Raw genomic sequence first — 72,089 nt, 5'->3', positions numbered from 1 at the left:
AGTTCAAGGCCTACTACACATGGAAAAAATAAGAAACTTGTAAAATTTCTCATCTTTTGGTCACACCAAGCCTCCAAAGTTGATGGACCAGTACATTTTCATCAAAATAGTCATTTCTTACGTTTTGTTGCATAAAAATAAGATTAGGGATTTTTGTAGGACTTGAGATAAATTCCCTAGTTAACTTCAATGGGTTGGTGATCAGAACATATGATTTCTTCTCACTCACTATTTTTTGTTTTGCCAAAAGAAATAGGTACAAAAATGTTGATTTTTTACCATTCTGCAAACCTATCATCAAAGTTTCTATAGCCACGCTCAATACAAATAATATATGCATGTTTTCTTAGTTCCCTATTGTCCTTTAGGTTCGTAAGGATCCATGGAGCATGTCAAAAGAATAATACATCTCTTACCAAGGGGAATCTTGGGAACGAAGATGAAGTGCTAAATACAGCAAACATGAAAAAACTGGGTTCAACATTATGAGTTGTAGAATCCCATAGAAACTCTTCAATAACTAGCCAAATTTGATCCTTATGACTAGATATGGTTACTTCCTACAAAATGCATGTAGTTGTCACAAGAAACTAACAATATTGAAAAAGCTATACTTGATATACTAGAATGGTTCGTTTTCTTCTATAATTGAAAAAATCAACCATCGTTGTCTACTATGCAAAATAGGGTATTAGGTACCCCAAAACTCAAGGAATATTAGCTTTATGTTACAATATGCGACATAGAAAATCAAAACTGTGTTTGGATATCATGAAAGCCACCAAAAAAATCATAGAAGAGCTAAAATTGGCTAAAAAACAGGATTTGACAATTTTTGTAATTTGGTCATAACTTACAACTTTAACATTTATTTCTCCCTAGAAGCATCAGAACATGTTGAGGACTACTAAAGATAGTTCTCTAGCATTATAGACCTCACAAACATGAATTCTAGAGTGGTATAGTTGCAAAAAGTTGAAAAAAACCAAAAACAGGACCCGTTTTTTCACACAGTTTAGGTTGTGAAATGTTGTGCAAGGACAAGGTTAAAGATGGAATTGATATTCCAAAAAAATGTCGAGTTTTTTTCAGCTTATGAGACAACTTTCTAGATAGATATAACCTCAAAATCCATTTTGAAACTCTTGACATAATTCAAGGAAAATGGTCACTTAACAGGACATAAAAGTGTCCCAGGACATAAAAGTGTCCGATTACCAACCTAGTGTTAAGGTGAAAATTAGAGGTGAAAATTTCACCTAGAACTTGAGATGGAGCAGCTTTTAGGCAAAACCCCTCCATTAAAGTTTCTTTACCACCTAGACTCAATTGCTTAAATCCCATTTATGAATTTATAGGGTATAAGGATGTCTCTTAATCACCAAAACCCCTTTCAAAAACACATAGGCTAATTTTTAACTATGTAGACCCCTCCGATGAAGTCGTATGTACCTTACCTTTTTCAGTGCGATACACTCTATATTGTAATGCATACGTATTGATCGTACATTTCCCCCCTCCTTTCATTCCCTCTGTTTTGGGGTCATTTACAAGTCTGTCCTGCGCTCTGTAATTAATTTATAGAGGTTGATTCAGCCATCTACATACACCTAGAAACATCCAAAATCATCCCCGAAGGTTGACGGCATCCCCTCAACCAAGGTGTTTTATTTCAGTTATCATTGAAGGTGCATGCTTGCATAAGCATCAAGTATCTAGTTGTACAGTCATTGTTTATGCAATTTATATCTTGATGGTTGCTCTAATATCTATATACATTAGACTTTAGAACTAGAATTGTCTCTATGTAGAATTATGCAAAACTAGGATATGGTATAAGGTTGAATTTTTATATATATTGGGGTTTTTCCTACTATATGTTTTTTAAATGAATACTACGCACCTAAAAAATTCTAGTGCACAAATACACAAACAACACGTACTGATTACTTGCATATGGCACGTACTAAACCACCTTGGAGAATTCTCAATCACTAACCCATTTTTATCTTGTTTTGACAGGTTGAGTTGCATAAAAGATTTATGCAGCAATATCCAAACCTCAAGATTTCCTTGAGGTCCTTCGAAATGATAAAGCCGTTCTTTGTTCGTAAATTGAAGGATAGGTATACATGTTGCTGAATCGAACATGTGCAGATGCTTTTTTTCAAAGATGCATTCAATCAAATGAGGCAGAGTAAATCTGGCTTGCACCTATCCTATAATTGCAGATGTGGTATTTGTCTCCCTTCACCATGTCATTCTCATTGTGTTGCTAGCCATGCTTCATACAGTAGTGTTTCAGAGATATGGGAGTCCTTCTTATGTAAGAAGGCAGAGTCATCGATGTTTCATGACTTATCATGTTTATTGGGAGAGTGTGCTACATGTCTGTCAAGAGGAGCACGTACATGTCCAAAGGAGATTTCTGACAACAATGTGATCCTCTCTATGAAGCTTTTTGAAGATATAGAAACTGGCTATATTGATGATGCGGGTTGCAAGAAGAAAAGGAAGGATGTGATCATCAAGCATCTCCATTCCAAGCATTTCTTACCCATGTTCGAGCAGCGTGTTTGAAGATTCATAAAGCACAACTTTATTGCACGGTGGCAAGCTCTACAATTTATGGAATGCTTGACAAAGTTTCCATCTGATGTGGTGGTTTCAGTAATAGACTTTGATGAAAATTATTCGTTCAAGGAGCAGAACGAGATTCAATCAATGCATTGGTATTCATCACAAGTCACAATACTGGTTCAGATTACATACATGCGAACACCAACCCAAGATATACTGAAGGTGATACACTTTTACATATCGTATGACAAAATGCATGATACACTTTTCGTGCAGCATTGCATGCAACTTCACTACAAATGGCTTAAGGAGAACTCACTTAGTGAATTAAAGAGACATTGGGTTTTGTCTGACGGTTGTGCTGCTCAGTTCAAATCAAAAATGCCTTTTTATTTCATCGGCAGGTAATTTGCATCATTTGAACCAATTATCACTGTCCTTGAGTCACCTAGCAATTTAGTTGAACTCCCTAATGTGCTAGCTTTGACAGTTTTCAGAACCACTTAATGCTACCTAACAACTTTTTTATTTGCAAGGTATGGTCACCTAACTGGTCTTCAAATGATATGGAACTTCTTTGCGTCTAGGCATGGAAAGGGTGAGCACGATGGGGCCGGAGCTGTAACCAAAAAGACGTTGACACACGAGCAGCTGAAACCTAATGCGTGGCCAATGAAGTGTGCTTCTAATGTGGTTTCATTCTTGAAACAGAGGTTCGGGGGAGCATTAGGACAGATGGGAGTGAATAGAGTATTTTGGGAGATCAAAACTGATGAGGTACCACGAGAAACTCAATGGAATTGCAAACAAGTGCCTGGTTCAAGGTCTCTACATTGTGTGAATGCGTATTCTTCCTTTTCAAACCATGAAGTCAGGGTGAAAGCACTTTCATGTTATTGTGAAGCCTGCATGCATGAGCAATGGAGGAGATGTAACAATGCAAGTCATGTACATGACTGGCTATACATAACTTTAGAGCCTATTGTAGACAATGAAGCAGAGCGTGATGAGCCAAATGAAGAGGATGAAGTAGACATACCTCTATATGCCGGGCACCATGATGCCTTGAGTGACGCGCTATGCGTTGGCGACAACTTTGCCACCAATGCTGCTGAAATGGAGTATGATTTTTACATACTGAGATGCCACAAACCCAAGTACTTAGCAACAAAAGCAATGAATGATTCTTGGGGAAATTGTATAGCTGCTAATACATATGCCGTTGAGGGTCACTATTATGAGAAGGTTGAGGGCATTGCTGACGTCTACTACATTCCTGACAATCATCCCAAGGTGCTTCTGCCTTCCCATCTTGTACGATCTATAAAGTTCCCCATGCCTCCATTGCCTACAGACAGAAACAAGTACATATTGTCGTCCGAAATTTATGAGTTGGTTTATAACAGTATGCCACTTGATATGTAATAGTTTGCCAAATTGACCGGACGACTGAGCAGCATCAACCATTTTGGCCTTTTGATGACGTTAATATATCATTTCATTTCACTTCATATCTAACAAGTTCCAACATGTCTCCAATGCATCAGCTAGTCAAACAGAGCTCCAATAAAGAAACACACTCTCTCCAAAATACACAAATGAAATACACACAATTCTAGAGCAATACTCGGGTGTTCAAAAATTTCACTTTGATATATTTGTGATTATAATTACATCTCCAGTACAAACGGCTGTAGCAATTGAAATTTAGGAAGTACATGTAGCATAATGAGCAGCAGCAGTGGCTATGTACTGCAAAATCCATTTATATTTATCGTTTTGTGCATGCTATAAACTGCAGATCAAGAATGTACATCACATAAACACACAATGTTGCAATAGAATTCAATGGGGAGATCGTTGCCTCCTTTGCCATGTATTGTATTTCATCCTCCATCCATCTTCCATGTTTTTGGTGACAAAATAGTCGTCCTATTTTAGGCTTGGCTCTTCCCAAGACATCACAAATCTAGCTCGGTCCTCAGTAGCCACCCATTGTTCCAGCCACATAAGCAATCTGTCTACCATATAATCAGCCTTCTTCTCTTTTGGCAATATGACATATGTACTTGTCCTATTGTGCATATGCTTGTACCATAAATCATCAATGGCCAAAGTATTGCCTTCATGATATTTAGCCCTGTGTCTTTCAAAAAACACCGGTAATGCCTTGAAAAAAACTGGCTTCCCTTCAGTAAATTTAAAGCTTGCAACCTCACAACATTCTTGTCCAAGCCAACCACTAAGACATTTAATTGCAACAGGAAAACGACTCTTTAACTTCTCTTCCAGGTTGCAAAGCTTCATCGAACTCCAAATATAGACATCAGCTATTTGGCTAGCCCAAGCAACGAATCTTGCTGCATCCTTACGCACATAAATTGTTCTGTATTGCTCTTGTACTACATAGTGGTCATTTGAGTCCAGATCAGGGGGTTTCTCTTTCAAATGAGGGCAAAAAGTGTGTACAAGCACACCATTCAAATCAACTAGTAATGCAGGCCTGCCTGGAGTCTGGTTTGTTTGAACCGTGCTTGGAACCACTTTGGGTAATTCCCTGATTATAACTTCTTCCGGCTGTGCACATGTTTTTCTCTTATCTAGACAAAGACACAAGGGAAAACAATCATGGAAAATCATTGACCATACCTTGTAAAACCAGTGACAACCCATACAAATGAAACCATATAAAATTAATTATCTTAACTTTAAAATGGTTACTCCAATAAGGCAAAAAGGCAAAAATCTCATTTCCAGAGGCTAATTTGACAATAAGTAGGGAAACGGTCAAGTATCACAAGCACATGGATGTTCACAAAAGGAATGATGTAAACCAAGGGCAAAAATACAAGCACACATCCAAGAAGTTACAACTTCTTGCAAGCACGTGGTTTTGGATGGGCATCGTTCGAGTCAAATGAAGGCACAGTACAACTGTCAGTTTGTAGATAAATACCAGCATCTTTCTACCTAGCAGATCTTGTTTTCTTTGATGGGCTTGCATTTGCATTGCAAAAACCAGTTGAAGTTAGATGACTCACAAGTTTCCAAGAATGCCAAATTAGCTAATTGGTAACATATCTTACCTTCTCCAGGTGCAGTAGTTGTCATTGTGCCCTTGTTTGATTTGAACCTCTTCACAAACTCCACCAAAAACACACACTCTACATCCATGTCGCCACCCAATACGGCTTCTACGCCCACCTCAGATGTTGCACCAAGTACAATTGATTCAGGGGGGGACAGTATCATGCTCAACATTCTTTGCTGCTTCGCGATCACTCCATGACTTCTCTGCTCCACCTAGGCTAGCTATTCCAATATCAGAAACATACCTTTCTTCAACACCAACAGCATTCTCACTGCAACCACGACCAGTTTCAAAGCTCATATGATGTGCAGCCTCTACATCAGACCATCCTGCAAAATGGTGAAAAGAATAACTCACAACATTCAACAATTCCACATAAGCAAGCTTGTTAGTAATACCTAAAACTTTTTCCTTGACATCAAAAATTGTTGGCTCCTGAAAGTAGGGGGAGGCTCTCGGATTATGTTTGACCAGCATAGAATTAACAGTCTCAGTAATTCTTTCATTGCAACCCAACTGCACACAAACTTTCTTAGAAACTAGTGTAGTTGCAAAACACATACTGTGGTATTTATGACCACATGGCAACATGTACACTCCGATGGCATTTGTGGCACCAAGCGGTTCACCACAAGCAACACAGTCTAAATAAAAATCTACCCTATTTGTACGACCCTCCTCAGGGGCATAGAAGGCAGGACTCAAAAGCAAAGTACAACCATTGGCCAATTGCTTCATCATATTCTCAAAGAATGACATATAATGCAAAGAACATAATAATTTGCTTTCCAAGAGGTTGACGTCTCTCTGCAAGACCACAAGATTTAGTCAGATATAAGGTAAACTAAAACACATAGAAATACCTTCAGAAAACAATTAATGAGCTCACCATAAGAAAAATTACCTGATGGGGAAATTTTAACCAAATAGATGAAAGTTCACCAAACAGGTGAAATTCTACCTTACAGGTGGAATTTCACTTTAATATAGGTGAAGTTTCACCTGATAGGTGAAATTTAACATATTAGGTAAAGCCACACATGATAGGTTGAACTATAGAATGGTGAGTATTTCACCTAGTCTTAAATAAAAGCACCTAATAGGTGAAATTTCATTAGGTGGTACTATAGACTGGTGAGTATTTCACCTAGACTTTTATAAAAGCACGTAAAATGTTAACCTTGAATAGTTTTTCAATAGCACCTAGAACAATTTATAAAAGCGCCTAGAATAGTTTATAACAACTAGAGAACACCTACAGATTATGTTATAGGTAAAAATTCCACCTATTAGGTAGTTTTCAAAACTATGGTAGGCTCTTACAAAGCACTTAGTGTTAGATGCCTTTCTAGGTGAAATTTCTTCTTTTAGGTGGTACTATAGAATATTTAGTATTTCACCTATAACTTTATGAAAGCACATACTAGGTGAAATTTCACCTATTAGGTTGGTGAGAATTTCATCTAGTCTTTTATTAAAACACCTAGAATTATTTTAACCTGGAACTATTTTTCAATAGCACCTAGAACAGTTTATTGTGCCACCTAGATATATTTAGAACACCTAGAGATTATATTTTAGGTATAAACTCTACTTATCATGTAGTTTTTAAAACCTTGGTAGGCTCTTACAGAGCACCTAGTGTTTGTGGCCTTGGTAAAATTTCACCTATTAGGGGTTACTGTAGATTGGTGATGTGTTTCACTTAGTGCTTTATAAAAGAACCTATAAGTTGAAATTTCACCTATTAGGTGGTACTATAGAATAGTAAATATTTCATGTAGACCTTTATAAAAGCACCTAATAGGTGAATTTTGACATATTTGGTGGTACTATGAATTGGTTAGTATTTCACCTAGACTTTTATAATAGCATCTATATGGAACAATATTTAAAGTGCACCTAGAACAGTTTATAACAGCACCTAGAACAGTATATAACAGGAGCACTTACCTCTATGCTTTCCACAGCAATCTTCATGTCGGCTATTTTGCCATTTCCTTCTATCAGCTTTACTGTATTTGACATGGCATTAATTTGCGCTTCCACAGCTGCAAGCTGCTTAGCAGTGGAATTAGCACCTTTCAGAGTCCCATATATAGTTTGCAGGGACGTAATTTCTGTTTGGATCGTGGAGGCAGCAGATGCTGTGTCCTCCCTACGAATCAACGCATCCCTCTTGTTAAGACTTTCAGCCTTTTTCTCCTTCATCTCATTCTTCAAAACTTCGGCTTTGTTGTCTGATTGGATATCCAAAATCTTGGCACGAAGCTTTTTGATCACAGATGACATAAAGCACGGCTCTGGCCTTCCCTTCACATCAGCTTGCATAGAGGGTCCAGGCATGGAATCATCTGTGGTAATAACATTGATGGACCCATGCATGTCTCTAAAGGTGTCTACCTTCCTCTTCCATGCAGCAGGGTCACTCTTCAAGCTTAGTATTACATTCTCTGCAAATAAGGCCCATGCAATCTTATGGGCCTCCGGATCAGCTTTAGCAGCAGAGCACCTCTCGTAAGCGAAGCATGTGGCAAACTTTAAGTAAATTTCATTATTTTTGGGAGGCTCTTAGTACACCCTATAGAATAGTAGCCTACATTCATCAACAAATTGAGGCTTCACCATATTGAGAAAAATCTTTGAGCCTTTATATTTGGGGTATCAAACACAGTCAGCCACTCTGATTCTGGCAAGTCACGAGCTGACAAGTGCTTCCACAACTTCCCACTCTGGCTCAAACCATAAACCTCTGCAAACTCCTCCTTTTTTTGGCAGAATCTTGCTAGTTTTGGGTACTCAAACCTCAACAAATTCCCTACATGTAGCAAAAGAAAAAAGATATACAACAAACAATTACTTTTGCAGCATGGCATTGATGGTTATGGCACTTGTATGAGTTTGAATACCATGCACAATAATCATGAACATAAACATGCATTAATGACCAACACTCTTTTGCATTTGAAAGTAAAACAAACTAACCTTTGCTGAGATTTCCAACAACTGGCTGCTCATTTTTTTCAGCAGTGGTCGTAGTAGCAGACTGAGTGTCCATAGAAGAAGCCTTTCACTTGCATTGGCGGTAAGGCGTTTTCATTTTTCTTGAAAGCAGAAGAATCAACGCGGGACTTTCTACAAAGGCACGCAAGTGGACAATGTGCACTATCTGCAAGTGTAGATCATGCAAAAGGACATGATATGAAGGTATGCTTCAACCTAACAGCACCATCTGAGCTACACCACTGCAGCACACTTCTCCTGGGCCTGAAACAGGACCTTTCCTGCTTGTGGTTGTAAATGTCGTGCGTGTGCAATTGCCCCTCCCTCGTGGGACCCGACTCCGCCTTTTAATTTAGAAACCCAAGATATTGCACTCACCATACGGACCTTCACTCGATTCTCTCTACGAATGAATAAAACTCAATCGTACATACCTTCCCACTTGCACTAGTGAAATAATTGTATGACTCGAATGCTCAAAAATTGGGCTCACACACACAAAAGGCTTTGATTTAAGGGATCCTCACACACTTGAAAGTTGAATCTACCTAAAGATTTGGAGTCAAAATTTTACCTAAATAGGGGGGAAAAGTGTATCACCTAATCATGCTTTCATCCTATCCAATTCCATAAGCCAGTGACTCGCCTGGTATTGATGTGTGTCTTAGAGAAATCGAGCCATTTAATGAACCAAACGTGACTTATAAAGAGCTTCAGAAGTACCACAAAACAATGTTGACGACCGTATCCGTCGCGTTGAAGTTGGAGAAATTGCGCATGCATAGGAACTCTTGTTGATCAAGGTTGAAAATGCAGGCCTCCTCTCACCTTCCAGGCAATAGTATCTGTGCATGCAGAGGCGTTGAGCTGATAAAAACTTGCAACTCCTCTCTGTTCTCTTCGTTGATTTGCTCATAAATAATCAACTCCTTTGATAAAGGCTCCTCGTTGGATGTCCCTTGTGAAGCAGAGCCTTTCCCTTGCCTTTCTTGAGTTGTATCCGTGGCTGACTCATTCTCCTCCCTTAATGGCACAGGCTCCTCCCTAACAGGCAAGGGCTCCTCTCATATAGGCGCAGGATCATCCCTTACAGGCACAGGCACAAGCTCCGGATCCTCCATGCCTTACTCATTTTCCTTCATAACCGGTTCCTCCATAAATGTCTCTGTTTCTTCAATGACCACCTCAAGGTCCACCCTGGCCTGCTCATGCCCCTCATCCGCTGGCTCAGCCTGCCCATCTGTGTCATTCGACCCGTGATCATGTCCTTCTCCTGTTTAATCCAACCCTAGAAGGCTCTGTCTGTCGTGCACGAGGATGGAGAGGGGGGATGTTAAGAATATCCATGGTTCTACTATCCCAAATAGGTATTGGTTGAAGCAACCCATCGTAGCGGATGCGCAGACTCCGAAGAGTGTCAAAATCCCGCGGCATCATAGTAACGCGGTGTGCATGGGCAGCCAGGATATATCCATCATTGAATAATTCAACGAGGTAGTCTTCTGCAATTTCTTGCAGACAGAAAAGTGCGTTGCTGGCCCATCGCATGCCGACTGTCCATAGCTCACAAATCTCTCGCACTACTCGCTGGAAAGGAAGACGTGGAATGGTTGGTTGCACATGTTGTTCAATTCTTTGCGGCTCTTGCAGTACACCTATGTGCACCTCATATCGGTTTCTTCTTGATTGCGCATTCAAAGAGTCACATGTTGTCCTTCTAAGCGTGGCCTTTGCATGAGGCATCTCTACAAATAGCATAACAAAAAACGACATGTCATTTATTGCACAAGGAACTTAGGATTTCTAAGTTCAACACGAAGCAAAGAAGTGCACCAAATACGGTTGTATTGCCTCTACTTGCTTGGTACTGACCTAAGAAAGTATAATAGCAAACATCATAAATAAAGACGATGTTCGGTACCAAGCGAACAAGTGCAACAAATGAAGTTTGCCTTCCCTTATTCACTTGGTACTGACCTCAGAAAAGTGTAATAGCAAATATCATGTATATTTTCTGAGGTCAGCACCAAGCGAACAAGTGAAACAAACCGAGTTTGCCTTCCCTTATTCGCTTGGTACTGACCTCAGAAAAGTGTAATAGCAAACATCATTAATATTTTCTAAGGTCGGTACCAAGCGAACAGGTGCAACAAACAGGGTTTACCTTCCCTTATTCACTTGGTACTGACCTCAGAATAGTGTAATAGCAAACATCATTTATATTTTCTAAGGTCAGTACCAAGCGAACAAGTGCAACAAACCGAGTTTGTCTTCCCTTATTCGCTTGGTACTGACCTCAGAAAAGTGTAATAGCAAACATCATTAATATTTTTTGAGGTCAGTACCAAGCAAACAGGTGCAACAAACAGGGTTTACCTTCCCTTATTCGCTTGGTACTGACCTCAAAAAAGTGTAATAGCAAACATCATTAATATTTTCTGAGGTCGGTACCAAGCGAACAGGTGCAACAAATAGGGTTTACCTTCCCTTATTCGCTTGGTATTGACCTCAGTAAACTGTAATAGCAAACATCATTAATAAAGACGATGGTCAGTACCAAGCGAACAGGTGCAACGAACAGAGTTTGCCTTCCCTTATTGGCTTGGTACTGACCACACAAAATACAAGTGCACAAAAGTGTAGTAGCATACCTCTTCACTGTGTGTAGAGTTTTGTGTCACTAAAGCACTGCAAAACAGGAGTAAGAGGAGGACGTGCAAAAAGGAGGAGGAGGAGCACTAGAGAGTAAGAGGAGATGCACAAAAGGGGTTGGGAGCACAAAAGAGATGGTTTGCTTACCGTGTAGCGTCGACGGGGGCACAGTTAAAATGATGGGCAGTAGAGGATGCGAAAAGAGGCAGAAGAGCGCTTCATCTAGGGTGAGGGTATACTTAAAATTTTTGTTGAGGGTATTGCCTCTAAACCTAGAATGCTTACCTCGGCAAGGGTTGTCCTTGTGAGCACAACCCAGGTGTCCTTTTTGAGTGACCGTTTAGAGTCAGATGCCTATCGTTGTTGCAGTCGCCATCTCCATCTCTAAGTAGAACAAACAGATCGCCCTTGCCTTCGTCTTTTCTTCACTCTTCCCTTGGCCACCTCTTGCGATCCTGCGGTGAGCGACCTCCACTGGTTTGAGTCCTTTGCTACCACGTCTCCATCGCCCTGGCCTTCGCCTTTTCTTCCTCTTCCTCCTAGCCACCTTCTAGTTCTTGCTCTCAGCGACCTGCGACATCACCAATAAACTTGGCGCCATTGGGTATTGCATAGACAGGTTCTCTCTCTCTCTCTCTCTCTCTCTCTCTCTCTCTCTCTCTCTCTCTCTCTCTCTCTCTCTCTCTCTCTCTCTCTCTCTCTCTCTCTCTCTCTCTCTCTCTCTCCTTCCTGTGTGGTGTTAACTGTGTGCGCACCGAAGCCACTGCGTTACGGGGTTAGAGCACAAGGGGAACAACACTCCAAGGTCCAAAGTGGTTGTTAGGGTAAGATTAGAAGTCCCGCACCGCATGGTTGGAATAATTACTCCTTATGTGACCGTACCTGAGTTGTTATTCAATGCTATGTTTGGGCATAGTGAGTGAGTAGGCCTATATATCGTTTACTGATAACATTAAATGCTCTGTTCCAATCCACCTATTCCGAATATATGTGGGTACAGCGTAAATTCAACTTGGGTCAGAACCAAGCGAATAGGGCCCTTCGGAGATTCTTGGGGCCCCTATTCGCGTGGTTCTGACTCAAGTGACGTCACCTATTATGACATTAGCGCATGGAATAGAACCAAGCGAATAGAGACCTTGAGGGATACTCAAGGCTCAATATTCGCTTGGTTATGACACCAAATACATACCAATTTTGAATAGTAGTTTTGGCTTGCTTTTTTTTTCAGTCATGGGGATCATAGTCCTGGAGACAGACGATGTGGGCGAGGATACATAGCATTTACTGATAACATTAAATTCTCTATTCCAATCCACTTGTTCCCAATGGACGTTGGTACAGCGTTAATTTAACTTGGTCAGAACCAAGCAAATAGGGCCCTTCAGAGATTCTAGGGGGTCCTATTCGTCTGGTTATGACTCAAGTAACGTCACCTATTATGACATTAGCGCATGGGACAGAGCCAAGCAAATAGAGACCTTGAGGGATACTCGAGGCTCAATATTCGTTTGATTATGACACCAAATATAGATCAATTTTGAATAGTAGTTTTGGCTTGCTTTTTCTTTCAGCCATGGGGATTGTAGTCCTGGAGATAGACGATGTGGGTGAGGATACATGTGAAGAAAAACTATTCACGTTCTTATACAGCATCCGTGCTCATCACCGAGGATCATAGATTGCTCATTTGAGTCCCTACAAACCCATTTGCAACAGTAAGAGGCAGTCATTTGTGACAATTCCATGACAATTGATGGCATGAGATATGTGCACCTAGTCGACCTTGACCCTGACAAGAGTGCTTCAAGGAGACTGAATCGCTATCTAGAAAAGTGTCCCTCCAATGCACTGCTTGTACAAGACAGGTGTATGAAGCACTTAAAAATGTGTCGCTTAGTGGAATTCTACCACGGTTTTGTCTATTACTTGTACTTGCAGACGGATGGTGAGTCAGAGACTTCCCAGTCACAACTTTTGGTAGTTGTCCATTCGCGTTGGAGGAAGAGGTAGAGGATGTGGAGGTGCAGTTTGACCCAGAAGAAGAGCGGGTAGAGGTACTAAAGGAAACATTTGATGCGGGCTTAACTCTTGCTTCTCTTGCGGATGCAGCATTAGGGTGCAAGCAAGAAAGCCCGAATAAGGAAGTGCCTTTGCCTCTGAATTTCGCTCCCAGCTTTGCTATGGCAGGCGACACCCACTACGTTCTACTCACATATATCATGCATGAGCTGAATATATGGGAGGACTACTGCCCAGCAGCAATTGCAAATTTTTGTGAGGCAGACATGGGATTTGTGGATGACGATGGAGTGGACCAACATCTTATTGCTGACACAGTTGTCCACGACTCACAGTTTACTTCAAGGTGCCAAGTGATCAAAGGTACATTCAATGAAGCGAAGTCCGGAGAGGCCAATCTGCCAACAAGTAAGCAGTTTCAATTGACAACAAAACAAGTCGGGTTGGAAAACATGGGTAGGCCCGTGGCACCCAGAGCTCAGGTAATGAATAGTCAGTCTATTCACTTGTGGGAAAGGTCGATGCTGGAAATGGACGAGAATCAAATGGTAATTTTTAAAGGCATTCAGACGGTATTGGAGATGGCCTAGTGATAAAAAATCCTAGTCAATATTTTTGTTGCCAGGTGCTAGTGTATGACGATAGTTTCCTTAGAAGAGCGGGAGGCTCACGGCATGGGCTTGTCAGTGGAGTACAAGGCAAGGATGCGTCGTTGTCTAACTACATCAAGCATTTCAACCACAAAAAGGTTTTTAGAAACAATTCAAGTACTTGGCAATTGTACTATCTCACTTACGACCCATAAATGCTTTACTATTTTTGTAGATCATAATATACCACAAGGAATACTCCGAGGACAATGCAAAGTTCCCACTATTTGCAATGAAAGTTATTACAAGATTGTGTGATGGGCACCCCCTCCCACTAAACACAGAAAGACTAATTTTGGCTGAGAAACAGTTTTCTCTACGCGTCTTTGGCATTGGGTATGGATGCCAAGCACTCAGAGCCCCCTATTTCATGTCCTACACAGCTCAGGCTCTAGCTGCAGGGTTTGAAGACCCAGAGAGCTTAGATCCATACAACAAGCGATTGTTTTTTAGGGAAATAATATGTCTATGGCGCTCCCCCGCATCTGAATTTTTCCAAGCCATCTGTTTCTTCTCTTTGCGGATGTGTTGTAAAGACCGTCTAATTTTTGAACTCTTAAGAAACTCCTTTTGCCTTGCTCTATGAATTAATCGTCTATAAGTCCATTGGTGTAACTCTAATAGGCTATTGGCCTTATCCTTTCCTCCCCCATGTCTAGTGTGCTTAAAATAACATGTTCTTCCCATGTAGTGGGTTTTTTCCATGCCTTGTGTGGACCATATTGATAGTGAGCCGTATGTCTTGGCAAAATATGGACCATGGTTGAACAGTATGTGCTGCATTGAAATAAAACAAAATGGTCAGTAGAGTACAATTCAAAAAAAAAAATTGTATACGTAGAATGCTAACCCACCACGTAATGTGTGTTGCCTACCCTACCGTGTAAGGTAAGACTTCTTCCAATCTAGCAAGGCTGCTTGAAATTATGTGAGCTTACTTTGGTCCCAAGAATGCTGCTCAACGTAGTGAAAAAATTTATCTAGTGATTTCCACATGTTCGCCTTGTGATTTTGTTGAACAGGTTTCTCCTCTCTTCTCTATTTGAATATTTGAGGCTAAACCCAAGAAACCTTTTGGCCTTCACGTCGCCTATTGATGCTTTCCTAGGTACCTTGTAACGACTTTGAGACATCTTAGGGTCCTCTTTGATTTTGACATTACCTCCATGCAAACCAATGTGTGAAAGCAATCCCTCTAATACTTTGATCACTCTTTTTAACTCACTCTCTGGCTTTAATGTCCATGCAAAACATATGTACAAATGAACCACCTTTTCAATTATTCGACAAAGTGCATGAAGTGTACAGACGTGAACTCTACTCAAAGGAATATCAAGCACTGGCCTAAAAGTTTTATCTTGAAGATGTTTGTTGGGATCTCTATTCCATTGCACACTCTCAAGAGATTGTGCATCAGCCATACAATATAATGATGGATTTGCCATAGCTGCTCCGTGTATTATGTTGTACATACACTTAAGAGTCTTTAAGTCACCTGCCATGTGTCATTCCATTGTATAGTCACCAAATCCTTCCATTGAAAGAACGACGTCATTTTTTTGTTCACTGATGATAGAAGGAATTTGGGTTTGACTAAAAACCCAATCGAGGATTTCAAAATTTTCCTTATCAACCTGCAGTGAAAAAGGAAAACGCAAAATCAACAACCAGATAATCAATATTTTTGTTATTATAGAGTAAACAAGTATACCTGAAATGATCCTAGAGTTAGAATGTTGTTTTTGGATTGCACGCTGAAGTATCATGGATCCTCTTTCGTTATTGATGGATCCAGAGCTCTGTTCATGAGGGTAATGGTGACTCTCTCTAGCTTCTTGTTCTTTAGGACCTCGCACTCGTCGAGCTTCAAAACAAACTTGAAAACCCCACCGTACTCCTCTGGATTGATGTCAAAGAAGTGAACTGCATAACTTTGCAATGCTTCAAGATCAACGAAGAGGTTGTTGTGCTCGTTAAACGGTACCTCTTTGCTGCCCTTGCCTAAGAACGTTGCTTCAATATGGAATGGTGACCAAGTTTCTCAAACACCTCATCGTTTACATGCCACGAGCAGCCTATGATCCTCTCTGTAGTTTATTTTGAGACTTTTTAGCTAATGCTTTGAAGAGTGCCATGTATCCCATCTGCAAGATGTCACCCTCATCAAGTATTGCTTGCACTTCCATTGGTTCCAACTGATTCTCGTTCATGAAGGAGGTAAGAAGCCTTCCTTTCAACTTACAAAATTTTTTCTGAGTTATCATCTCTTCAACTACTTCTCTTGAAACTAGACGGCTGTAATGCACTCCGGCATTGAAGCCTACACCGTTCGAGTTTGGATGTAGTAAAGACCTGCCAAAAAAGCACCATGCATTATGATCATGTATAGGAAAGTGCATCCGTTTCTTGGTGAAGCACATTAAAGATACAAAAGCAGAAACAAAATTTGAGTTACCTTAAAGCTCGTATTCGTTTTTTCAGGCCACCGTTACAAATCTTCATGTTCTCAATGTTGCACAGATCTCATTTTCTTTTTAGACTACCAAGCACGATGTCTTTCTCTCGCAAACTTGTAGTCTTCTTCTCAAGTCCTTGGATTGTCTCTTTGTTTAGAGAAATCTTCCGAGAGCATGCTTCATTAAGTTTCTTCAGTTGCATGTTCTCCATTGCCAGGAAGTTTCTTTGCCTTTTTGCATTCAATCCTCTCATTTCCAAACATTCGGTGTATCCCAATAGCCCATCCTTGCCATCGCCTGTGAAATGTAAGAGGATAGTGATATTAACAAAGAAAGGTGGCACATTTGTCGTAGGATCATTTGGATAAATAGACCCATCGGTCCACAAATCCAAATGATGTTCTTTGTTTGTCCTTCTAAGTTCTTTCTCCCATTGAGATAAGAAAGACTCCCTCCTACGTTTCTGCAACGGTGCGTACTCTTGCAATACATCAACATGAAGATGATTTGTGTTCTTTCTTTGGGTAAGTGTTAAAGATGAAGTGGTTGAGGATTGCAAGTTCAAATTGGTGTTTTCATTAGAAAAAGAAGCGTTCTATATTCCTAGAGTTGATAGAGAAATAGACAGACACTCGAAACTCATGAAATATCTTAGGATTTGGGAGGGAAGGCCATATTCTCATGTTTAGAGTTGATAGAGTTCGTGTGGCTTATGCTTTTGGAGGGAACGCTTGTAAGTTGTCATTTTAAATCATTAGTCATACGGTTAATTGGATTCTTGACAAGAGAACAAAGGATAAGAATGATAAAGACGGCGGCTACCTATCAAAGAATGTTATTTTGGCTTTTTGTTGGTGCAAGAAAGTATCACATAAAATGCACAATTTAACATTTTCATTTTCTCTCTCTAAGCTGACGTGGAACTTCTTACAAGGCCCAAAAATGAGTCCAACTTTCTCCTAATGTGGACACGAGGCATCATGACACTGGGAGATTACATAAACTGACTCACCAATCCAATTGTGTAGCTCAAGTCTTGATGCGAGATAATCAAGTAGATAAAGCTTCCCACAATCTTCCTATACATGGTAGCATTCTCAAGCACTTGAACTACATCATTCCCCAACTTCAAATTCTGACCTAAGGGCATCGCAATTGGCTTACAATCAGCCATACCATACTTTTTCAATATGTCCAAGGTATATTGTCTTTGTGATAGCCATACTTATTTTGTGCGAATAATTTCAATGCCCAAGAAATATTGCAAGTCTCCCAAGTCCTTCATCTCAAACTCTTGCATAAGTAAAGCATGTACACCCTCTACTGCAGCCACATTATCACCTCCAATAATCAAGTCATCCGCATAGATGCATATCACAAAAATTCATGCCTCATTATTGTGCACATAAAATGCATAATCTACATCAGATATCTCAAAGCCCAATGAAATGAGGAATGCCTTGTTTCATCCCATATAATGTTTTCTTTAACTTGCATACAAGATCATGTAGCCTCATATTTGCATAAGCTTGTGGTTTCTCCATACACACAAACTCCTCCATAGCCACACAAAACCGTGCTAAAACCACTCTCTAGTTCATCCACACAATCATACATGAGCACTACATGTGACGCATAGTCTACGGTACAAGGAATGTGCAAACTACGAGCAAAATAGCTTGGAATCTGGCGCACACTACCTCATCAGTCAATGAGCACGTCAACCAAAAACCAAACATATAGCACAACCTATGATTGTAAATGTCATCCAAGAGTCACGCTCGTGGGAAATACGCTCTGAAATGGTCCGTCAGAGCTGCTATGTGTCTAAAGTATGTGGCCAAAACTAAAAACCGGGGAACCGTCGAAGCCAAAATACTATCGAGGGGGGTCTCCGAGGAGTGTTGGAATTAGGGTTGCAGAGAAACACACACAGCTTGGAGAAGACGAAGGAAGCTCAAGGCACACAATAGAGAGTATATTACTTAGTGTGCAACAGAAAGGTGGATAGCCCTAGAGTGATGGGCGTATATACAATGCACAGGGAAAAAAACCTCCTAAAGAGGGAAAAAATGCCCCGGCGGTCCTAGTGTGTTCACACACATCACTAACACATGTATATGGTAACAAATCCCCCTTGGAGTGATGCGGTGAACGAGAGCTGGCACATGAGTAAAGGGAAGTGCCATGCCCTAAGGACATGATCAGTCCACAAAGGGGAGTAAGCCCAAAGCTTTGCGGAAAGCTTCAAGATTCTCACGAGACAATGCCTTTGTGAAAAAATCTGCAAGGTTGTCCTGTGCTAGCACATAAGCCAAGCTGATCTCTCCTGCTGAGAGCCTCTCCCTGACATAGTGGTAATGCACCTCAATGTGCTTTGTGCGAGCATGAAAAACTGGGTTCCTCGCAACTGCCAATGCGCTCTGACTGTCAATGTAGATAGTGTTGGCAGTGTCCTGTCCAACACCCAAATCAGCCATAAGGCGTTTGAGCCATACACACTCAACCGTAGCTGTGAAGACTACCTTGTACTCAGCCTCACAACTCGAAGTGGCCACAGTAGGTTGCTTCTTGCTCAACCATGATATACATGAACTGCCAAGCATGAAACAAAAACCACTTGTGGACACTCTCGTGTCAAAACAACCAGCCCAATCTGAGTCCGAAAAAGCATGTAAGTTTGGCAGCAATGATCCCCCCTTGGGATAAAACAAGCCAAGATGTAAAGTGCCACTAAGGTAGCGGAAAATCCTCTTGACAGCCTTCCAATGCTTCGACCCTGGGCTATGCATAAATCTGCTGACCTGTGAGACTTCAAACTAAATATATGGCCTCGTATTGCATACATAAATGAGGCAGCCAACAGCAGTTTGGTAAAGAGTGCCATCAGCAGGATCGCCAAAATCATGTAGACTCAACTTCAAACCTGTTTCCATGGGATGAAATCCTCAAGTCCAAACTTACAAAGCAATGTCTCTATGTAACTTTTCTGACACAAGGCAATACCACCATCACACTACTTAAACTGTATACCCAAGTAATGATGCAACAGCCCCAAATCTTTCATCTTGAAAGTAGCATTCAAATCAGTCTTAAATTCAGCAATATGTCTCTCATTTGGTCCAGTGATCAACAAATCATCAACATAAAGAACCACAATGAGAAGTATATCACCCTCACGCTTTACATACAATGTGATTTCTGTTGGACTGTTACGAAAGCCTCGTTTAACCAAATGAGTGTTAGCTTTCTCATACCAAGCATGAGGAGATTGCTTCAACCCATACAAAGCCTTCTTACATCTGCAAACTTTGTCCTCTTGTCCTTTTATGACAAAACCGCGAGGTTGCGTTACATAAACTTCCTCAAATATGTCACCATTCAAGAAAGCAGTAACAATGTCTGATTGATGTACATCCCAACCAAAATGAGCTGCCAATGCACATAGAAAACGTACAGTAGTCATACGACAAGTGGGAGCAAAAGTCTCTTCATAATCTATGCCTTTTTCTTGTGCATAACCTTTTGCAACAAGTCGAGCCTTATGGAGATCGATCTCACCATCCGGCTTGCGTTTCAACTTGTAAACCAACTTTGTACCAATGGCCTTTTTGCCAGGAGGTAAATCACATAAAGTCCATGTGTCATTTTCTATAAGTGCATCATATTCTGATTGCATGGCAGCCATCCAATTTTCTGAATTCTGTGCTTCATCAAAAGACAGAGGCTCCTCAACATCATGTAAGCTAGACACAGCCAAACCATAACAATCTGATGCATAAGATGCATGGCGAGAGCCTGAACGAGTACGACTAGACAAAGGTGCATCCAATTTACTGTCATGCAAAGTGTGCACCAACCATTTTGGCATACCTCTAGCCTGCTCATTTTCAGCCCTTTCCTCATCAAGTACATCATGTACATCTGCATCAGTAATAGGCTGATCTAAAACACTTTCAGAAACCCCCATAGGCTGTACATTTTCCTCATTGGACCTTACATTCGTATTTCCACCACTGAAAAGAGGCAACAAAGTGTCATAAATGTCTTGTGAGCTCACATTACTGTCTCTAGTACATGACAGCAAGGGCTAAACAGAATCTTCCACAAACACTACATCTCGAGAAACCAGAACATATTTTGTTTGCGAATGATACAACCTGTAACCTTTTCTTTCAGCACTATAACCAACAAAAATACATTAAACAGCCTTATCATCCAATTTTTTGCGCTGCACTTGTGGCACCAAAGCATATGGCAAACAGCCAAACACACGCATGTGCTCAATAGAAGGCTTTCTATCATGCCATGCTTCATATGGAGTAATAGACTGCAAAGCTTTCGTAGGACACCTGTTAAGTACATAAGTGGCACACATGATGGCCTCAAGCCAAAAAGAATGCGGCAAAGCTTGACTTTTGACCATACATCGTGTCATTTCTGTCAGTGACCTGTTTTTCCTCTCAGCAACACCATTTTGCTGAGGTGTATAAGGCACTGTACATTGGTGTTTTATCCCACGACTAGCCAGAAATGCATTAAATTCATGAGACATATACTCCCCCCCTCGATCGGAACGGAGGGTGTCCATAGTACATTTCGAGACATTTTCAGCCATAGCCAGAAATTGTTTGAAGCACATAAAAACTTCGAACTTCGCTTTAAGCGGAAATACCCATGCATGCTTGGAGTAATCATCAATGAAAGTCACGAAGTATAGGTAATTGCCCAAGGACAGAGTGTGCATGGGCCCACAAACATCACTATGTACAAGCTGCAACCTGCATGTTACCCGAACTGAACCATCCTTTGGAAACTTAGAACGCTGCATCTTACCCAAAACACAGCCTTCACAAACATGTTTGACAGGTGCTTCAAGAGGCGGCAAAGAAGCAACCATATCAGATTTCTGCAAACGCAGAAAACTAGCAAAATTCAGATGACCAAAATGTGCATGCCAAAGTTTTGCATCTGAAATAGCGCTTGAATCTGCAACAGCATTTGCAAAATTTTATCCACACTTGTCATACAAAGTGAGCTTATACAGCCCACGGCACAAAAGGCCAGATGCAACAATTTCATCACCAAAACTGAGATCATGAACTGTACATCTGTTATCCACAAATTTGACTACAAGTCCAAGTCTAGCAACTGCGGATACAGACAAGAGATTTTTCTTGATCCTAGGTACATAAAGTGCATCAACAAGTGTGAAAGAACTGCCATTAGCAGCAGTAAGCACAATCTTTCCAACTCCCTGAACTGGATAAGAGGCATTGTTGGCACAAGTGACTGAATTCCCATGAGGGACAGACTCGAGAGAGGTAAACAATTCACGATGTGAGGTAATGTGCTTTGTAGCACCACTGTCAAAATACCACACATGTGAATCTGCAGCAACTGACAAGCATGCATCATGGACAGCAGGATTGTAAGTGCACTCTGTGCTAAAAGCCCATTCTGCATCAACATCAGCATTACAGTCTCCTTTCACAGAAGACTCAACAATGGCTGCATTTGTAGTGGAACCATCATTTGCAGTGGAACCACCCTCTTTCTTCTTAGCCTCTTTGGCCTTCAACTTAGGACACGACTTGATCAAGTGATCATTGGCTTTACAATAATGGCAACGCATCTTCTTTTTGCCCTTATCACCAGAATTTCCCAACGAATTGCTGCCAGCAGAAGCATTAGGAACAGAATTTTTGCCACTTGCAGCAGAACCATAAGAAGTGGCTGCATTGCTGTTACCACCCTTTCTTTGAGAAGCAATAAAAGCCTGTTCAACTGCACGCGGTCTAGTCCTATTTTTTCTGGAAAGTGACTCTTGCAACAGCAATGTGCATAATGCATCAAACTTAACAACTTCTGGATTTCCTTGGGTCATAAGTCTCCAAGTACTAGCAAAAGTCTGGTAAGAATCTGGTAAGGCATCAAGAACAGTCTACACAAGGGAACTGTCTGAAATAACTTCACCTGCAAAAATAAGTTGCTCATTGATATCCTTGACACTAGCAAGGAAAGTGTCCATATCATCTTCCTCATGCATAATCTTCGACTCCAGCTCTTTACGCAGCAAAGCAATTTTAGCCTCATTGTGGCTTGCATAAAGACCTGTTAGAATATCCCAAGCCTGTTTTGTAGATTTTGCTGAACGGATGTGAGGAACAATGGTGCACTTCACAGAAAACGCAATCAATGCATGAGCCTGCGCATCCTTAACATCCCAACGAGCTTGTTCTGCCGTAGGCAAAACAACTCTAACAGCTGCAATCCTTGCAGCAAGACCTGCAACATCCTCAACATCGCCTACATCCTCAGAACCAGGACGTACATCAATGCCATGCACAATGTTCGAGACACCCTTTGACATAAGAACATGTTGCATCATATAAGCCCACATAGGGTAGTTGTCCCCATCCAACCTGTCCTCAGTAGCAAACATCTTGAACACATCTGTGTTGTTGTTGTCAGCCATGGTAAATGTTGCACCTGATGTGAAAACTGTCCGATAATAGGAGAAACGGAGCGAGAACAACCTGTGCTATATAGCACAAACCGTAGAAGACTATAAGGCACCTCTTATGCAGAAAACGGCACTGACAGAAATTCTGCACAAAATGACGAAATAGCCTGTGCAATACTGCCTATAGTGGAAACGAAGGCCGAAATGAGCCCAAATCAAAATTCTGAGCAAACCATGCTCCACGGGCTTACCCAAAATATTTGTCGACCTGCGAACGCTTGCCAAAGCTCACTGAAATCGGAGAAAGTGAGCAGGCGTGTGCTGGAGCAGTTGGCGACTAAGCCTGGGAGGACGTGACCTGCCTTGATACCAATTGTTGGAATTAGGGTTGCAGAGAAACACACACAGCTTGGAGAATACGAAGGAAGCTCAAGGCACACAATAGAGAGTATATTACTTAGTGTGCAATGGAAAGGTGGATAGCCCTAAAGTGATGGGCGTATATACAATGAACGGGGAAAAAAACCTCCTAAAGAGGGAAAAAATGCCCCGGGGGTCCTAGTGTGTTCACACACATCACTACCACATGTATATGGTAACAAGGAGATTCTATGGAGCCGAGCCGATCTGAATGGGGGCTAGAGGAGAGTCGATGCCTCTCTCGCTCGCTCTATCTCCAGACACGTCGAAAGTCATAATGTTGAGGTACCGGTTTGGCTCTCCTTTGGTGCAGCCTCACCATCAACTACCCTCCTATGCTCATTTTTGTACGTCAAAGCAAAAAGCACTCCGAAATGAGCATGGGATGGTAGTTGATGGTGCGGCTACGCCAAAGGAGAGCCAAACCGCTGTCACTATTTTTTTTCACTTTATTTCATTTTTATTTTTTACCTAGACATTGTATTAGATCCACCAAGATTGTATCAGTTTGGTCTCATAGGTCATTTTGTCTTTTTGAAGACGGTTAACATAACATTTCATTTCATTTCTCTCTCTTTCTCTCTCTCTCACTCACTCAAACTTATTTGATTGTTTACAATATTCAATAGGTTAAAATTCTTGCAAAATCTACAGACAAGCCCATTCCAATCCCGAGCGTGCACTTTTCAAATTCTGTATCATATCACGTGAGCTAACTGTAGAGAATTATTGATAATCCAAAATGCATACTTTTAGGTACACATTAGAGGAAGGTAGGGGTTTTTTTTAGATATTCCCATAGTGTAGATTTAATGTTTAGGGAGCTTTTGATGATTGACCACCTCAAGGTCTCAATGGGGTGTCAAAAACACTATAAGGGTTTTCCAAAAGCTTTGCTTTAGTAAGTGCCTAAGGGAAATGTAACAAATGCTCAACTATATTGCATTGTACATTATACACGGTACATATAATATGCTTTAATCAAACATATTATACAACCCTCCCAATTAAACGGACGTCAGCCAAATCACCATTTCATATAATTTCTTAGCAGTTTGATCAAAATGAATTTTTCTATATAGACTCATTTGTCGCGAGCCTTAAACCATTGTGGGCATCTTTAGTGAAAAAATTGCCTTATTAATTAAAAATATAGTTTATTTTAGTAATAATGAAAAAGTTTAAACTTGAACTAGTAGTTACTTCTTTGTCTAGAGCCATGCTCACACTTAAAAGTAACACTTATATCGTGGTTGCTTGCCAAGTGTAGAGCAATGCTAACACTAGAGGTGATCTAAGTAGGTAAAATATTAATTGCTTGCCTTGTGTAGAGTTTGACTCACATTTGGAAGTGATTTAACTATACCAAGTAGAAATTACCTATCACGTGTAGAGCTTGACTCACATTGGAGATGATTTAGGTATGTAGAATAGTAATCGTTTTCTTTGTGTAGAGTTTGATTCCCATCATTTGAAAGTGATTTAGGTAAGATAAATAAAGTACGTATATAAAATATACTTTATACGGATAAATACGTATAATACAAAAATATGCATTTATTTATTTTTTACACATATAAAATGATTATATGAGCGTATTAATGCAACTTAGATGCTCAAAATAAACCAGAACATCTAAGGCTTATAGGAATTAAAGACAAAACAATTAGATATTTCATCAACTTTAAAGGTACCAAAAGTAACTAAGAAAGTGGTTTGCTTAAGGCTAGTATTGATATGCCACAAGGAGGAAGCTCATTGCCACCATCCTCTCACTCTTGGGTAATTCTAGAATGCATGCTTGAAAGCTCTCCATGTATTCTCATCTATGACGGAAGCTAATACCCACATTTACCCACCATCCTCTCACTATTGGGTAGTTCTAGAATGCTTGAAAGCTCTCCCCGTATTCTCATTTATGAGAGACGCTAGTACCCACATTTTGATCTAGCAAAAGTAGGTGTGAGGGATCAAAACATTCTGATATTAGTTTTTCCCGCACCAATCTCAAGATCTTGAGATGAGTTTTACCTACACAATAACCCAGATCCTTTGCGCTCCTCAAATTCCACCTCCATGGTTGATCCCATCCATCCCATTGCGTGTCAAATAAAGTTGAGAGGCATTCGCTAAGGAAGTTTTAGGCAATGTAAAATGGCATACCTTTGAATGGTTTTTAATGTCTCTTGTTCTAACCTCTCTCTCTCAAGTGCACCAAAAAACCCTAAACAGTGTCGCTCTTAACCTCTCGTTTGCCTCCCCCAAGTGCGAGAGCCAATACTATGGGGAGTAGTGCACAAAGGGTAGAAGCTATGTACTTCTCACATTCCCTCAAGAAAGTGTAATGAAGGAAAATTCTTTGCAACCCCAACCCCCCCCCCCCCCCCCCCCCCCCCTTTCTTGCAAATCTATTCTCCTTCGCCCATTTCCTTGTGGCTCCAAGTAAGCATGAGCGCATTGAGAAGCTTCAAACCACTCATAAGATAAGGTGTGGAGGTGGGGTGGAGGACGAGGAGCACTATGTATGCAAACGTCTAGCATGTGAGGCCGACATGCAACCCTTTAAATAGGACAACCCACGATTAGAGTTTTATTAAAGTCGAGAAACCGAGACAAGGTCGCTTCTCATAAGAGATTCAAACATAAAGAGAGTCACCCGCACCCACCAATGGAGGACGGCACTCACCTCATGAACTTCTTTCAAAGAGATTTCCTCGTCGCACACATCGACATTCAGAGAGGGGTGGCCCTACACCAACTAGAGCTTGTCCATAGACTAGAGCACAAGGATATTCACCATAGGACCATCCAAGAGCTTCAACTACGACATGAGTAGGCCAAGCATAGGGAGCTAGAGCTGGCTTTCTCAAACTCTACTATGTTGTTGGGGGACTCTTTACTCCCTTCCCACCTATGCTTGACATACTGCACCCGGTATTGGACGGAGCTACTTAATGTTTAAGACTTCGATAAAGTACTCTCTCTCTCTCTCTCTCTCTCTCTCTCTCTCTCTCCAATAATCATGTAGTGTTGAGCTACCTCTACATGGCACCTCCACGCCTTGGGAAAGAAGTGACATATTCTAAGCAATAAGAGGAGCAAAATAGGTTGCTCCTACCTCTTTCCTCTTTACAAACAAGTATTTAGAAACTAATCAATGCAATAGATCCAAATGCAGGACAACCTTTTGCACATGTTTGCATGGTGTTTCACAAGCAAAAGATGGCCATGAAGAGTTTTGGCTATCAAATTTAATGATTTCACATAATGTAGACTCATAAAGTCCCCTCGTCTTCAATTGAGTAATTTTAGTAGACAAAAAAGTATTGCTAGCAAGCAAAAGATTATGTGCCACTTCAGTAAATTTAGTAGACGAAAAAAGTAATTTTAGTAGACAAAAAAGTATTGCTAGCATTATATGCCACTTCAGTGCATTTATAAGAAACAAATTAGCCACATTATGCCACATTCAAGTTAGCCTGCTGTTTTTTATGAGACACTTTAGTATGATTGACTGATTGAACATCCATAAGAGTACTCCCACGTTTTAGTACAACCACCGCTTGAAGAAAGACCCCCAAGATTCGTACTGAAAAGGTCTCTGTTGGTATATATAGCTAAAATGCCCAAGTTTGAACCTTGAAATTTATGGCCAAGGAAATTACAAATTGGTTGCAATACCAACATATTTCTGCTAACAAATCAAAGTTCCAAGGTGTCTTGTAAGTACCGATGAAAATAATATCAGAGACTCAAATATCCTAAGATGAAACTAGCACTAATCTACCGATCAAGAGCCATGTTCAAGATGTTACCATGTTTTGTACAATTGAGACCCTGGGGGATTCACTACTAGTTTTAGGGAGACATCACCAAATTTCCTTTACCGACCCCTGTATACAAGACCCTCTGTAAAATCTCTCTTTTTGCCCCCAATTGTAGACTCACGTGATACCAGACAATAACCCTTGGTTAATACCCAGATTGAGATCCATGCAACATTTAAAATCAACATCCTATGAAATGGAAAAAAGAGATGCATCAGATAACAAAATAAGTTTGCCATAGACCATGAAAATTGATCACCCAAAACACTTTTCCTAGCGTCCAAACTACATTAACCATGAATATTCATGCAACTGAGATTGTCCTATGAAATGGAAAAGAATCAAAAATCAAAAAATTAGACACCATGTAAGCAAGCAACTATCCTAGAGTCCAAAACATAACCATGGATATTGACATAAGCTAATATTGTCCTATGAATCGGAAAAGAATCAAAGCAAAAGCAACATAAGCGCGACATCTGAAAATACCAAAACAAAAACCAATTGTTTAATAGTCATAGTTACATGGAATGAGAAACGGAAACAAGAATGGCAAGCCCATGTAAGACAGAAATGGCTTGCTCTTTGCAACGGCACGGATTAGGAAGGGCTTCTTATAGTTATATTTTGTAGGTAACCTTCATAAATCCATTTAAAAACATCACAATGGAAACAAGAAACAGGTGACTTTGAAAACAGAGTTTCCAATCCAATAAGCCCCCAAACAGAGTTCCCATGTTACTATGTCAATAGCAATCGTTTGTCTAGGACAATGTACTCATCCTTCTTTTGAACAAGAAACTACCCTTGGGAAATAGTAACAAAGGAAAGCTAGCATCAAATATTAAAAAATTTATGGTATGCTGGCATTCCCGGTAAACTGATGGATTAAAGTGTCACTAGCTTTCGCAATATCTGCAAGCAAAAATAACCTCATCAAGAGTGGCTATGCATGACGTCTAAAAACAGCTTCTGAATCAAACAAGAATTGAACATCATCTTGCAAATTTTACTAAGTGTGTGCTCAAAACATTTTTCTCCTTGAAAACTTTCAGAGCATTGAATACCTCAACGTTTAAGCTTTACCTATGACCATACATTTTCAAAAAATTTCTTCTGTCGTTGCCAATAGGAGACAGGCCTGTTGTAAATTTGAGATACCGACCATTCCCCTCGATGGGGCCTCGATCTAGCACCTCCACTTTGTCAGGAATTTTTTGAGAATATCTTGGATGATATATTGTTAATAGAATTGTTTCCAAATCTCAATCCTAGCCTTCGCAGGCTTCAGAATAAACAGCCCTTCGTGTTACCTTCTCAATCCCTAATCACCGTGGAACGGGAAATAGACTTGGACAATTATTATAGCCAAAAATGCATTAGATTTATTAGTTTCTATAAAGGTGACGTCATTCGATTTGGAGCTCTGTGAACACCCACCCAGATTCAACATCTTAAGGGTATTTTTTGTAGATGATGACTAAGGACAGCTTACGCTCCCGAGTCCCAAAATAAAGGATGGGTTACATTGCTCCTCTATATTTCTCAACAGCCTTCAATGGAAGGCAATGAGGAAGGCTTAAAGGAGTAGATCTGAGCATATTCCTAGTAGCATCAGTCGGTGTATTCTTTTGCAGCAGCAGAGTTTGGATTTTTGGAACCTGGTCTACACATTGTAGGTTAGATGCTGGCCTATCTCATGCATTTATCTACAGCTTTTGGTCCTTCCTCCCTGATTTGCAGATCACCCGCCGTATACTCTACTTCATATGGTTGATGGTTCATGGTGGTTTCCCAATGGGGACCTGGCAATGGCCATGAGCGGGCAACTATTTCCCACATGCGCCAGATGCTCTCTCTCTCTCTCTCTCTGAAACCCTAGCAGCTCCTGCTTCGCTGACCTCCCCCTGGGCGAGGGTCTGCCCTGCGGGGGGGTCCCCGGCTCTACCCAGAGTTGCCCTACTCCAGCTCCAGCTCCAGCAGCTCCGCGTCACGGCTCCAGCAGCGCCGCCGCCTTGTTCCGCCACTGTCGCACTACCCCCTGCTCCAGCGGCGTCCTCACGGGCTCCCTCCCATACCCTCACACTGTCCCTGCATCCCCTCACGGGCCCCCTGTTCCGCCCACGGACTCCCTCCCATACCCGCCCCCGTCTCCTCGCTGTCCTGCACTTCAAATTTTCTTTACCTTCAAGCTTACACAGTGTCATATTAAAACTCCTAAGCGGCCTTTCCCACCCCGAGCCTACGGACAGCCCACCTTTGGGTCTTCTAAACAACAGCGATGGCCACTCGAGCTTCATCCCGCAGCAAGCTCACTTTCGCAGGGGTTGTAGCAACACCCCCGAAGCAGGACAACGTCGTCAGCCTTCAAAATGAAGTCGGAAAGCTTCACAAGGAGAATGAGGAGCTCAAGCTAAGACTTGCTACCATCGAGACACGGCTTGGCGCAATGGAAAACTACAAGAAAGAAGAGATGGAAGAGATGGAAGTCAAGTTCAACAAAACAAAGGCGGAAGTGCAGACCATACTCACGAAGGAGGGTCAAAAATCAAGTGCACGAAGTAATCTTTCGCAAGGTCGAAGACCGTGGCATCCATGCTACGCGAGCGACAACAACAAGAGGACATCTCCCTCAATGTTCGCATCGGCGGGCTCCCAAGTGACTGGAAAGGGGAGGGAGATCACAAGTTTCACGAGTGCTTTGCCCGTATCCAAGCAGTAACCCCTTTGGTACAATGGGATCCAGCAACAATCACCTTTCTTGCACATGAGCATCGCACCAATCAGGCAATCCTCACTTTCAAGACCAAGGTGGATCGAATCGAACTCCTTGAACAATCAAGGCTTCTCAAGAATACTAAAATTTGGTTTGCAGAAGATCTCACACCCGCCCAACTCAAACAAAAAAAGGCAGAACTCCAGAAGATGCGAGAAGCACGCACAGCAGGGAAATGGGCAGTCTATCGAGGAGGTAAAGCCATTATCCAGGAGTTGCGAACTCCCAAGCCGGCTCCCTCCTCACCTTCCCGTTCTTTTTTTTTCCGAGAAAAAGATCCTTCTATTATTTACTGAAACTGCCCATAGGGCTACAACCACCTCTTCAAGAGAGGGCTACAACAACCATGATGGGAGACTCTCCCAATGAAAAAACCAGTATATGTACAATGGGGCTAAATCAAGAAATGGGGGGAGGGAAGAGCCACACAGGTGGTCGGTAGTGCCATCGGAGTACACCCTGGACCATGGTGTATAAAGGCCCAGGACGCCAGAGTCGAAGGAAAGCCTCTCGACGCTCCCGCATGCGGTCGGAGCTGCCCTGGAGTCCCTCAAGCTGTCCTCTGAGAGTATGGATCAGCTCTAGCCAAAAATCGCGAGCAGTCTCTGCCGGTGGCAGAGGGCAAGCCTCAAAGATGCGGAAGCAACGGGCCCGCCAGATGAACCAGAGTGTCAGGCCACTGATGAGCTCCCAACACTCCTCTCTCACTGCACCACTCCTGTGGAGTAAGCTCTGCAACAGGCTGGAGTGTAGGTCGCCCCTCCTGCATCACTATCATCCTGCTGGTGGAAGATAGCTCAAACTGAAGTGCCGGGCCCGTGAGGGTGGACCAAGCCGCTGCTCCCCAGGTATACTGTCGAGTCGTGGAGAGAGCAGGCATCAGCCGAAGAACTCGTAGCCACACCTGCTGGGCCGAGGGACAATCCCAAAGACAGTGGCGCTGACTCTCCACCAAATGGTCACAAGCTGCACATGCGGCCAAGAGACCACTATGCACTAGCCAGCTCCCAACTGCTGTAGCTCTGTGTGCGACCAGCCACTGAAACAGGGTGACTCGCCTCAGCTATCTGGAGTCCCACAACCTCTCCCAAAAGGCTGCCAAGAACTCAACTGTGAGACCCTCCTCCTGCCAATGAGGTGTTGCAGCGGGGCGGGCCTCTCTCTGTGCTGCTAGTATATGACGTCCCAATCGAACAGTGTACTGAAAGAAAGGGACTCCTCGGTGGTCTGCAAAAGAGAAGGGGTCCCTCCATAGCCACTCACCAGGATCCCACTGTACTCGTGCCAGTGGACAGCACTCCCAAGCCCACAGCCTCCAGTGTCCAATCTCGAGCTGCTGGGTCAGGGTCTATGACACAAGTCCTCCCACAGATGCCCACTACTCGGATCCTCTGAAAACAGCACTCTGCTACCTGCGGGGCCTCTACTGTAACTCGTTGTGGGCATCCCCCACCCTGAAGCTCGAAGAAAAGGGCTGGGACAGGCCCTGACTGAGATGAGACCCTCTAGTCGTGTGAAGGCTCCCATCCACCGGGGTGCTACTGGCTCGAGAGGCGTGAGCCACTCAGCTGGAATTGACTCTGAGATGTCCTGACACATGCTCTGCACCCCTCTCATGCCTTGTAGCTGGAGACCCTGCACCTCCTCTGACAAACCTGTGAACTCTAGCCAGCCACCTAAAGAGCGCGCTGGACCTGCTGCCATGGGACCCTAGGAAACATGAGGCCGACTACGAACCAAGTAGCCTCTCTGAGTGCTAACCATGGGGTTCCAGACGAGGGGCTGCCGTAGGCGCTCCTCCGTGCACGTAGGCCGTCTATGCTCCAGGCCACGCCGCAAGAGCTCCCAAGATCGAAGCAAACTCACAGCGAAGCTGTCCTCCAGTCTCCTGCTCAAACCAACTTTGTGCATCTCTGTAAAGATCCATCTGGTCGAAGGTTGCCAAGGGCCTCCTGCCTGAGGCACCCTAGCACGAAGCCTCTGTAGCAAGAACTCCTTCCAGGGCTCCTCACTTGGAAGAAGTCCTCTGACGATGAACTTCCCAAGAAGGGCTCTGCTCTGCTGTGCTGGATCAATGATCCCAAGCCCTCCCTCTGAACAAGGAAGAGTGATGACCTGCCAAGCCACCTTGGCTTGGGCTATCTGAGTGTCACGTCCTGACCAAAGGAGGTTCCTGATCAGCCTCTCTACCTGGCTGATACAAGAACTCGAGAAGATCCATCAGGAAGTGATGTACCACATAGTCGCCAACAACACCTGGTTGGCAACTACTACTCTACCAGCCAAAGAAAGTCGTGCTGAGCTCCAATGTAACAACCTTCTCCTGATAGACAGAAGAAGGGGAGCAATCTGTTGCTCGGGAGACAAGTCCAAACCAACCTGACAACCCAAGAACCGAATTGCAGTCCCTGGGGGAATCCACTTAAAACCCTCTCCTGGAATCCAATCTGACATAGGAGCACTACCAACCAAGAAAGCCACTGTCTTTCTCCAATTGATCAGTGCGCCCGATGCACAACAGAAGGTCTCCAGAGCCTGCTCACACTTGTGAAGGTTGGCCTCCTGGCCATCTAAGTACAAGGCTGAGTCATCGGCAAACTCGGCGTCCAATAGCTCCTCTCCCCGAATAGGGAGTGCTAAGCCCTGTAGACCAACCTGCTGCGACACCAAAAACCTGCTCATCGCCTTCGCATAGAACAGAAAGAGGAAGGGGGCAAGAGGACAGCCCTGCCAGACCGAGTGTGTAAGCATGAAGCGATCACCTCTACCTCCTGCCAAAAGTACCTGACTATAAGCCTGTCTGTACAAGGCTGACACCCCTCTGATCCAAGCATCTGAGAAGCCCATCCTGCGTAGATTGCCCTCCAGAAAGTCCCAGTCAACTCTGTCGTATGCCTTCTCAAAATCGAGAAGACGACTCACAAGGTCCTCACCTCGGAGCCGTGCCAGGGCAAAAGCCTCCCAAAAAGTAAAGATGTTGTCAAGGATACTGCGTTCCTTGACAAAACCTGTCTGGGTCCCATGTATATACTATAAGGCTCTCTAGAAGTGGCTGAATCCTCAAACTCAGAGCCTTGGCAAAAATTTTGTAGGCTGAGTTGAGGATGGTGATGGGGCGCCACTGTCGAATCTCATCCAAGGAGCCACCCTCCTTGGGAATGAGGTAGATCAGGCCCTCACTCATGCTGTCAGGCATCACTCCTGTGTGTAAAATGTACTGAAAAGCACTACAGAGATCTGGGCCAAGCAAGTCCCAGTACTCCAATAAAAAATTGGGAGTCAACCCATCCTCACCTGGACAGCTACCACGGGGGAGGGCCCTAAGAGCCGTGTGCAACTCCTCAAGCTGAAGTGGCAGCTCAAGTCTCTGACGCATCTCCTCAGTCACAAGACAAGGCATCTGTGCCCAAACCTGCTCCCTACATGCATCCTAACGCTCTGACTGGGGCTCTGCAGACAGTAACTCACGGTAAAAGTCAGTAGCAACTGCACGCATATCCTCGGGCTCAGAAGCAACTGACCCGTCGGGCCTCCTCAATTGACTGACCTTGGCATGCGAGTGCCGAGGTCCCACTGCCTCAAAGAAAGCCCCAGTCACTCTGTCGCCCACCTAGGTCCACTGAGATGCCTGTCGGTGGAAAGCAAACTCATGTCGCCTCTCCTCTGTGCTAGCAAGCTCCTGTCGAGCCTGCTGTAACTGCTCCTCCAACCAAGGACTGTCTGGATGCCACTCTTGCATCCTCTGTAACAAAGCAATGCCCCGTCTGAGACGCTGCTCCACCTCTCTCGCTGCCGGCCGGCGAGCCAAAGACTACTGGAGAAAAAAATGGCTAATCTGAGCTAGGCTTGAGGCAACTCTGTCAGCAGGAGAATCCTGCCTGTCCAAGCCCTCTGTCCAGAGAGCCTCTACCCTCTCTTGTGCTGAGTCCAACAAGACCCTCTCTGGGATACGAAGCATCGTGCTTCCACTCCTCTGTCTGTCTGCCACTGTGAGGATCACTGGTGCATGGTCCGAGAAGGAGGTCCCTGTCAGGATGCCCACTGCCAGGATGCCCACTGACCCTTCCAAGTGTAGAAGCGATCTATATCTGCGATAGATTTCTCCTCCCACTTTGTGGTCCGATCGAGAGAAGGCAAGACTGTCTGGGGGCCTCACAAAACCAGAGTGCTGCCACGCATCCGAGACCCTCAGAGTCATACAAAACCTCTCCCAAGCTGCCAACTCGACTCCATGCACAGTAGCATGGCTACCACTAATCCTATCAGAAGGGTCCTCCAACATGTTGAAGTCCCCTCCTATGCACCAATGTTCTGCCTGCGGCAGAGACTCAACTATCTGTGACCAAAACTCTGCATGAGCACTCGCCACATTGGACGCATAGATGTTCAGGAAACCCAACCCACTACGCCACCTTGAACCTGCATAGTAATCCACAAGCCCTGCCTGGCACAATAATCTCTCTGCCCACAATGGCCTGTTGCAAAGAGTTCTCAATAGTCGTATATACCCCCCACCTTGGATGCCTCCAGATCCAAAAGAAGCTGACCAAAAAGTATCATATCGTCCATGGAAGAGCTGACCACAACGTCTAATGTGGCTCTCACACAGATGGTGCTCCTGAAGCATAAGGAGATCAATCTCTCCTCCCACAAGGCAACGCTGAAGCTCCTGACGCAGTCGGCCCCGTTGACGCTGAAACTGGGGCCCACCTACTCCGTGCACATTCCATGAGACGATCCTCATGGGGAGCGAGAGAGAACAGATGCTGCCGCAGCAGTCGAGGGTGAAGCTGGGGTGGGGGCTGGAGCAGGGATCTCCTCCTGCTCAAGAGGACCAAATCGGTTCCCCGTGGGAACCCACTGCTGCTGAGTAGGCGCCTGAGGACCACTATGAGTGCCAGGCTGACGCTGTGGCCCTTGTCGTCGTCTACCACGGGCCTGCTGTCATCCCTCCTCCACTAGAGCCCCAGGCTCAGAGGGTGGCTCTACATGTGTGCGCTGTGTCTCTGTCTGTGTCTGTTGGCCAGCCCTTGCAGGCTGGGGCTAGGGCTGAGACTGTGGTGTAGGTTGAGGCCTCCTCCGTTGGACAAGCCTTCGCTAGATAGCCCATCTGTCGACAAATGAAGCACTGGTTCGGGAGGCCCGAATACTCCACACTATGTCTAAACCAACCCCCGCTCACCCGAGGCAGAAGAATAACCTTCGGGAGTGTGTGGGTGTCTCTGACCAAAAAGCGAACCGAGGGAATGCCAGCCGCCTTGGCCGCTACTGAGGCTGCCGTGCGAGGTGTCTCCAAGACAGTCCCAATGGCTGAGCCGATCCTGGATAAAAGTGGTGAGTACTCCCTCCGCAAACTCGGAAAGCAGATCGAGATAGGGATATCTGCCTCCTCTACTAGAACATCCGAAGCAGGGTCGAAACCATGTCTCCACTGTCAAAAGTGGGCACGTGCTGCTCGGATGGTCAGTGGACTCATGGCGATGACCTTGGACGCCATCTCGGAGGTCTCAAACTCGATCTGATAGTAACCTCGTCCGAGAATCTGTACGTCCAAGATCTTGCCCACCTCTGCGAGAAGGCGGGCCTGGCGAAGGTCACGCAGCTCTCCTCTGCTAGGTCGGGTGCCGAGAATCTTGCAGATGATAGAAGTCGCCTGCAAACGCTCTACCTTAGCGGCTAGGCTCGTTTGCTCTGTCGGACGAAAGAGCAAGTCGAATGGTGGGCTCAACGGAGTCGGGCGAGGAGGCTTCGGAGGAGTCCCTCTGGGGCGGAGCATGAGCCTCCATTAGGGTCTGCTGCTCTGAAGGAAAAGGGAGGGCGAGAAGGCTATCGCTTGAGAACTCGGCAAGAAGAATCCAACGGTGAATCGACTGCAAGGCAATTCAAGCGAGGCCTTCGGGGCCGCGAAAATGCGCAAAGGGTGGGGGTGCGGTGTGTGTGTGTGTGGGGGGGGGGGGGGGGGAGGGAGAGGAAAAGGACGACTGGAATGGCGTGGGCAGCGGGCAACGAACGAGAGGGGACAGCGGGCAGGACTGCACGCTGGCTGGGTGCAGGCTCAGCAGCGCTCGGGGGGTAGACAGCGCGCAGGCAGGGGAAGAAGCGGGGGACAACGCGCGGCAAAGACAGCACGCAGCGCGAGTGCGAAGGGGGGGAGAGGAGAGCAATGGAGAGGGGGGGAGGCAGGAGCATGCGGGGGAGGGGGAGCGCGCGGGAGCAGCAGCAAGCATCAATTTTCACCTTCCCCTTCTTAGTTTTGTTCATTTTAACTTTTCCTTTTGACACCTCTTTGGACCCTCAATCCTTAACTAAGATGTATCTCATGATCCCCTTGTTTAGAAGAACCCCTTTGTAATGTTTTGATTTCGGTCCCATGGGGCATATCTGACCTCCGCGGACGATAATTCAATCTCTCTCTCTCTCTCTCTCTCTCTCTCTCTCTCTCTCTCTCTCTCTCTCTCTCTCTCTCTCTCTCTCTCTAAGGAAAGGAGGCTGACTCTATCTGACCTCCGCGGACGATAACTCAATCTCTCTCTCTCTCTCTCTCTCTCTCTCTCTCTCTCTCTCTCTCTCTCTCTCTCTCTCTCTCTCTCTCTAAGGAAAGGAGGCTGACTCTATCTGACCTCCGCGGACGATAACTCAATCTCTCTCTCTCTCTCTCTCTCTCTCTCTCTCTCTCTCTCTCTCTCTCTCTCTCTCTCTCTCTCTCTCTCTCTCTCTCTCTCTCTCTCTCCAAGGAAAGGAGACAGCACGCAGCGCGAGGGCGAAGGGGGGGAGAGGAGAGCGATGGCAAGGGGGGGAGGCAGGAGCAGGCGGGGGGGGGAGCAGCAACGAGCATCAATTTTCACCTTCCCCTTCTTAGTTTTGTTCATTTTAACTTTTCCTTTTGACACCTCTTTGGACCCTCAATCCTTAACGGAGATGTATCTCATGATCCCCCTGTTTAGAAGAACCCCTTTGTAATGTTTTGATTTCGGTCCCATGGGTCATATCTGACCTCCGTGGACGATAATTCTCTCTCTCTCTCTCTCTCTCTCTCTCTCTCTCTCTCTCTCTCTCTCTCTCTCTCTCTCTCTCTCGAAAGGAGGCTGATTCTATTGAAAATATCCCAAACGCCCAAATGGTGCCTATTCTGAGAGCAAATACATCACTGTTTACATAGAACGCCCTTAGGCATCAAAACGAAAAACTGTAAAACGAGATACAAATAGGCACATGGCCAAACGGAGAAGACTAAGTTCCAAGGGAAAACCCTCTCCTAAAAAGAGTAATAAGTGCCCTTGCAAGCTAAGTGGACAGAAGATGGCAGTAGTCTCTAAAAGATACGCACTTCGACCAAAAGCTCATTCAGCAACTGTCAATCAAGAACCGGAGCCACTAAAAGCCACCAGCGGTGCAGATGACTGTGTGCAACTATGAGAAGCTCGGTGTTGGACAAATGCCCGCCAACTGGTAAAACCTGACAACAAAAGCTAATGGAACAAGAATGGAAGGTAGAGAGCAGTTGCTCATCAAGGTGAGGGTGAAGAGGCAACTGACATCAATCACCAAGATACTTCAGCAGGATGGCACAAGGTGTGTGACAAAGCACTGCACCGGAGCAAACAAGGAGCTTTCATCCAAAAGAGCGACCAGTCCACTTGCTGAAGGTGGCTCCTGAAGACCATAGCTGAAGAGGGAACTCCAGGGAGACAATGCAAGAGGCTTTGTCAAGTGAAAAACGTCCGAATAATCCTGGGAGAGCAAGGAGAGAGAAGAGCAGCTTTCCAACCACCAAACAAGCCAGCAACCAGCAAGCAACAACAGCAATCGAAGCCAAAACAACAAAACCCTCCAAAAACCCCAACCAAAAGAGGAAAATAAACATAGGATTTACGAAAATTAACTTTGAGGCATGCCGCCAATCCAAACAAGTGAAGAGTATGCATAATTTGCTCCACATAATCATAGTGATTGTGAGGCATAAATAAAGAGTTATCCGCATAGGCATGGCCGATAAAGTGTTGCCATGCAATCTGCTAGTGGAAGTCAAGGAATCCAAATACATAAGCAGGGGGTAAGTAGCGATTGCATAAAGCAAAGAACATAGAGGACATCCTTACCTTACTGAACGTCCCAGAGGCCGAGAGTCTGTGAGAAATCCATCCAATAGACGTGCAAAAGTGCTATGTGCACACAAGAAAAATACCACGCGGAATAGCTTAGGCCCAAATCCCAACTATTGCATGGTATCTGAAATGTAGTCCCAAAGAACAGTATCAAGGCCTTCTCAATGTCAACATGCATGACTCCATTCCAATGATAACCTCTCACCTGCCTCCTCCAAGGGCCCAGTAGTATTATCGACAAGGCTTGGTGCATTATTAAAATCCCCACTGAGAAATGTATTGGAACACCAACACTAGGAGACGACACTCCACAATCATGCCCTATCAGCAGATGTTGTGTGTGCATATAATCCGCCAAATTCAAAGACTTCCCCATTAAAAATGCATTGGATGACCATCCATCTCCCAGCTGGGTCATTGAAAACCAAGGTCGGGAATTGCTCATGTCGAACAAGCATAAGCACTCCAGAATAGTCAGTTGATTCTACATAAGCTATCCAATAGCCTGCAAAGTAAGAAGTTTGTCCAAACCAAAGGTGCTTCAGCTTCCACCTCGACAGCTCGGGCGAATAAAGGCAAAAGGAAACAATCACAATTGCCTACACTTCTTGCTTCTCCGAATGCCAAAGATAAAGGCAAAGAACAAGTTTCAACCTCTAAGGCTTGGATAGTGCCAAAGAAAACAGTTAAAGCACACACTCTAGCATCGTCTCACGACTATGCGCCCCCATTGAAAAAGCAGCAAAACTCTCTCTCTCTCTCTCTCTCTCTCTCTCTCTCTCTCTCTCTCTCTCTCTCTCTCTCTCTCTCTCTCTCTCTCTCTCTCTCTCACACACACACACACACACACACATACATAAAATCAAGAACCAAGAAACAAGGGAACAAGAGAAAGAAAAGAGCAATAAAAGGAGCAAAAAGAAAACAAACCCGAAACAAGCATGGCACCGACTAGGTAGTTGGACCAACGAAGGGAGAAACACCCAAACAATTGTCAGGAGTCTGCAACGCAATGAGGAGGATGACTCATATGGGAGGCGAGGTTGCACAAGCAACCTTCTCTAGGCAGAGACTGAGGTCCTGACGGGCTTCATGTTGATGGATGATAGGCGGCACCTCCGAAAGCGGGAACTTGACAAAAGAAGAGAGGGAGGTGGCTTCAAATTGGGTCTACACATAAGGTGCCGGCGGCACAACAAAAGCCAGTTAGGGCAGCACAGCAGGCAAAGGTTGCGAAGCTAAGACCTCCAAGGGCAATGACCAAGGCATGGTAGGCTAAATCTGGAGGTTGCGGGGTTTGCAGTAGGGCAAATGCACACTCCAAGGACAACGAGCAAGCCATGGTGGGCTAAATCTGAAGGCTCTGAAGTAAAAGGTCGAGGGTAGCAAGGGGCAACAGGTGCGGCCAAGGGACTGCAAGGGCGAGGAAGTGTGCGATGAGGACCAGTAGAATGGGTGTCACGTGCACATCTAACCCTATGTGTACGTCGACAAGCTACTTCATGACAAGGGTTCAGTTAGCTTAGGAAGTGTTCTGGCACCTTTGTGAGTCTGTTCGCATTCCGTGCATGTCCAGACACTTAGAGTAGTTGCATTTCCTCTGGTTGCACACACCATGATTGTTAGGAAATAAGACGTAGCTAAATAGATAATTGAGTAGATTACTTAATGGAGAGAGACAGATTTACATACACGATTATAGAGTAGAGAGAGAGAGAGAGAGTACACACGATATACGTGGTTCACCCAATGTGGGCTACGTCCACGGGAAAGTAGCCACTCAATGGCTTTAGTACTTCAAAACAAGAAGTAGTTTACAAAGGGATTATACCCTTAATGGAGCTCCCGCCTTGCTTCACTCTCACCACCTCACACTCACCTTGTTGCATCAACTTCACACTATGAAATGTGTGTAGAAATGGCCTCCTTTTATAGGCCAAAAGGACTGCCCTCTCTTATGAGAGACAGCCATGTGTAGTCGCTCTTGTGCGAATAAGTCCAAATCGGACCCTCCAATCCGCCCATGTGTGGCCGCCCTTGAGAAGACAAGTCCGCTTTTGAATTCGGCCACCGGCCATTGACTTCCGACCACCGGCCACCGGCCATTGACTACAGGCCACAGACCAACCGACCGGTTGTTTTCCGACCACTTTCCGATCGCCGTCCGGTCATAATATTCCGACGAAAAGGAATATTCCGGCGAGGGAAAAAAAAACTCTCGGGGGCCTCCACCCCCGAGGCCCCTAAAGTTGCCCTTGATTCTTGTTTGTGAAAATTTTGGTTTCCGGTGAGTGATTTTCCTTCACGCACGATGGCTTCTCCTCATAATGGGGGCCTTACAAATGTGCGCTTTTACCACAGAAAATTACAAGGGTAAATCAGGCTCCATACTTAACAATCTCCCACTTGGAGACTGATCTCCAAACCAAACCTGTGAGGACTACTTTCCATTCTGGCTTCTTATCCTTGAATGCCGATTGAAGATGAGCAAAAACTCAACTTCTCCTTGTTGACCACCTTTGTAAACATGTCTGCAGGATTTTCACTTGTATGCACCTTTCCTAGCTTTAGCTGTCCCTCTTCCAAAAGAGTGCGTATGAAGTGATATCTCACATCAATGTGCTTTGTCCTTGAATGAAAGGCTGAGTTCTTTGCAAGATGGATAGCGCTTTGGCTGTCACTGTACAAGACACAATTGTCTTGTTTGAATCCAAGCTCTTCTAAGAATCTGTGAAGCCACAGAATTTCTTTGCTTGCCTCCGTCATTGCTACATACTCTGCTTCCGTGGTAGAAAGTGAAACCACTTTCTGCAGCTTTGAAGCCCAGCTTACTGCTGTGCCTCCAACCATGAACACATAGCCAGTAGTGCTCCTTCGAGTATCTTTGTCACCTGCCATATCTGCATCAGTATACCCTTCTAGAAAAATATCAGTTCCTCCAAAATACAAAGCATTTGTTGTTGTCCCTTTTAGATACCTAAGTATCCACTTCACAGCTTGCCAATGCTCTTGACCTGGGTTGTCCATGAACCTACTCACAACTCCCACTGCATGTGCAATGTCTAGCCTTGTCCAGACCATAGCATACATTAGAGAACCTACCGCTGCAGCATATGGAACTTTAGACATATAGGCTATCTCCTCTTGTGTCTTTGGACACATATCCTTCGTTAGTTTAAAATGACCAGCCAAAGGTGTAGAAACTGGTTTTGCATTTTGCATTGCAAACCTTTCTAGTACCTTCTTGATGTAATCTTCTTGAGATAGCTTTATTGTCTTCTTCGTCCTGTCCCTTGATATTTTCATACCAAGTATCCTCTTTGCAGCACCTAAATCTTTCATTGAAAAAGATTTAGACAGCTCCTCTTTTAGGTCTTTGATGTCCTGCATGTTAGCACTTGCAATCAGCATGTCATCAACATACAACATTAGGATGATGAACTTCCCATCTCCCAAATTCTTCGTGTAGACGCAGTGATCCGAGTTGCATCTTGTGAATCCATGATCCAACATCCATCGATCAAACTTCAAGTACCATTGTCTTGATGCTTGCTTTAAACCATACAGGCTCTTCTTTAATCTGCAAACCATTTTCTCCTTACCTTTTACTTCATACCCCTTTGGTTGAAGCATGTAGATTTCCTCCTCTAAGTCACCGTGAGGGAATGCCGTATTTACATCCATTTGCTCGAGATTTAAATCATGAGCAGCCACAAGGCTTGAGACAAGCCTAATTGAGTTCATTCTTACAACAGGAGAAAATATTTCATTGAAGTCAATATCTTTCTTTTGAGAAAACCCTTTTACCACAAGCCTAGACTTGTACCTTTTCTTCCCACCTTCTTCTTCCTTCAGCTTGTACACCCATTTGTTTTGAAGTGCCCGCTTACCTTTAGGCAACTCAACCAACTCCCATGTTTGGTTGCGATGTAGTGAGTCCATCTCCACTTGCATACTCTTCGTCCATTCTTCTTTGGATTCATGTTGCATAGCTTCTTCGTATGATTCCGGCTCTCCAGAATCTGAGATCAAGAGATGGTTGAAGGAAGGAACAAACCTTTCTGGAGGTCTACTTGCTCTTGTAGATCTTCGGGGAATAGGTTGAGGCTCCTCATTTGGTTGACGTTGTTGCACATTGTCACCGTTTGTTGCAGTCCTTGAGTCTTCACCGTCCTCAAGCTCCATGTACTCATCACCTGTTTCTTTTGTTTGTTTTCTTTCCAAGTAATCTTTGTACATATTTTGTTCGTTAAAAATTACATCCCTACTCCTTAAGATTTTACCATCTTCAGGATTCCATAGGCGATACCCAAAGTCACCTTCTCCATAACCAATGAAGAAACACTTTTTGGACTTTGCATCTAGCTTTGATCTTAGGCTTCTATCTATGTGCATGAAAGCCTCACACCCAAACACTTTGAGAAATGCATAATTCACCGGTTTACCTGTCCATGCCTCTTCTGGAACTCCCCCATCCAATGCCGTTGAGGGTGACCGATTGATTAAGTACACAGACGTACTTACAGCTTCCACCCAAAGCTCAAGCGGTAGGCCTGCATGTAGCCGCATGCTTCATGCTCGCTCCATGATTGTCCTGTTCATCCTTTCCAAAATCCCATTTTGTTGAGGTGTCCTTGGGGTTGTCCTTTGCCTCCGAATGCCATTGCTAGCACAAAAGCTTTCAAAAGCTTCGCTACAATATTCGCCTCCATTGTCGGATCTAAGGCATTTAACCTTGGTACCTGTTTCATTCTCCACAAAGGCTTTCCACCTTTGAAATATGGAAAATACATCGGATTTATTCTTCATGACATAAACCCATGTTTTTCTAGTCGCATCGTCTATGAATGTTACATAGTACAATGAGCCACCAAGTGATGGTGTACTTGCTGGACCCCAAACATCAGAATGAACCAACTCAAGTTTTTTTATTTTTCTTTCATTTCCTGATTTTTGAAATTTTACACTCTTTTGTTTACCATAAACACAATCTTCACAGAACTCTAAGTCCACTTCTTTCAAACCTGGTAGAAGCTTCTTTGTTTGAAGGATTTGCATTCCTTTGGCACTCATATGCCCAAGCCGGTAGTGCCACACTGCACTGCCAACTTCTGTAGTTGCTGCACAAGCTGAAGGTTGCGTGCTAACAGTACACAAGTAAAGTGTACCGACCTTTTCTCCCTTGGCAACCACCAAAGATCCCTTTGAGATCTTCCACCGTTTGTTTCCGAATGCAATGTTGTGACCTTCATCGTCCAATTGTCCTGTAGAGATTAAATTTTTGCGAAGAGAAGGAACATGCCTAACATCTTTAAGCTTCCATTCATTTCCGTTAGCAGTTTTGATAGAAACTGTACCTTTGCCGACAATCTCACAAGCTTCATCATCTCCCAAGTATACATACCCAAAATTACCTTTGGTGTAGTCTTGGAAATGTTGCTTGTGTGGTGTCGCATGGAATGAGGCCCTGGAATCTACTATCCAGGAATTAGACACATTGTCTAATGAGAGAATTAGAGCATCTTGCTCTACTTTACCTGCCACATTGGCCTCCGATGTTGGCTTGTTGTCTTGAGACTCTGTCTCCTTCTTCTTCTTGGACCAACAATCCTTCTTGACGTGGCCCTTCTTGCCGCAGTTCCAACATTCAAGAATTGTCTTTGTGCGTGACTTGCTCCGTCTTGAGCGATCACGACCCTTTTGGTTTTTGAACCTCTCCTTAGGCCTTCCTCTTGTTTCTACTGACAATGCAGCACTTGATGATTCTCCTGTGCTTCTCCTTCGCATTTCCTCGCTTAGGAGAACACCCACAACATCATCAAACTTAAGAGTATTTGTGCCAGAAATAGAATTACTTACAGCCATCACAAGGTTGTCCCAACTATCCGGTAGAGATGATAGTATAAGGAGAGCTCGAACTTCGTCATCGAAATTGATTTTCACCGATCGAAGTTGACTTATGTTTGTGTTAAAGTCATTTAGGTGTTCTGCAACTGAACCATTCTTTGCCATCTTTAGATTGAACAAGCGCTTCATAAGAAATACCTTATTGGATGCTGATGGTTTCTCGTAGAAGTCGTCAAGTGACTTCATCAAGTCCTCCGTGGTCTTCATCTCCGAAACATTGAAGGCCACGGTTGACGCCAAGCTTAACCGGATTGTTCCCAGTGCCTTTCGATCAAGGACAATCCATGCTTCATCTGCCATTGTTACGGGCTTCTTCGCAAGACCGCCTAGTGGCAAATAGAGGTCCTTCTGGTAGAGATAGTCTTCAATCTGCATCTTCCAATGTTGGTAGTTTTTGCCGTTGAACTTCTCAATCTTGAGCTTCCCTTCCTTCGCCATAACTCCCACTCAATTCAAGGAATCCTTTCCTTGAGATAATTTAGCTACGAGCAAACCTTGCTCTGATACCAATTGTTAGGAAATAAGACGTAGCTAAATAGATAATTGAGTAGATTACTTAATGGAGAGAGACAGATTTACATACACGATTATAGAGTAGAGAGAGAGAGAGAGAGTACACACGATATACGTGGTTCACCCAATGTGGGCTACGTCCACGGGAAAGCAGCCACTCAATGGCTTTAGTACTTCAAAACAAGTAGTTTACAAAGGGATTATACCCTTAATGGAGCTCCCGCCTTGCTTCACTCTCACCACCTCACACTCACCTTGTTGCATCAACTTCACACTATGAAATGTGTGTAAAAATGGCCTCCTTTTATAGGCCAAAAGGGCTGCCCTCTCTTATGAGAGGCAACCATGTGTAGCCGCCCTTGTGCGAATAAGTCCAAATCGCACCCTCCAATCCGCCCATGTGTGGCCGCCCTTGAGAAGACAAGTCTGCTTTTGAATTCGGCCACCGGCCATTGACTTCCGACCACCGGCCAACCGACCGGTTGTTTTCCGACCACTTTCCGGCCGCCGTCCGGCCATAATATTCCGATGAAAAGGAATATTCCGGCGAGGGGGGGGGAAAAAGTCTCGAGGGCCTCCGCCCCCGAGGCCCCTAAAGTTGCCCCTGATTCTTGTTCGTGAAAATTTTGGTTTCCGGTGAGTGATTTTCCTTCACGCACGATGGCTTCTCCTCATAATGGGGGCCTTACAAATGTGCGCTTTTACCACAGAAAATTACAAGGGTAAATCAGGCTCCATACTTAACAATGATCATCAGATTACAGTCAATATCCATCAAGGGCATTTTACAATGCACAGAACCCATTTTCCCTATTTTAGCCATTTTTCACTTATTATTACTAAGTGACTTTGTTAGGAAACTGGGTAGGGCAAATTGGCTAAGCAGATATATAAGAAAACCTCGCACTAGCACTTTCTGGCAGAAGAAGCAGCAAAGACTCAGTTGTCTGGCAGTGCACCTTCTCAGCAAGACCCCCGGCGGAACAACTTAGCGTTTTTAGCCATCAAGTAAAGACAGCATTTTGCAGTTGCAGATCAGCCCGGCGTTAGCAGACTCACAACAGATTCCCTAGCGTTTTTGCAGCAGACAACAGATCAGCCTAGCGTTTTTGCATTGGCAGATTTCCCTCAGCATTTTCAGATTCCCGATGACAAGTACCCAATTAGCATCAGCGTTTTGCATTTTCAGCAGTTAGATTCCGTACTGCAGCCCCCAAACTTCGCAGATCTCACCTTCCTACACAGCAGATCCTCGCCGCACGGTCAGTCCGCCAAAGTTTGCAGATTCAGCCTACTATTCGCAGATTTCAGCATCTGCGTTTTCAGCGCATCGTCATCGCATCGTCATCGACAAAGAGTCAAAATTCAGCAGATACAAGATTTGCAGATTTCAGCCCCTAGCGTTTTCAGTTTTCAGCCCGTCTTGTCGTCGTCGACATCGTCGGCAAGACCATTGCATTCAGACCATTGTAGAGACTTGTGCAATCAATAGTAGACCTCTCTCGCCATGGAGAGTGGGGCCCTTGGAGGGTTTGACAACATTCTGGTGTCGTATTCTTCTCTCTCTATCTCTCAGTCTCAGTACCTTCATTCACAATGTCTTCCACTTTGTTTGTGATCATTTGCACTCTCTCATTAAAGGAACGGAAGGCTCTCCCTTTCGTAAGTAAAAGAAACCCTGGAGCACAGTTCGGAGCACTCATCTTGAGCAAAGTTCAACATTCACGTCCACTGCACCTTACATTGGTATCAGAGCTTTGGCAGTGTTTTGTATCACTCCAAGAAAGAACCACAAGAATTTTTTTTTGCTTGTTGCCATCGCACGTAACCCAAGTCCTCTCGGGCTGTCTATTCCTAATCGTGTTTTTGAAGAGTGACAGGAAACCCAACAAAGAAGGGTGTCACAAACCAGTGACATGGCATATCCCTAGGGTTGCAGACCGGACACTCTCTCTCTTGCAATGGCAAAAGCTCCCGAATTTTCCGTTGAATGCTAACGTGGCACTGCCGTACGGACTCCCGCAGATTGCGGCGCGATTCACAGAAAAGCAGTATAGACAGATGACGTGGCAACAACGTAAGAATTTCAGCTTTTTGGGCCTGCTTTATTCTACGTAATGTAGAGAGAGAGAGAGAGAGAGAGAGAGAGAGAGAGAGAGAGAGAACTTTATGAAATTGCTTTATTTTACTCAAGAAGGCTTGAGAGTGAATGCTTTTGATTTTGAAGCTTTTGGGGCTCTCCTTTTAGCAACCCTTGTAACCTTTATAAGTGTGGGCACGGCTCCCACTCTGCAAAGCATCTGGAAGTAGAGTCCGAGAGTGAGACCCTCCCACTCCCTTGTACTTTGAGTTGCAGATTAATGAAATACCGAAAGGGGCGCCAGTCTTTGGGGCCAATATCTCTAGGGACGGAACTTCGTCGGGCCATGTCGAATCAATTGTGAACTGTGAACTGTTTTGAAGTGAATTCTTGTCCAGTGTCGTGTCGCGGTAGAATCTTGACTTAGAGTGTCCAAGTTTGTTACAGTGGTATTAGAGCACGGCCGATTTCTCTTCTACCGGGAAATCCGATCCTTTTTCTAGCGACACTTATGGATTCAAATAGAGATCGGTCTACTTCCTCTGCATCTGGAGATGCGGGAAGAGATCATGAAGAAGATTCTCACGAGGAGTATGGCCTGCCTCGGCCTACTCAGGCAAAGATTGAAGAGATGGAGCGTCGATGATTGATTGACGATGCAACAAAGATGATGATAAATTTGCGAAGGACCCGAAATTTGCAAAATTTATGACCCACACCTCCTTCGACGAGGTGCACTCACAGTGGCAGCAAACCACAGAACCACCCCTCAAACCGGCACTCAAGAAACCTCCTACTCCAAGGATGTTTACAAAGCAAAAGAAAGGAACTGACTTCCCGGGTTATTTGGGTCGTCAATCTACTTTTGCCTTGGCAAGAAAGCAAAAAAAGCATGTCACATTTGAAGGAGTACCCAATTCTTCTTCTTCTTCTTCTTCTTCTTCTTCTAACACTTCTTCTAGCTCTTTTGACTCGAGTGAAGAAGACAAGAAAGGAAAAAAGTGAAGCAAAAAGCAAAGCTTCGAAAAGGGCAAGAAAAAGGCAAACAAGTCTAAATCTCGTCCAGTTTCGGATAGTTCTATAGAGGACTCGTCTTCGCATAGTTCGGACTTCGATGACAACAGATTTTATGCAAGGAAGAAGAATTTCTATAAAGCCAACCAGTATGACTTTCTGGAGGATAAAAGCAAGAAACTCCGAGAGTTTAAAGAGGGTGGATAGTCAATTAAATTTGACACGTTTTCTGGATGTCGAGATGCTTCGAAGGCTTTGGCTTTCATACAGCAGTTTGACATAGCTTTCTTTGGAGGACATTACTCAGAGCACTCCAAGATTCGGAGGGCTACCTCTTACTTCAAGGGAAATCCTCAAACTTGGTGGTCCACTCTTCTGTTGAACAAGAAAGCGCTAGTTAAATGGCTGAAATTTAAAAGGCTTTTAATTTCTTCTTGGTTGACTCGGGAGTATGAACGCGATATACGAACTGCTTGGAACCATCTTCGGATGACCAAGAAAGATTCATTGGACGCATATTGCGAGAAATTCTGGAGCTCTTTTCTACAGCCTCTTCATTTAAGAAGATCTCGTTCAAAGAACAGATTGAGCGGTTTACCTTGGGACTTCCTACAGAGATCCGAGATCACTGCTTAGAGCAAAAGTCAGATTCCATTCAGGAACTCGTGAGTCATGCGAAACAGGGTTTTGCCATTCATTCAGGCAGTTTGACCTACCCCACAGATGAAATCATGACACAAAGGACCGAACAGACTTCGAACAATGAAAGTAGAAAAAAGAAGAGCAACCCAGAAAAGAAAGAAAAGGATGCACGACCCAAGCTCACTCCTCGAGAGAGAGCTCTCTACATCAAAGAGGGGAAGTGATTTGGATGCGGTGAAACGGGGCACGTCTCCGAGAAGTGCCCTAAAACGGCACCAAAAGAACAAAACGACAAGGATGAAGACAAGCCTGAGGGTTCAAAAGCAGCTGAGAAAAGTGGAGGAAAAGGCAAGATGAAAGCAGGACCGGTTCCAGATTGCATGGGTATTGACCCAAGCATGATTGACGAGAGTACAGAACTTTGCCGAGCTTGGGGCAAAGTGAAAGACCAAGAAGCCCTGATCTTCTTTGATGAAGGCCAAGGCAAACTTCATTTCGCCTGAATTGGCGGCGCGGCTAGAGATCACACCCGATCAGATGGGACCACTAGCAAAGGCAGTCTAGCGGCACCCGGCAGGGACGTAGCCATTACACCTATCATTGGCAAACGTTGGTTGCATTGTCAGGGTTATTTGGGGCACGAGGACTTCTCTGTAGAAAGCCATCTTCGTGCCCAACTCCTGTGCTGGCTGTATCCATGTCCTCGTGGTGTCTAACTGAGTCAGGTCCTGGCGGATGAACTTGGTGATCTCGGATTGTGTAAGAGTCAGAGAGGGTGCATCCAGTGAGTACTGGAAGGGGGGCAATCTGTCTATACTGAACTCATGCGCATGGAACCATGATGTCATCTCCCCATACCAACATGCTGTATCTCCTTGCATGGCTTACTGTCGAGAGGACTCAAGTGCAAGGCGGGCGTATCTGTCTCTGGGAAGTTCCCACATGCGGTGTATGGAGACAAATCTGGTGAGTGCCTCAACCACTAGTGGGGGGGCAGCTAGCTCTACTCGGATAATGGCACGTGGTACTAAAGCCTTGGCTCTAATGAGCCGCGAGATCATAGAGCCCAAGGGCTTCTCCATGTCCCCCCATCATCAGTGCGACCTGTCCTCCCGTGATGATCCAATGAAGGCCCCCATATCTCAACTCCATAGAGCAATGCAGAAGCCACCAAAGTGTCAAAGAGCCAGAGCTTCGTCCGACGCTCTTGAAACTCAACCTGTGAACACATCCTCTCCAATCTACCCATGCCGAATGGGCTCTTGTCAATTTAGTCTTTGCTGCTCTACTCAATGAAAATGCTCGTCCATTTAAAACCACTCCAAGGTAAGTGTAAGCATCTGTATATTCCCATGTCTCCTGGCCGTATGTGAATGCGGGCGTTGACCTCTTGATCCACTGTGGGGTGGTATTAAATACCATGACCTTAGTTTTACCAAGGTTGACAGACAAACCACTTTCATCGGCACACCTATGCAAAGCATCCAAGTGACGTTGCATCCCCTCCAGAGAGTCGAAGATCAACACAATATCATCAACATATAACAATAGCGGAATCCATGTCCTTGCCAGCGGTGCACCTCTATCACCATCTCTCTCAATGTAGTCAGAAACCTCATCCATACATACCAAATAGAGTAGGAGAGAGCGGGCAGCCCTGCTTCACCCCAATAGTGGAGTGAACCGGTGTAGATAGACCCTCTGAGGTGCGTACATGCCCTACTACTGATCTGTACAATGCCATGATCCCCCAAATGAGCTATGTGGGTACTCCCATCTCCTGTAATCTGCGCATCAATCTAGCTTTGGGTACTGTGTCAAAAGCTTTGAGGAAGTCCACAAAGTTACAATAGATCCGTCTCCCACGGGATCTGCCCTCCTCGATGATGGCCCTGAGTGTCAAGATATAGTCAAGAGTAGAAAAACCTCTCTTGAACCCTGCCTGCCCAGCTGCATGCATTCCCTCTCTCTCTGCCCATCTACTCAGCAGCTGCTCAAGAATGGATGCGTACAACCGTGCCAATGTGTGTCCAATCATGATAGTGCGATAATTGCCAGGCTCCATAGGGTCTCCTGATTTGAAGATAGGTACAATCATAGATAGGCTCCAAGTATCAGGCAAGCCCTCATACATGGCACGATTAAACATAACTGCTAGAAGCTCTGCTAGTAGATCTCTCGCATGCATGAAATGCTCAGCCACTAAGCCATCATGATCATATGCTCTCCGAGTCCTCATCCTATCAATGGCCTTCTTCACCATCTCAGCAGTGAAAAAAGCACATGTGTGTGGGCATGGATCGAGGGGGGGGGTCGGGAAGGGGCGGCTATCCAGAAACTGTGTACAAAGATGGTACGTACTGACCCCAAGTCTCTGTAGAGGTAATGGCGGGGGGGGGGGGGAAGGGACAGCTCATGAAACAACCGCCATGCCTCACATGAGTCCCGACTCAAGAATAGCTAGTATAGATCCTGCTCTAGTCAAGCAAAAAATGCCCTCTTCTTCCGTCGCACTAGGCGTCGAAAGTCAATCTGTGACTGTCTGTGAGTGATGTCCCCTAAAAGCACTTCTCTCTGAAGTCTAGCTCTAGTCTGCCGGCATTCCTCATCATACCAGCTGTTCCCAGAACGACGTCTCTGCTCAGGCTGCGTGTGTGGGTATGCCTCTACTGCTGCATCATGTAATATCTGTGTCAGTATAGTAGTAAGCTCCTCCAGAGGTCGCCCTAGATTCTTAGTGCATAGGCGTCTGTAGATCCCGTCTATGTATACAGAATCCGTCTCCCGCGTGATGGTGTAGCGAGTAGGGGCTGCTACCTGTTGATTGTGTGCTACACTGAACTGAAAAGAGATGGTCAACGACACAATAGCATGATCCACTGCCACCCCAACAAGTATGGGCCCAACTATGAGATCCTGGATACTAGAGATGAGGCTCGGTTGTTCCATGACATAATCCATTGTGCTGGCTCTATGTCTGTGTGGAAAGCATGTGAAACCTCCCGCAGCGGGAAATCTCTGTAGGCCATTCAAGATGGCCAATCCATGTACAATCCCCATGTCTATCAAGTGCAGTCCATACTCAATATGTTCCCCATCCTATGATAGTCTAGATAGGCTCATCTCTGCAACATCTCCTCTGAAGTATCATAAAATATTGTCTGATGATGGGCAGTCCTAGCATTGAAGTCCCCTAGAATGATAATGTCACCATCTCTAGAGAATTCACATATATCATCATCCAAAATAGAGAAGGGGGACTGTGCTCTGGGTGGTGCATATACTGACATACTCGGGAGAAAGTATCGAATAGCAATGTGAAGATATCTGCCAGTCCCTGCTCTCAATCTCACCCACATGTACCTAGCTTGCTCATCCCTGCGAGCTATATGTATCAATGGCTGCAACTCCTCCCTGAATAACACTGCCACTCCTCCTGAGCCCCGCCCTCTATGCTTTGATCGTGTCTCCTGTCTACAAGCTGTCTCCCATCTGTATCCACTAATGTGAGGCATAGACGGCCCACGGGCCTGATGTGTCTCAGAGTAGAAGATGATGTCTCTCCCAGTAAAACTCTCCTCAAAAGCACCCACATCAAGACGCATAGATCCATTACAATTCTAGGTAGCAACTTTGAGTGCGGTCCCATAGGCCTCACACCGTCATGTGGAGCGTGGCTCCAATATCACCACTCTTCCATCTCGGTAGAAAGCAATCTTACCTTTTTCCCTTGCCGCTCTAATCTCTGGCATTACCTCCTGCATATGGGCGACCTGTGAGAGGGTAAGGTCTTAGGTCATCCCCGAGAAAGATGCCCATCTTCTTAAGAGATGGTCTCTTCTTCAAGAATTCCTTCTTCGCTTCCATGGAGGGAAAACGAAGGATGAGTGCCCTAGATAGAGAGAGAGAGAGAGTTCAAAGGCTTCAAGACTCAAGAATTTTAATTTTTTGTGCATAACATCTGCATTATCCTGCCACCTGCAAGTTCGTCCATATAGCCCACTTGCTCTTCCCCAACAATCCTACGGTATTTTGCAAACAAGGCGTCACCTCGGGAGTCGACTATAACTAACAAGGGCATGGCAGGTAAGAGATCAAGGGCCCGTATCAATCTTCAGTGCCCACATCAATTGGGTGTCATAGGTCTTGTCGAGAAAGTAAGCTTGCATACTCTCATGTAAGTGAGGTTACTTTTACGCTGCAGGTAATCAGTGTTAGGGAAAAACCATTTTCCCAAACAAACAAAATTCATTTCCTGAATTTGCCAAGAGGAAATCTTTAAAAACTAGGTTTTTTATTTTATTTTTCAGACTATTTTTCTCTCTTTTGGGGCGGAATTTCTCCTTTTGCGCTTGCCCTCAACCGGCATTTTGAAATCGAAAACGGTATGATATTATGCTGAGACACATTTTTTCACAAGTTCTTGCTTGCCCCTTGTGTAACTGAGGTTACTTTTAAAATGCAGGTAGTCCAAGATTACCTTTGACTCGAGATTGCTTTGCCCTGGTAACCTCAGTCTAAAAATAACCTCAATTACACGAGAGTACTTTTTAACCCAGTACCCGGTACTAGGTTGTCCAAGATTACCGTTGACTCGAGATTAGTTTGCCCAGGTAACCTCAGTTTAAGAGTAACCTCAATCACACGTGAGTACTTTTTAACCCAATACCTGCTACCCAAGGTTACCTTTGACTCAAGATTACTTTGCCCCAAGGCTGGTGAGAATTACGGCTCTTGTTCATCCCACCAATCAAGGCCAAAAACACTTTCCTAGCCCAAGAAAATAATGGCACACTTGAAATTCTTCCAGATTTTAGGTCAAATTTTGAAGCATTTGCCGGTATTTACACCAAAACTTGTAATATTTTGCCCGGTATTTTCTAGGCAAGCTTGGAATCTAGCCGGCTTTTGTAATTTTAGCTAGTGAAAAATACACTAAACCCAAGGTCTTTACCAAGCACCAATGTCAGGAAAGTCTTTTTCCCTTTTGCTCATTGTAAAGATGCAAATTGAATGTACTAGTAGAATTTTCCACATTTGCATAACTTTTGAACTATTTCCTTGTATGTTTTGTAGCTTTTCCTTCCCTTTAACGTGATTTGAAACCGATTGATCTGTATTTCCAACCGAATCCAGGTTAAGCTGAGGCAAACCTTCCTCAAATACTGCATCGGACTGACCCCACGTAGATCCCACCCGCTCGTGCCAAAGATATAGCTAAGGCAAGGCATCATTGTAACTTCTCAGCTCTAAAATGAGCTGTCCCTGTAATAGCAACCCATTGTGCTATCACCTTGTTTAGGCACATCGCTTTGCTTTGCAATCTTCACACACACACTTTTTTTTCTGAAAAATCGCTTTTGAATTACCAGTGGGAAACCTCAAAAGAGGAAACCACAGAGTATATCATATACAAGAAATGTCCAAGTTCATAGTGAACAAAAGCATAGTCAAAACACATATGAGGAAAGGGCATATGCAATGATGGGTCAATCTCCTGTAGTAATGAAATGAAATGCTATATTAAACGTCATCAAAAGGCCAAAACAACCTCTAAGACCAAACTGACACAATCTTGGTGGACCTAATACAATGTCTCGGCACAAAATATAAAATGAACATCAGTATCCGAGGATGTCCGGCAGCCAGGCGTTGTCCGAGGATAATTGCATCGGTCGCTGTAGAGAAAGACAATCATAAAGAGACCAATTTCTCGATTGCCAAATCGTCCACATGGCGAGTACTAGCGGAGCCCCATAAAAAAAGGTCTATACTGTTCGAGAGCAGGAGCAAGAATGCCGAACAGCCAAAGATGTTTCCCAAAATACAGAGAGGGAAACGAGCTCGAAGAAGCCCTGCAATACGATTCAGCAAATTGCGAGAGGCAATAGAATTCCATAACAGATGAGGAACCCTCTCAACAAATGCACCACAAAAAACAAAGAGAGGATGTCACATGGCGCCTTGTCAAAAAAGGCACGACTAGAAGAACTGCAAGCAAGCAGCACCATAGAAAAAGCCCACATTTTAAAGGCATCTCACTGCTCCATTTCTTCCTGAGTCCTATATTTTCAGCCATGACTTAGACCTACACACTTTCTTCTCCTAGCCAGAGTGTGGGCTCTCCATTGCAACTCTCATCACCGCAGTCCTGGAACATCAAGAATGACTTATCAGCCCCATACACATGATATTTTGTGAGAGTTCCACTCTTTGAGTTTATTACACGGTCAAAGTAACAAGAGAAGAGCATATAAGTTCAATGCATCACAAAAGACTCCAAGAAAACCATGCATCTATCACATACTCATCCATCTGTTTTCTAAATTGGAAATGAATAAGCTATCAAATCAACCCATAGACCCATAGCCTAATACATGTGCAAAGTTCATCTCTAAATGACTACAAAATATATCCCCTTTGCACTAATCCTCTAAAACTTTTTTTTCCCGAACTCACAAATTGTGAGTGATAAATATATTAGAAAACCAAAATAGGTTAAATAGGAAGCCATGCTCCACCTGAGCCATGGCATCTGCCAACAACCATACCACATACCACAGATACATCGGCTGAAAAAGGGGGCCACCCTGTAAACATGGACAGCAGAAGAGAACAAAGGCGGACTCGGGGTTGCACCAAGGAGTTACCCTGCCACAGCACACCCCTTGACCTCCAAGCCAATGCACATGGGACATAACGCCGAGCAAAGAAGCTTCTAAATTCCAAACATTATTTTTTCTCTTTCTTCCGTTTAAGTAAACTAACCGTGTTTGTCATGGTGCCCAAGACACGAACAACGTGGCTAATGAGGTCAAGCTTTAGGTTCTGATCAACACTTGAATTTGAGTCTATATGGCTAGAATCGATCGATGTCCCTTCAACAGGGGTGACGAGCGATTCTGGATTGTCTTTCACTTCTGTTGACGAGCTTCCCGATTCTTCGCCATCAGCCGGTTCGCTAGGCGCATTTGGTTCCTCTTGCATCTCATCCAGCTAGCTTCCTTTCTCTTCAGATACCTCTACGAGGGTCCGGTCTTGTTCACTAGCCTTGTGTCTTCTTCAGAGGGCTTGACCTCCCTGGTAACGCGCCTCCAAGTTACCCTGACCATTTGGTTGCAGGCAACATCCACCTCGTGGCAATCCGTAGCAAAATGCCCAACTCTTTGACACTTATGGCAGGCATTTGGAAATGGTGAGAATGCTAGCTCCTGTCGGAATATGCCAAAGCTCCCCATACTCAAATCAAGATACTTGGGGATCGGCTTACCCATGTTCCACAAAATGCATACCTTTAAGTCCAAGCCCGATCTAACCCGCTGCAATTTCAGGATGAAGAGCACCCTGCCCAACATAGCAGCAACGGAGTCCACATAGTGGTTCAGCCAAAGAGGGAAACCCTTTAGCGTTACCACACGGCAGAATTCCATGAGCACTTCATTAAGACAGAACTCTGGCGACCAAGGCATCACATATGCAAAGTAGGAAGCTCCCTAAATGCCCCCTTTCATAGCCAGTACTTGTAGTTTGTTCTGAGGCACACCTAGCCACATAAAAGCCTTTTCCCACCACCGTAAAATGGCAGATCTCATTTCTGTTCTTAGTCACCGCTACAGCCCACCTCCAGAGGTTATGAGAATAAGACACGAGAGCAAGAAGAAGAAGAAGAAGAGAGTTTTAACGTCGTAGGAAACTATCCCAAGAGACCTTAAAGATTTATCCAACGAGGAGAGTTTAACTCAAGACTTGTTATTCAAGAGCGAAATGGCATAACCAATCTACCACACTTGGGTGATAGAGAGAGGATAGATACATGCACTCACGCATGCACGTATGAAACACTTCCTATCCGGCTTCATTAAACAACCATCCACGTCGATGTTGTGGTTTTGGATTGCTGATGTTGTGATGGCTGCAATTCTCGTTAAGAACTACATGCATTGCAAAGTCTTGGCCAAAAGACTAGATCCTTTTTTTTTTCCCAAAACTCACAATGGTGAGTGGGTTATATTATCAAAACCAAAAAAATACATCATCATGCCATGCTCATGTCGAGCCATGACCACTTAACAAGACCATAATTACATGGGCTAAAAGGGGTGCCACCCCATGACAGAGAAATAGGGCCTATATCCTTACGAAGAAGGGTCACTCATCGCTGCGCCACAAGCCTTGTTCCATTTATCAATGTTCATCCGTTTGCCAATGGAGATAATCGCTCCCCTGCTTTCTTAAGTTATCTCTGTGAACCTAGCTATTTCCAAGGTATTTTCAAAGACTCCATAGTTTTTGGCCTTCCAGACCTGCTTGAAGTAGCAAAATCTAACAATTTGAGTTACGATAAGGCAAAAGACTAGATCCTTATGCCATGCATCTTTTACATCGACTTTAATTCAAAACAAGATTTACTTTTTCTTTTCTAACCCGCTCCTCAAAATAGCCAAGTGTAACTGGAAGGAGTTTTTGAAACCTGTTAAAAGATTCTTATGGAGGAAGAACACTAAAGCCTTGTCGTCGTGACAATGGGCAAAGTGGGAAGGTATCACTCGACAGTTGGTTCAAGGTGGCCTGGGGATTCTCAACCCTCCTATTCATGTTGAGGCCCAATGTGCCAAGTTTGTGGTCTCGATCCCAAAACAGGACCAATCTTGGGCTATCATGACCAAGGATATGATAGACAAGGCAAAACTTTGCTCCGATGGTGGTCAGTGGAAAAGGATCGAGGTGCACGACAAACTTTTCGCCCCTAGGTGGTCTAGCTTGAGATTGGGTGGCATCACGGGAGAGCTGGTGTTGAAGTGCAATAGAGCAACAGGGGTACTAGAATAGGGTGAATTAACCAAATACTTCCATAACTCCATCTCCCACTGGTCCCCTTGGTTGTCTAAAGCTGCTAGTGTTACCCTAAAACCTTATTGGAGAGGAACTGCAAGAAGGATGAATAATAAAGGACTCCAACGGTAGATCCATTTCTAGGATGGAAATAGCAAGTGCTGGAAATCCTCTGACCAGGTAACTGCCCAATTTCAACTTAATGGCACTGAGAAGCTTCTTGTCAACAAAGATGTAGAAGGCTTGGACAATATTCCAATGCCGATGAGTGAATCACATTTGAATCAAGAGGATCTTTGAAAAGTAACGCATTCCAAGATTGCCACATAGCTCTTAAAACAGTAGCTCTTACTATACATAAGTCATTTAAAAGGTCAAGATTGTCAATGTGTCTTGATCCCATAGCAAGGTCACATCTATAGACTGGGGTTCCCAAATGAGAAAAGACCCTCTCGTAGATTGAATCTGTGAACACTCTGATTTTCGCACCAGAAACTCATTTTTTGAAGAAATTAACACTCACCAAAGCCCATGTTAGTGAATAAATCTCTGAATGTGCATGCATGGAGAGAGAGAGAGAGAGAGAGAGAGAGAGAGAGAGAGAGAGGACACTTAGAAAGGAAAACTTGCAAGTTATAGAATAAATAAATCTTCGAATGGCTTCCAAAAACATAAATCAAATACAAACATGTAGCAGAGTGCAAGAAAACTCTTTAAGGAGAAGAAAACTCAACGTGCATGCACGCTAGACAACGTCTTTACATAGAGTCTAGAATGTTATTAGGCTTTCTAAAAGAAGCCTTAGAGGAGTGATGGGTTAGGCATACTTTCAATGTTTTCAGTGATGATTGAGACATAACTTAAATGTTTTTTTCATTTTTAAAATAGTAAATGGATCCTTTTATTTCACCCTTCATTTCATATCCTACATGCTTTACTTTTCTTGCATTCTATTGTTTTAGAATGTTAAAGTGAAGATTCACCTTGCATAATTCTAGTAATTTCTATAGATATATACACACACACACACACACACATTGATGAGTTCTTTTTATTTCACATTTCATTGCACAACCTCACATGGCTTGATTTTTCTTGCATTCTATAAATTAATTCTAATCAATCTTCGAGAAAGTCTCTTTTATTAAGCGGTCAATGGCCAAATTTCCTCGTCATCACAAAGAAGAGAACCGGAAATACTAGCATAATTTTGCAAGATTTTTGAACTATTTTCTCACATACTTCACCGTTTTACTTCCCTTTACCTTGGTTTGCAACCGGCTAGTCTCGATTTTCAACAGGCTCAAGGCTAAGCTGAAGCAATCCTTTCCGAACACCGATTCCAGTTAAACTCAACCTAATGACTTTATCACTTTCTTATTGTTTTTAGAAAGCCACCGAGACCCTTTCACTTGTTTTTTACACTGTCACCCTTCACTTTTGCTATTTTAAAGTAATAAAAGGTTTTTCTTTTTTGGGCATTGTAGGTATCTACCTATTTATACTCTTTTGAAAAGCAAGATGGTTTTCTATACCTTCATACTCATTCTTCATCACAAGAGATCATTTTTCATGGGAACCTTTGATGTGATGAACGATACTCGATCTGTTTAATAAGACTCTATGTCTTGCAAATTTTCCTTTCTTGGTGTCCACCCTCTCTCTCTCTCTCTCTCTCTCTCTCTCTCTCTCTCTCTCTCTCTCTCTCTCTCTCTCTCTCAGGTGTGCCAAATAGAGCCAGAGATAGAGCTACATTACATATGTCACTGCCCAGTATACTATGAGGTACGAGGCCGCTTTCACTATCTATTCAGAGGGTTTTGGGCCACCTTCTAGAGTCATGAGATACCAGGATCAAAGATGCCTCAGATTATACTTACTGGAGATTTGCAAACACAAAGAGGACCTCTTGAAGAGGGGCACAATGAGAGAGATCCAGCGACAGCGGAAGATTACAGATTTCTTTCAGTCACAGACAGAGGAGTTCGAGCAACCCCCACAACACAACAACACCAGAGGCACCAAAAGCATACTGCTTGATCGAGCAATAGAGTTGGGACGGTCCCATCGCCCACGGATGAGAGGGCCCTCTCGATATCGACGCAAATTGCGACAGAGGATCCATACCATACTGGCGCGGCATAGGAGCCGTCCCGGATACTAATGTATATGTATATGATGCCTCGACTGTCAAAGAGCTCCATTGTATCAACTCACCTTTTGTATTCCCCTTGTATCAGCTTTCACCCCACCCCTACCCACTATTTTCTTTTCAGTTCTTTGTACTTTTTGTATCCAGACATGGTAGTAGATTCACCACATGTAACCTTTTGATCTCATAGGTCATTTTGGCCTTTTGAAGACGTTAATATTACATTTCCCCTCTCTCTCTCTCTCTCTCTCTCTCTCTCTCTCTCTCTCTCTCTCTCTCTCTCGCGCGCAGAGAGAGAGAGAGAGAGAGAGAGAGAGAGAGAGACGAGGTTTCTTGGAATTGTTCCTGGGGCAACCTCCTCCTCCTAGGATTTAGTTAGATATCGGGGGGCTTGCCATTGTGGCAAGCCACCATTGATCTGATACCTGGAAGCACACCACCGAACCGGCCACCTACCGTGTGAGTCGAGCCCAGAATGAAGAAATTATGAACCAAGTGAAAGACCTGAAAAAGGGTCTTGTCCAGCCGTGTACTTCACCGTACTGCTCTCCAGTGTTGCTGGTTTGGAAGAAAGATGGATCTTGGAGAATGTGCATCAATTATAGAGCTCTCAATAAAATCACCATCAAGAACAGATTTCCAATTCCCAGGCTCGATGATATTCTAGACTGACTATAGGGATCCTCTTGTTTCAGCAGGATTGATTTAAAGAGCGGATATCATCAGATCCGAATCGCGCCGGGAGATGTCTACAAGACAGCTTTTCGGATGACTTTTGCGTTATTTGAGTTTTTAGTGATGCCTTTTGGCTTTACCAATGCTCCTGTGACATTTAACCGGATGATGGACAGGATTTTTCGAGAGTGCAGACTATTTGTTGGCACTTTCTTTGACGATATCATTGTTTTCTCCAAGGATGAGGCAGAACATAGAGAACATCTGTTGCAGGTCTTTCAAGCATTATGAGATCACAAGTTGGTGATTAATTTAAAAAAAAGTGAATTTTTTGGAGAAGATGCTCTCTGTAGAAAGCCGTCTTTGTGCCCATCTCCTGTGCTGGCTGTATCCATGTCCACCTGGTGTCTAGCTGAGTCAGGTCCTGGCGGATGAGCCTGGTGATCTCGGACTGTGTAAGAGTCAGAGAGGGTGCATCCAGTGAGTACTGGAAGGGGGGCAATATGTCTATACCGAACCCATGCGCCTGGAACCATGATGTCATCTCCCCATACCAACATGTTGTATCTCCCTGCATGGCTAATTGTCGAGGGGACTCAAGTGCAAGGCGGGCGTATCTGTCTCTAGTAAGTTCCCACATGCGGTGTATGAAGGAGACAAATCTAGACAAATCTGGTGAGTGCCTCAACCACTAGTGGGGGGGGGGGGGGGGGGGGGGGGGGGGGGGGGGAGCAGCTAGCTCTGCTCGGATAATGGCACGTGGTACTCAAGCCTTGGCTCTAATGAGCCGCGAGATCATAGAGACCAGGGGCTTCTCCATGTCCCCCCATCCATCAGTGCGACCTATCCTCCCATGATGATCCAATGAAGGCCCTCATATCTCAACTCCATAGAGCAATGCGGAAGCCACCAAAGTGTCAATAAGCCAGAGCTTCATCCTAGGCTCTTGAAACTGAACCTATGAACACATCCTCTCCAATCTACCCAATGCCTAATGGGCTCTGGTCAATCTAGTCTCTGCTGCTCTCCTCAATGAAAATGCTGGTCCACTAAAAACCACTCCAAGGTAAGTGTAAGCATCTGTATATTCCACTGTCTCCTGGCCGTATGTGAATGCGGACGCTGACCTCCTGATCCACTGTGGGGTGGTATTAAATACCATGACCTTGGTTTTACCAAGGTTGACAGACAAACCACTTTCATCCGCAAACCTATTCAAAGCATCCAAGTGACGTTGCATCCCTTCCAGAAAGTCGGAGATCAACACAATATCATCAGCATATGACAATAGCGGAATCCATGTCCTTGCCAGCGGTGCACCTTTATCACCATCTCTCAATGTAGTCAAAAACCTCATCCACATACATACCAAATAGAGTAGGAGAGAGTGGGCAGCCCTGCTTCACCCCAATAGTGGAGTGAACCGGTGTAGATAGACCCTCAGAGGTGACTGATCTGTACAATGAGGTGTAGATAGACCCTCTGAGGTGACTGATCTGTACAATGCCATGATCCCCCAAATGAGCTCTGTAGGTACTCCCATCTCCTGTAATCTGCGCATCAATCTAGCTCTAGGTACTGTGTCAAAAGCTTTGCAAAAGTCCACAAAGCTACAATAGATCCCTCTCCCACGGGATCTGCCCTCCTCGATGATGGCAATGGCCCTTAGTGTCAAGATATGGTCAAGAGTAGAAAAACCTCTCCCGAACCCTCCTGCCCAGTTGCATGCATTCCCTCTTTCTCTCTGCCCATCTACTCAGCTATTGCTCAAGAATGGATACGTACAACCATGCCAATGTGTGTCCAATCATGATACTGCGATAATTCCCAGGCTCCATAGGATCTCCTGATTTGAAGATATGTACAATCGTAGATAGGCTCCAAGTATCAGACAAGCCCTCACACATGGCACGGTTAAACATAACTGCTAGAAGCTCTGCTAGTAGATCTCTCGCATGCATGAAATGCTCTCCCAGTCCTCATCCTGTCAATGGCCTTCTTCACCATCTCAGTGGTGAAAAAAGCATATAGCTCGCAGGGATGAGCAAGCTAGGTACATGTGGGTGAGATTGAGAGCAGAGACGGGCAGATATCTTTACATTGCTATTTGCTATTTTTCCCCAAGTACGTCAGTATATGCACCACCCAGAGGACAGTCCCCCTTCTCTATTTTGGATGATGACATATGGGAATTCTCTAGAGATGGTGACAATATCATTCTAGGGGATTTAATGCTAGGATTGCCCATCATCAGACAGTATTTTATGATACTTCAGAGGAGATGCTGAGAGTTGGATGTTGCAGAGACGGGCCTATCCAGACTATCACAGGATGGGGAACATACTGAGTATGGACGGCACTTGATAGACATGGGGACTGCACATGGATAGGCCATCTTGAATGGCCTACAGAGATTTCCCGCTGCGGGAGGTTCACATGCTTTCCACACAGACATGGAGCCAGCACAATGGATTATGTCATGGCACAACCGAGCCTCATCTCTAGTATCCAGGATCTCATAGTTGGGCCCAGACCTGTTGGGTGGCAGTGGATCATGCTATTGTGTTGTTGACCATCTCCTTTCCGTTCAGTGTAGCACACAGTCCACGGGTAGCAGCCCCTACTTGCTACACCTTCACGCGGGAGACGGATTTTGTATACATAGTCAGGATCTACAGACGCCTATGCACTGAGGAGCCAAGGCGATCTCTAGAGGAGCTTACTACTATACTGACACAAACATTAGATGATGCAATAGAGAGGCATACCCACACACCAATCCAGAGCAGACGCCGTTTTGGGAGCATGCCTCAGAATAGTTTGTATGATGAGGAATGCCGCCAGACTACAGCTAGACTTCAGAGGGAAGTGCTTTTGGGGGACATCACTCACAGATTGACTTCGGTCGCCTAGTGCGGCGGAAGAAGAGGGCATTTTTGGCTTGACTAGAGTAGGATCTATACCAGCTATTCTTGAGTCAAGACTCACGTGAGGCTCTTTCATGAGCCCCCCCCCCCCCCCCCCGCCCCCCCCGCCATTACCTCCACAGAGACTTGGGGTCAATACGCATCATCTTTGTACACAGTTTCTAGATAGCCGCCCCTTCCCGACTCCCCCGATCCATGCCCACACATGGCTGCAACTCCTCCCTGAATAACACTGCCACTCCTCCTGAGCCCCGCCCTCTGTGCTCTGATCATGTCTCCTGTCTACGGGCTGTCTCCCATCTGTATCCACTAATGTGAGGCATAGACTGCCCACGGGCCTGATGTGTCTCAAAGTAGAAGATGATGTCTCTCCTGGTAAAACTCTCCTCAAAAGCACCCACATCAAGACGCATAGATCCATTACAATTCCAGGTAGCAACTTTGAGTGTGGTCCCATAGGTCTCACACCGTCATGTGGAGCGTGGCTCCAATATCACCACTCTTCCATCTCGGTAAAAAGCAATCTTGCCGTTTTCCCTTGCCGCTCTAATCTCTGGCATTAAATGGGCGACCTGTGAGAGGGTAAGGTCATCCCCGAGACAGATGCATGTCTTCTTAAGAGTTGGTCTCTTCTTCAAAAAGTCCTTCGCTTCCATGGAGGGAAAACGAAGGAAGAGTGCCCTAGAGAGAGAGAGAGAGAGTTCAAAGGCTTCAAGACTCAAGAATTTTAATTTTCTTTGCATAACATCTGCAAGTCTGTCCACATAGCCACTTGCTCTTCCCCAACAATCCTGCGCCCATGTTTAGCAAACAAGGCATCACCTCGGGAGTCGGCCATAACTAACAAGGGCATGGGCAAGTAAGGGATCAAGGGCCCGTATCAATCTTCAGTGCCCACATCAATTGGGTGTCATAGGTCTTGTCGAGAAAGTAAGCTTGCATACTCTCATGTGAGGTTACTTTTACACTTGCAGGTAATCAGTGTTAGGAAAAAACCATTTTCCGAAACATACAAAATTCCTTTTCTTGAATTTGCCAAGAGGAAATTTTAAAAACTTAGGTTTTTTAGTTTATTTTTTAAACTATTTTTCTCTCTTTTGGGGCGGAATTTCTCCTCTTGTGCTTGCCCTCAACCGACATTTTGAAATCAAAAACGGTATGATATTATGTTGAGACATATCTTTCACAAGTTCTTGCTTGCCCCTTGTGTAACTGAGGTTACTTTTAAACTGCAGGTAGACCAAGATTACCTTTGACTTGAGATTGCTTTGCCCTGGTGTAACCTCAGTCTAAAAGTAACCTCAATTACACGAGTACTTTTTAACCCAGTACCCGATACTGGGTTGTCCGAGATTACCATTGACTCGAGATTAGTTTGCCCAGGTAACCTCAGTTTAAGAGTAACCTCAATCACACGTGAGTACTTTTTAACCCAGTACCTAATACCCAAGGTTACCTTTGACTTGAGATTACTTTGCCCCAAGGCTGGTGAGAATTATGGCTCTTGTTCATCCCACCAATCAAGGCCAAAAACACTTTCCTAGCCCAAGAAAATAATGGCACACTTAAAATTCTTCCAGATTTTAGGTCAAATTTTGAAGTATTTGCCGGTATTTACACTAACACTTGTAAAATTTTGCCCGGTTTTTTCTAGGCAAGCTTGGAATCTAGCCGGGCTTTTGTAATTTTAGCGAGTTAAAAATACATTAAACCCAAGGTTTTTACGAAGCGCCAATGTCGGGAAAGTTTTTTTCCCTTTTGCTCGTTGTAAAGATGCAAATTGGATGTACTAGTAGAATTTTCCACATTTGCAGAACTTTTGAACTATTTCCTTGTATGTTTTGTAGCTTTTCATTCCCTTTAACATGATTTGAAACCGATTCATCTGTATTTCCAATCGGATCCAGGTTAAGCTGAGGCAAACCTTCCTCAAATACTGCCACCCGCTCGTGCCAAAGATATAGCTAAGGCAAGCCATCATTGTAACTTCTCAGCTCTAAAATGTTTGAGTTGTCCCTGTAATAGCAACTCCTTGTGCTATCACCTTGTTTAGGCACATCGCTTCGCTTTGCAAACTTCACACACACACTTTTTTTTTGGGGAAAATCGCTTTTGAATTACTAGTGGGAAACCTCAAAAGAGGAAAACCCATAGAGTATATCATATAAAAGAAATGTCCAAGTTCATAGTGAACAAAAGCATAGTCAAAACACATCTGAGGAAAGGGCATATGCAATGATGGATCAATCTCCTGTAGAATGACATGAAATGTCATATTGAACGTCTTTAAAAGGCCAAAATGACCTCTGAGACCAAACTGACACAATCTTGGTGGACCTAATACAATGTCTCGGCACAAAATATAAAATGAACATCAGTTTCCGAGGATGTCCGGCAGCCAGGCATTGTCCGAGGATAATTGCATCGGTCGCTGTAGAGAGAGACAATCATAAAGAGACCAATTTCTCGATTGCCAAATTGTCAACATGGTGAGTACTAGCGGAGCCCAATAAAAAAAAGGTCTATACAATTTGAGAGCAGGAGCAAGAATGCCAAACAGCCAAAAATGTTCCCCAAAATACAGAGAGGGAAACGAGCTCGAAGAAGCCCTGCAATACGATTCAGCAAATTGCGAGAGGCAATAGAATTCCATAATAGATGAGGAACCCTCTCAACAAATGCACCACAAACGTAACAAAGAGAGGATGTCACATGGCGCCTTGCCAAAAAAGGCACGACTAAAAGAACTGCAAGCAAGCAGCACCATAGAAAAAGCCCACATTTTAAAGGCATCTCACTGCTCCATTTCTTCCTGAGTCCTATATTTTCAGCTATGACTTAGACCTACACACTTTCCTCTCCTAGCCACAGTGTGGACTCTCCATTGCGACTCTCATAACCGCAGTCCTGGAACATCAAGAATGACTTATCGGCCCCATACACATGATATTTTGTGAGAGTTCCACTCTCATGGTCAAAGTAACAAGAGAAGAGCATATTAGTTCAATGCATCACAAAAGACTCCAAGAAAACCATGCATCTATCACATACTCATCCATCTGTTTTCTCAATTGGAAATAAATAAGCTATTCAAATCAACCCATAGACCCAAAGCCTAATACATGTGCAAAGTTCATCTCTAAATGACTACAAAATATATCCCCTTTGCACTAATCCTCTAAAACTTTTTTTTCCCCCAACTCACAAATTGTGAGTGATAAATATATTAGAAAACCAAAATAGGTTACATAGGAAGCCATGCTCCACCAGAGCCATGACAGGTACATGTAACCTTTTGTTCCTCAAGGCTCGACATGAGCTTGAGGCTGATTTGTATACTTCTTGGTGAATTTTTAATACAATCACTCACAATTGTAAGTTTTTTAATACAATCACTCACAATCTGCATGAGGCAAGCAGCTCGCTACAGCTTGAAGTGACGTACTGGCCCCCAATAAACTGCATGACCGGCTGTGTCAGTTACTTACCTCCACCTACACACGGGCAAGCACCCCGATACTTAACCATGGTCCATTGCCCTCTCTCTCTCTCTCTCTCTCTCTCTCTCTCTCTCTCAAAATACATGCATGCATATAGCAACAAGTTAATCGCACACACACAAAATACATGCATGCATGTAGGAACAAGTTAATCACTCATGACAAGGCATTGGTTACAAATAGTAGTCAGTACAACCAAACTTGAGTGAGGAAAGATTCCTCACCTTCTCTTGTGTAGAAGCAAGTGTCCGATTATGCAGGATCTTGATGGATAGAGAGGGACCTTGATTCTTATAAGAGATGCAGAAAGCTCTGTGTGCACATTACACGTTTACGTTTAGAACAAATTCTGACACAGCTTTATACATATGAAATGAAAGAATTCATTCACGTGCATACTCACCTTGGGTAAGCTGCTTGCATGCAAGTGCGATTATTAGAAGCTCAAAGGAAGCACAGATGATATGTGGCTCAACAAACCGAGTAGTAGGGTGGGAGACAGGGAAGAAGAAGGGGAACAAACCAAAATGAAAGTAAGAGTCGGGTCGCCCGTGAGGGGGGTGGGAGATTCCATGCACAGAGTCGCACCCAAGTGCCATTCGACGCAGAGAAGACCAGGTCAACAGGGGGCCAACGCACGTGTTTAACCCTCCCTTAGGCTATGGTCACGCGAGGCTTAGTTTTGACTCTCTCTGACGGCGAACAGCTTTCCACCGGCATAGTTTTGTAACTATGTAACTATGCCAAAAAAGGCATAGTTGCAAAACTATGCCCGTCCATTACCGGTCATCGCCATGACTCTCTCTCTTGTATTTACTTTGCTTTCCCTCTTTCTACCTGTTGCTCACGGTGACACGCTCAGCTTCTGTCAGACGATCTCGCAGGCCTACGGATAACTAAGCATCGTGTGACCATAGCCTTAATCCCTCCCATTTTAGAAGTGCTAGTAGCAGCACTCGAATAATGTCTACTTGCTACTACTGGTTCACTTGGGTTCTTATTATATTTGCACAGAATCTTCCCAGATCCGTCTCGTTCATCATCTCTTCAGACAGGCGCGTGCAACAAAAGTTCTCCAGACGGAATCGAACTCGACCCTGCGCGAGTTAGGGTAATTGAGCTAACTAACATATCATGTTGGCTTCGTTGACTGCACGGGACTTCTTTTTATTAAAAAAAACTCCCACAGCTTGCTGTTGTCGACACCGCCCTCTTGCTGTCAGTTGTTGCTGCCATCCGCACGAGTCCCCCTGCTTCGCGCGATTGTTGCCATCCAATTCCCCTTGCTTCGCGCGACTGCTCTGACAAATTTGCACTTTCAATCATCGCATCCAAAGTGATTCGGCTCCTACTTTGTTTTTTAAAAACCGTAGCCACATAGTGGTTCACTTGTAAAAAAATACATATCTCGTAAGATTCCCCTCCCCTACCCATTTCTCTCCCCTACCCGACTCTACTTCCAACCCGCCTTCTCCATCTCCTCCTCCTCCTCATACATCTCATGCAGTATGGCCATGGAGCAGCTCGCTCAGAGACACAGAGAGGACGCCTCATCCAGAGAGAGAGAGAGAGAGAGAGAGAGAGAGAGAGAGAGAGAAAGACTCCTTCCCCGCTCTCTGCACTTTTGCCTCTTGCGAAGCCATAGGCCTTCAAGGTGAAATCATAGGCGATTGCATCTGTCGAGAGTCAGAGACGTGGAGTCGTGGACTACTGTGCGTGCGCACACACACACACACACACACATAGAGCATTGCCATGCAAAAAGTGAATGTATCCATGCAAAAGGACTAGAGAGAGAGAGAGGGAGAGAATTCGAGTAGATTCTGACGATCTTCACTTTTTGAAGATCGTAGGGACATACTGGCTCTACTTTTATTAAAATACAATACTTCAGAGATTCCCTTTTTGATGTTTTGCTCCCCTCGAGGGCCTATCCTTCCCCTTCCCCCACCTTCCTCCTCTCGTCTGCGCTTGCCTTCCCTACCTCGCCTACTTCTTCCCTTCCCACCTCACCTTTGTTGAAGCCTCAAGTGAGAGAGATGGAGAGAAAGAGAAAGATCATGCGTGGACAACACTCGAGGCTGTGGTAGAGGAGTGAAAGACGATTCAATCAGGCTCTCATCCATCCATTGGCTTCAACCATGACCTTTTGTGACCCTCTTCCTGTGAATGGTCTAGTTTGCTCGTGAAAAAGGAAATAGAGATTTCCCACGCAATAATGCAGCTTCTAGCCTAATCGCAGAGAGAGAGAGAGAGAGAGAGAGAGAGAGAGAGATTCTATCCTAACATCCCCTAACAATCAATCTCATCATGAATTCTCTTACGCATGTCCGCATCCTGTACCTCGCAGTGGCCTGAGAGAGAGAGAGAGAGAGAGAGAGAGAGAGAGAGAGAGAGAGAGAGAGAGATTCTAGTTCAACATGCGGACTGGCAATTCTCTTTTTTCCATTGAAATAGAGAGAGAGAACCTGAAAAGATTCTCATCTCTTTTCTTTTACAAAATGTATACGTCCTACTAGCAGCACTCGAATTTCCTACCAATCTTTCTGTAAATTGGAGATACCCCCCCCCTACTCCCCCCACGTGCGATCCGACTTTAAACCTCCAATAGCGGGACACCTAAAGTGGTTACGCAGTATTTCATGCATGAAGGGGCGCAATCAGAGCTCGCCACCACAGCTAAAACAAAAACAAAAACAAGGTCACATTAGAAGCTGGGGAAAGGGGAATAGACTCGTTTTCTTGTCTTTTATGGTTTTTTGAGCTTTGATCTTAAGACTTGTTTCGTCTATCAATCATCCTCAAAATCATAATCTATCTCTACAATCCTACAATCCTAATGCTTTCAACAAGTCAATAAAGATCTCTATTTCCGTGTACATGATTTTTGTTAAAGATTCTCAAAATGAACCTAATGCTTTAGCAAAAGAAAATACAAGCAACCAAAAGGAATTAGAGTTATCCAATTTTCTCAAGGGGTTTCAAGATGTTTTTATTGACAACATCCCTTGTGAGCTACCTCCTAAACGAGGTAATGATGACCATGCAATTGAACTCCTTCCAGGAAGCTCACCGCCTAACAAACCTCCTTATAGAGTTTCTCAAGCTCAACAAGAGGAGATTATGCAAGTGCATGAGTTGAGAAGGGCATGATTAGTAGGCCTAGCTCATCTCCATTTTGCTCACCTGTGCTATTAGTGCAAAAGAAAGATGGCACATATCGTATGTGTGTTGACTATAGAGCACTAAATAGGATCACTATCAAGAATAGGTTTCCCGTTCCACGGGTAGAAGACCTATTTGATAAGCTACAAGGATCGACCTACTTCAGTAGGATTGACCTAAAAAGTGGCTATCATCAAATAAGGATAGTTGATCAAGACATTGTAAAGACCGCATTTCGCACCACATTTGGTCTTTATGAATACATTGTCATGCCTTTTGGCTTGACCAATGCACCAGCCACATTCAACCGCTTGATGGAGAAGCTGTTCAGGCCTCATCGAACCTTCACTGGGGTGTTCTTTGATGATATTATCATCTACTCTAATTCATTAGACGAACACAAGCAACACCTCCAGGTAATATTTCAAGTTTTGAGAGAGAATAAACTTTATGTTCATCGAAAGAAAAGTGAATTTTTCTTGCAAGAGATTCAGTATTTAGGTCACATTATCTCTCGAGATGGCATCCAAATGGATCCATCAAAGTTAGAGGTAATAAAAGGATGGCCTAAACCAAGTAATCTTCATGAACTAAGAAGCTTTATAGGTATGTATGCATACTATAGACGCTTCATAGAAAAGTTCTCACAAATTGCGGGACCATTACATGAACTAACAAAGAAAAGCGTTAGGTATACATGGTCTGCTAAGGAGAACAATGCTTTCGAAAAGTAAGAGTCGAGAAGAAGGGGAACAAACCAAAATGAAAGTAAGAGTCGGGTCGCCCATGAGGGGGGTGGGAGATTCCATGCACAGAGTCGCACCCAAGTGCCATTCGACGCAGAGAAGACCAGGTCAACAGGGGGCCAACGCAAGTGTTTTGCTGAGATTGGCTCACGTACTCCTACGTAACCCACGACACGAAGTGACACATGGGGGCACGTGGGGGCGGGTAAAGGGATCGACGGCGGGCATCTCGAGGTGGAGGAGTGCGCTCAAAAAATGGCGGCGCCGTTGAGGGACGGCCGTCATCTCGAGGTGGAGGAGTGCACTCAAAAAATGGCGGCGCCGTTGAGGGGCTAGGATTGGAACGGATGCCCGAGGTGGAGGAGTGCACTCAAAAAATGGCGGCGCCGTTGAGGGGCTGGGATTGGAACGCACGACGTCCCACCCCAATGCTTTTGGAAGCATGGGCTAACCACGTCGCCCGTCCGCGCACATGTGAAAGAACTCCCATTTTACACAATGATATAAACGATAAACCTGGACGGCCTAGAACTAAACCCTGACGGGGCCCTTGGTCGGGTTTAGTTTTAATAAGCCATCTACGGCCCAGAACACCTCGACGGTCGCGCGTGGAGTTCCCGTCCATTGATCCCCTCACCCCCCCCCCCCCCCCCCCCTCTTAAATGCTTTGTGTTACTTAGTCCTGAGGGGCCTTAACCCTCCCATTTTCGGAGTGCTAATGGGGTTACTAACAGCACTCGAATTTCCTGCCAATCTTTCTGTAATTTCTGTAAATAGGAGATATCCTCCCCCTACTCCCCCCCGGGTGTCATCCGACTCTAAACCTCCAATAGCAGGACACCTAAGGTGGTTCCGCACTATTCCATGCATGAAGGGGCGCAATCAGAGCTCGCCACCATAGCTAAAACAAAAAAAAAAACAAAAACAAGGGCACATTAGAAGCTGGGTAGAGGGACGTTTGGCTAGCAAGGCTCGAACAGAAGATCACGCAATTAAAAATATGCTCTTGATTCAGCTAACCAATCCACCACTCATCTTCAGATGCACTTCGACTGGTCCCCTATTGGTCCCTTTACCCTAGATATTGAAAAGAGTATAAAAGGTCCTCTTTGAGCCTCAACGTTGAAGAGCACAGGGTCTTGAATGAACCCCACGTGGTGGGTTTGGTAGCAAAGAACCAAGGCACGTTTCTTGGGACAGTTGCGATCCATGCGATGGTCCAAGTTTACGTTTTTCATTTGAGTTTACTTTTTCCTGGGGTGGTTTACCCACGTGGGCATGTGGTTAGAGCATCATCCTACTTGTGGGGAGATCATAGGCTCCAAACCCGAATTGTGAGGCGACATGGTCAACCTCGTTGACTTGTTGAGGATGTTTGCTCGCGTAGAGATTCACGCTGGCCTCTATCCACTGTCAATCACCGCTTAGGGCCATCAAAGAATCTGTGGGCTTAAGTGTCATGCTTCTCCATGATGTACTTATGTCATATTTATTGAAAAGGAAATGCACTTAATTTGTCTTAAGGAAATTTAGATACGGAAGGTTATTGTCTAAAATATTACACCATTGATACATGAGCAAAGACAACACGTTGTCCATGCACACAAGGTGAAGACATTATGCAAATCGATGCTCCTAATAACTCTAGATATACACTAAGTAATCATAACCCATCCAATAGTACTCAAATGCTTGTGAAACAATCGGTTCCTCTTGTAAAACTTGTTGCATTGAGAAAGTAAACTCGAATTTGTAGGCCACCTAAACGTTTTGTGCTTTAGCATGGACTATGTTACCTTGACAGATTACAAAGAGCCTTTCCACTATGACCAAGCTTATGTATGCAATGGCAAGCTTAAGTGAGAGAGAGTGTGCTATGGCATGAAAA

The 72,089-nt window shown here is 44.2% G+C and overlaps 1 protein-coding gene across 10 annotated transcripts; it reads right to left on the bottom strand.

The window, feature by feature from the left end:
- Window positions 1-27,653: 27,653 nt before the first annotated feature.
- LOC147450456 (uncharacterized) lies at window positions 27,654-67,011 on the bottom strand. 10 transcript variants are annotated; one of them, XR_015189135.1, is made up of 5 exons: window positions 66,694-66,997; window positions 66,515-66,602; window positions 66,191-66,284; window positions 54,301-54,355; window positions 27,654-28,082 (listed from the first exon to the last, which is right to left on the bottom strand). XR_015189135.1 is itself a non-coding variant. In XM_086519687.1 (4 exons), exons 1-3 carry the CDS (start codon window positions 66,887-66,889, stop codon window positions 54,310-54,312), a joined length of 330 nt encoding a protein of 109 aa, XP_086375813.1. In that variant the 5' UTR covers window positions 66,890-66,998; the 3' UTR covers window positions 27,654-28,082; window positions 54,301-54,309. The 10 variants fall into 10 exon arrangements, 3 of the variants coding, with proteins under 3 accessions (XP_086375813.1, XP_086375816.1, XP_086375815.1); XR_015189136.1 differs by lacking the exon at window positions 66,191-66,284 and having other exon boundaries at window positions 54,229-54,355; window positions 66,814-67,011; XR_015189137.1 differs by lacking the exons at window positions 54,301-54,355; window positions 66,191-66,284 and adding an exon at window positions 38,043-38,553 and having other exon boundaries at window positions 66,814-67,011.
- Window positions 67,012-72,089: the final 5,078 nt, after the last annotated feature.

Source organism: Adiantum capillus-veneris, chromosome 9, assembly GCF_014529385.1.
Source record: "Adiantum capillus-veneris isolate H3 chromosome 9, ASM1452938v2, whole genome shotgun sequence".
Lineage (NCBI taxonomy): Eukaryota > Viridiplantae > Streptophyta > Polypodiopsida > Polypodiales > Pteridaceae > Adiantum > Adiantum capillus-veneris.
The sequence above is the reverse complement of the archived record's forward strand: the minus strand, read 5'-3'. Positions and strand labels throughout refer to the sequence as shown.

What these genes read in the sequence shown, in the direction of transcription:
- LOC147450456 (XM_086519687.1), bottom strand. Translation starts at nt 66,889, where the DNA reads ATGGCACTTGGGTGCGACTCTGTGCATGGAATCTCCCACCCCCCTCAC. An exon ending in ATGCAAGCAGCTTACCCAAG is followed by an intron (nt 66,603 to 66,693) that starts GTGAGTATGCAC and finishes ATGTGCACACAG; the next exon opens with AGCTTTCTGCATCTCTTATA. An exon ending in TTGCTTCTACACAAGAGAAG is followed by an intron (nt 54,356 to 66,514) that starts GTGAGGAATCTT and finishes TTGATGTTCCAG; the next exon opens with GACTGCGGTGATGAGAGTTG.